Below are 69,348 nucleotides of genomic sequence, written 5' to 3'. Positions count from 1 at the left end.
AAGGGATAACTTGGGGACACAGAAACAGGTCCCTTTTCTGTAGGCACTGAGTGAGACAAAGTAAGATGGTGACTAGTGAGGTCCATGAGGCAGGACAGTGAGTGATGGCAGCCAACAGGAGGTGACAGAACGAGTAGTGAAGACTACAGCTAACAGTGGCTTCCCCGTAGGCTGGTCTGGCCCCTCCACATCTCCTCTTCCTCATAGCAACTGCCCTGGCACACCTTGTCAGCTCACCTCTTTGTGTCCCACTCCCCAGATATTGCTTATTCTGCTTTGGCCCTATGCCAGGCTTCTACCTCTTCTCCCAAAAGGCCAGTCCAAAGTCTATCCACCTCCACACCCCTTTGCCCAACAAAGCACTGGGATAAGGGACACCTGCTGGGCTACTATCTGCCCCCAGTCAAACTCTTGGGTCAGGAGGGAGGCTTTAATAATTTATTACTGACCAAAACTCAGTCCTGCTCAAAGTCTTGGCCTAGAATGTGCCCCAATACTCCAATGCCCTGGAAGGTTCAGTGACCTGTCAGAAGACAAAGTCTGCCGGCTTAGCATGCCCACCTCCAAAACCATCTCCCAATATCCCTCTCCATTAAATATGTGTGTGTGAGGTGGTGGTGGCAGTGGGGAGTACCCAGGACTCCCCGCAGGGAAGGAAGGGCCTTTGAGAGGCAGCAAGGGCCACTCCTGCAGATCCTTTTCTGGGGGCCCAGGGACTGAGCTCAGAAGCAGGGACCAGGATGGGTGGGGGGGATTCAAGCTGATGTCTTGGGAGCACTCGGATTTCCATAACCCAGGATGAGGAGGGGCGCCGAAGAGCCCCCCCCGCCCCTGCCCAGCTGCTGGGAAACTGGTGGAGAGTGCCCGGAGCAGCCCCAGCTGGGACCCACGGGCGGATCCTGCAGAGGCTCCGCCCCCGGCGTCACGCCCCCCCGGGGAGGGGCGTCACCCCCCACCCCGCGCTCCAGGTAGCTGAGACCACAGCTGCCCGCTATGGCAGGCGGCGCTCCACGGCGGCCCTCGGGCCGGGGCGGGGGCGGGCAGGGGGCGTTCCCGTGGCTCGCCGCCCGTGATGTCACAATCGCGGCGGGCCCCGGCGTTCCGGGGTCGGCTTCGGGCGCCGGGCCGAGAGCCGGCGATCGAAGCGGGCAGCTGGCTCCTGAGTCATGGACTTCCCCTGGCCCCTCCTCTACCACTCCCACTCCCTCGCCGGGCCCCCCCGAAGGGGCTAGCGCTCGCGCGGCGGCTCCGAGGGGGTGGGGCTGCTGGGAATGGCTGTGCCCCCTTCGGCTCCTCTGCCGTGCTCGCCCTTTTACCTGCGGAGGCAGGCGCCTTGCCCGCAGTGCTCATGGGGCATGGAGGAGAAGGCAGCGGCCAGCGCGGGTTGCCGGGAGCCGCCGGGCCCCCCGAGGGCCGCCGCTGTCCCGTGCTTCAGCGTCTGGGTGGACCAGGACGACATCCTCCCGGGCGCCCTGCGCCTCATCCAGGAGCTGCGGCCGCATTGGAAGCCGGAGCAAGTTCAGACCAAGGTAGCCAGCGGGTGCGGGGCCGGGATGGGGCCCTGCCGAGGCTGCAGCTGGGCTGCGTGGACGCTTGTCCATGCATCCTTCCGGGTGCCGGTCCCAGGGGTGCGCGACCGCTTTCGCAGGAGAGCTTTGGGACGTGGTTTGTATGCCTGTTTATCCCACCGTCTATTTTGGTCCCGAAGCAAAGCCAGGCGCACGCCTCCTTGGACCTTCCACACACGCCTCCTCTCCTCTCCGGGTTCTTCTGCTCGCGGGAGGTCCACCTGCCCACTGTCAGCATGCTACGCTTGCGGGCCCCACCCCCTGTCCCTGCTTGCTGGTGCCCCTAGCTGCCCAGAAGCGTTTACCCAGCCAGCTGTGAGACCTGAGGAGGCAAGAACTTTTAAGGGAACCCCATTACCATCACCATACACGTGTTGCTACCCCTTCTCCACCTCCATGGTGGAAGCAAAACCTCCAGGTTGTGAGCAGCCCCTATGAGTCCCTGGAGCCACCTCGTGGAATCCAGCCAGCATGGAGCCCCTCACCATGACTGCAGGCTGGGACTCAGCACGCACACACACTAATCTCCAATAGGCGCCTTGCCCACCCCAGCTGGACACGCTCTCCCTGACACACCTGTGGGCAGAGCTTCCCACTGAGCAGTGCCAGGCTGACTCCCCAGCTGACCTGCATTCTCGGAAAGGAGGCCTCCACCTGCCCACCACCCCCACGCCCCCTCCGGGCTGCCTATGAAGGCAAGAGCCGAGCTGTTAAGGCTTCATGCTGATGGGCTTTCTGGGTAGAGAAAGGCAAAGTTCTGGGGAGATTCTGGACTTGAATGTGGAGGCTGACAGAACCCTCCAGGGAGTGGGCAGCATTTTCAGAAGGCCCAGTTTGGTGTGTTAAGACCTCAAGCAGGGGGCTGGGGTTAGCTCAGTGGTGGAGCGCTTGCCTGGCATGTGTGAGGCCCTAGGTTCCATCCCCAGCACCACATGAAACTAAATAAATAAAATAAAGGTATTGTGTCCACCTGAAAATAAAATTAAAAAAAAAAAAAAGACGTCAAGCAGCCTGTGGTGTTGGCACATGCCTGTAATCCCAACCACTCATGAGGCTGAGGCAGGAGGTTGGCAAGTTCAAGGCCAGCCTCGGTAACTTAGCAAGGCCCTAAGCAACTTTGTGAGACCCTGTCTGGAAATAAAAAATAAAAAGGGGCTAGAGATGTAGCTCAGTGGTAAAGCACCCCTGCGTTCAATTCCTAATATGGAAAAGGAAAAAAGACATCAAGGGATCTGAGGTCATTTCCAGCACTAACCAGCCTAACATTTCAGCTGCCAGCCTCTCCCTCTCCTGGTCTCAGTTTCCCCACCTAGAATTGGTCCAAATGTCCTCTAAGATCCCATAAAGCTCTGTCATAATGTGCCCTCCCCTCAAACCCATGGTTTCTTCCTCCTTATAACCCTATCCATAGAGCCTGTGCCCCAGCCCAGTTGTCTCCTATCTCTACTGGTATGGAACTCAGAGGCTCCAAGGACCTCTGGCCTCCAAAGTCCTGGGATGGGTGCCAACCTCAGTACCTTCCTTGTACCTCTGCTGCTGGATAGAGCCAGAGGTACAGCAAAGAGCCCTCTGCCTGGCAACAGTGAGAAGCAGCTGGTCAGGACATTCTGTCCCGGGTGACTCCCAGTCTTCCTCTGCCACTTTCTGGTCCCATAGGGTGTCTTTCAGGACAGGGATGGAGGAATAGGGAGGGGAGGGGACTTCTACCCACCACCCAGTGTGGACTTTCCTCTACTGCCAAATCACATCCACTAGGGTCAGACCCAGGGGAAGAAGTGTGCCTGCGCTGAGCCCAAGCTGCCATTTTTTTTCTCCTTTGGGCTCTCTAGTCTATCCTAAGGTTAGGGACAGGACTGGGTTATATGTTGCTGTGGCCAGCATTCAAATGAGCCTCTCCTGCTGAGGCACTGGGGGAGAGACCAGAGACATCCTGCCCCACCCACCCACAGCTGTCCTCTCCCTGTGCTAGCGCTTCACTGATGGCATCACCAACAAGCTGGTGGCCTGCTACGTGGAGGAGGACATGCAGGACTGCGTGCTGGTCCGGGTGTACGGGGAGCGCACAGAGCTGCTGGTAGACCGAGAGAATGAGGTCAGGAACTTCCAGCTGCTGCGAGCACATGGCTGTGCTCCCAAACTCTACTGTACCTTTCAGAATGGGCTGTGCTACGAGTACATGCAGGGCGTGGCCCTGGGGCCTGAGCACATCCAAGATCCCCGGCTCTTCAGGTAAGGAGGGTGCAGGGTTCTATTCATCTCTGTTCCTCTGGCCTTGAGCTTTGAAATCCTTGGCTCCCTTCATTGCTGTAGAGTGGTCTCCATGGAGGAGAAGGAGATCTGTGAGCTCCCTGAGATTACATGAACGTGTGTGTGTGTGTGTTGTGCATTGCTTTGCAGAGAGGCGATGGCTTTCTGTGGGTTTTCATTGGAGTTTGCTAGAAGGATGAGCTCTGGGGGAGGAAAGTGAGAATTTTAATGAACATTGGACCCAAGTTTCTGGTTCCTGAAATGCAGCAGAGATCTGCTTCCTGATCCCATGCCTCAAATCTCTGCCCACCCCTGGTCTGACCTGGAAACATCTCAGAACTTTGGAAATGAAATCCGAGCCAAATCCACAGGAACACACTCAGGTTTTCCTGCCTCTCCTCACCTTCTGCAAGACCTTAGGTGTGCGAGGAAAATGGGCTGTATCTAGGGTGTGCATGGCTTTATGGAACAGAGAGAACCCTCCCTCCTGCTGGTCTGAGCTCTTTTGGGGCTCCCTGACAGTGTGAGAATCCAGGTTTGGGGAGCTGCTGAGGCCTTCTTGCAAGGGCTTCAAAGAACCCATGACCCTTGGGGGGCCCCTCCCCATAAATACCTGGATGTGTAGTGCCTAGAAATTGTACTTAACCTTTAAACCCTGTGGATGCTGCTGTGGGGCCCATAAAGGGACTAATCAAAGTGTCCCTAGTGTACTTCTCTGGATATGCCACAACAAGGGTACCAAGCCATGTCCTTCCTCTTCCCCACAATGCTATGAGCCCTGGTGAAGACATCAGTGAGTGAGGCCTGAGACAGGCTGAGGTTATTGGGGACAGCCGTGCAGGGTCTGCCTAAGATCCTTGGCTTCTGTTCTGTGCAAAGCAAGGGAAAGGAAACCTCTGCATACCGAGGGCAAACCATGAGGCCCACCTGGGGGTAGGCCAAGGGCATCTTTGCTTCCTCACCTGCCACCCAGTTAGCCCAAGTAAGTATACCCGGCTCTCCAGGGACTCGGGGAGTCTGAGAGCCCCTCCACCTCCATGCTCCTGAGCACTACCTCAGGCTGCTAGGGCCCCGTGAGTTGTGCCTTGTAGCTGTGCTTGGAGTGCGAGGCATGCACACCTGTGCAAGGGTCGCTTCAGCCTCCAGTGAACAGCTCCAAATGCACCCAGCCTGGAGATGTGAGGTCAGAGGAGGGTGTGGGCACCAGGCCCTGCTTCTCCCACCGAGCTCCTCCCAGCTCCCCCTTGGTCTTGTGCAAAGAGGCTCAAACATTGGCAGGTCCCCACCACTCCCAGTCTCCCTCCGCCTCTTCGAACCTCATGCTGTCACTCATCCTCTCGGTGGAAACAATTGCCACTGTCAGGAAGATTGAAGAGGGATTTAGGTTCCATAATAAGAACTTGGCATTTGGGGGAGAGCCAGACATCTGGAGAGGTGAAGGAGGTAGGCCCTTCCTTGATTTTTTTTTTTTTTTTTTTTTCCCNGTCCCACTGGGACACAGGCCTCAGCGCTGGGACCCTTATCGAGGCCCTCCCTCTCTGACCGGTCAGCCTCCAGCCACCCCCACCCTCTCCCAGCAACCTTCTCCGCAGCCCACTCCTTCTCTCCCGGGACCTTGGATAACGTCCACAGGAGGACTTGAAAATAGAACGCTGGTTTGTTTTGCGTCCTTGGCACCCTGCCGCCAGCATCAACTCCCTGCGGCCAAGGAAGGGCTGCCCCAGCCCCTGGTTTCCCTCCCCACCTTGGCCAGCCTGATAAGAGGCCTGAGTTTCTTCCCCGCCTGCCACCATCATCCCTGATCTTTTGGTGGAAAGGGACCTGCTGTCAACTCCCCTGAGAGGATGGGGCAGGGTCCAGGGGGCAGAAAGGATACTACCCCTAGTCCCAGGTACCCCTGCTTTCATGGCTGCTTCAGAAACACTGGGGTGGGGCGAGATTGACGTGGGGCCAAGAGCCCTTTGCTCTGGCCTGCTCTCTGAAGCAGCCCAGCTCTGGAGACCGAGCTGCTGGGCTGAAGGTCTTACTACATTTTCATGCTTTCTGTTGAGACTCTCTTCCTGGGAAACCTTTGCTGCTGAAAGAGTTGTAACCATCCCACACTGGGCCCTCTAGCTAGCGTCCCCATGAATCTCCCAGCCAGTCTGGTCAGGAGAGACCAAGTGGGGAAGGCATGCCCGGCACTGACACACTCTCCCCCTCCTGTTTTCTGCTACTGTAGGTTAATTGCCTTAGAAATGGCAAAGATTCACACCATCCACGCCAATGGCAGCCTGCCCAAGCCAACCCTGTGGCACAAGATGCACAGTTATTTCACGCTGGTGAAGAATGAGATCCACCCCAGGTACAAAGGTCTGGGAGGGTGCAAGGCTGCCACTGTCTCTGCTGTTGTAATCTGCTCCCTTGTCCCTGTTCTTTTGGCTCTAGCCCCCTGCTCCCACTATAAGAGGTTTAGGGGACAGGGCCTGGGATGGGGCCAAGAGCTTCCCTGGCAGCTCCTTTGGTCCCAGTTGCTGGGCCTCCGTCTCCAGGCTAAGTTAGGCCGGTTGATCGCATCTTAAAAATATAGATCAGCAGTTTTATACACATGTGCTTATTTCTCCTTGAGTCTTCGATGGTGGCAGGGACTAGGGTCAGGGGAACTTCTCTCCTCCGTGTTACTTAAAGGAAACTGAGGTTCAGAGACAGAGCTTTCCCCAGCGTCAGGCTGCCAGGCAGGGCTTCTGTTTTTCAGCCCAGGGTTCTTTCTGCCTGAGCTGCCCTCTGGACAGTGGGAGGGCAGGGTGCTCTGAGAACAGGGAGGGACTGAGCTCAGAGTCACTCAACAGAACAGCTCAACAGCCAGCAAACCCTCGGGACATGCTGGCTTCTGCTGCCTGCCTGGCCTCCTCTCATGCCCACATGGCTGACACTTGCTATTTCCTGCACCACTCTTTCCAGGGACTGAGGTATAACCCCCATCCTGACACTGCCTTTCCCCAGGCAAGGCAGGGCACCCCGAGTTTTTCCTTCAGCTCTTTGGCCAGACAGACCTGAGTCCCAGCACACCCCGGGGTACCTAGGAAGGACAGAGGCCTGTTTACCCCTCCCCTCCAAAAGTCAAAGTCAGCATTGAATCTCTCCATGCACCTTGCTAGGTTCAACATCACTTTTAAAAATATATACATTTTAAAAAGTTTTAAGTTAACAGAATTGTACATATTTATGGAGTACAGTGTGCTATTTGGATACCTGTATAAAATGCGTAATGATCAAATCAGGCTCGTTGGTGTATCCATCACCTCGTGGGTCGTTTCTTTGTGTTGGGAATGTTCAAAGTCCTCTCTACTAGCCATTCTGAAATATGCAATTAACTTGAACATCATTTTCTTTCTAGAGGTTCATGGGAAATCTGGGAGAAGGTGTCTCCTTCCTCCTCTAAGATGACACTCATTAACCCTGTCCCCATTGTGTGTCTCTTGAACACACACGTGACTCTATCTGGACCCTCGTGCTTAACGATTATCAAGCACTGCTTTGGAACTGTTTGTCCAGGCTGGCCCCAGCCTGCCCTCTATTTGACCATGTTCAGACCTGTGTCACATGTTATCTCTGGAACAAGGACACCCTTCTCCCTGGGGACTGGAAAGACACATGGAGAACAGGACCCTCCATCCACCACTTGGTTTGACAGGAAAAACTGAGGCCCAGAGAGGGGATGGGACTTGCCCAAGGTCATTGCCGGTCAGTGGCAGCTCAGGGACTGGAGTGCCTCCTGGTGCTCAGGCATGATCTTTGATACTGCAGTGTCCTTTGCCTGTTGTCCCTGTGTGACCTTGGAGAGGTGTCTTTGTTGGGAGGAGAGAGATCCCTGGAGAAGAGCTGGCCAACTCCCTTTGCTCTTGTCATGCCTTTGACATTGGACAAATTAAGGTTTAACTTCTTAGAGCCTCTTTAGGAGATGACCCCCTGCCCTATGCTGAGCAATCCTGGACACTAACTAGACAAAGCACCTTGAACTCCTAACCCTGGTTTATCCAGTTCTTCATTTCACAAACATCAAGTGACTGGGATTTAAGATAATAAAAATTTTAAAATGATCGTGTCATTGGCCCTGTCCTCAAGGAGCTTAGGAGTCATCTGGGTAAACAGGACCTGCCCAAGCTCGACTACAAAAGAAGGCGAGGTATTTCATGCATGTGGAGGGTTTGGGAGGGCGAATGAAGGGAAGGCTTGGCAGAGGTGCTGGTTGAGGTGAGCAGGGGCCACTCTAGCTGGAGGAGAAGGTGACTGAGCAGGGTTTGCCCAAGGAGGCCAAGGCCATGAGGTCTTCAGGAGGGTCCAGAGCGGGGAGGGAGACGGGGCACTTTGGATCTAGAGGTGGGGACTTAAATGCCCAGCTAAGGAACCAGGACTGAAGTGAGCGGGCTGTGGAAAGTCCTGCAGGTGTCTGAGCAAAGACTGTGGCTTAGGAAGGAAGCTATGAAGTACCATAAGGGACAGATTTGGGTGACAGTTGAGGCAGGGTGGGGACTAGAGGTAGGGAGACGGGTGGAGGAGTGTTGTCATTAAATGAGCCAGTTCTAGGACTAAGGTTCCCAAGTTTGGAGCAGAAGGTGCCCCAGGAGTGCTTTCTGAACCCAGATTCCCAGCCCAACACTGGAGTCAGATGGGGAGGTCTTGCTGGACCCCAGGAATCTGCCATTCGGTAGGCTCCCCAAGGGATTCTGCCCTGGGAACTACACTTTGAGAGAAAATTGCTCTAGAACAATTGGTGGGGGGAGGCAGGTGGAGAGCAGAGGAGACCTACAGATGTGCACCTAGAGCTGATAGCCACGGTGTCTGTTTGGCCCTGCAGGTGTCCAGGATGGTTTGGGGAATGTGGGACTGATAAGCACTTCAGGGACATCAAAAGGAAATACTGGCCAGGCGCATGCCTGTGATCCCAGTGACTGAGGAGGCTGAGGCAGGAGGATCGCAAGTTTGAGGGCAGTCTCAGCAACTTGGAGAGACCCTGCCTCGAAACAAACAAACAAACAAAGGCTGGGCTATAGCTCAGTGGTAGAGCACCCTGGGTTCAATCCTAGTACTTAAAGGGGGAAAAAAATAGAGACATATAGGTGGGCTGGTGGGAGGCCAAAGGTCAAAATCCAGGAAGCTGGAGTGCTTAGAAGGTCCCCCCAAGGGAGAAAGTACTTTTGTCCTGTGTGATCCGAGACCTGAGTGACCGAGAGCCAGGCAAGAGTCCCTTCATCAGCAGGAGCTCCTAATGTGTCCCTGGGGCACCCTCGCCCCTCCATCTTCTCTTGTCCCTGAGGTGCCTGGGATGGGGTTTCTGGAAGGTGGCAGTGGTCACTCTACAGCCAACCCCACAGCCTTGGGAGAATCTGGTGGCATCAGGACTGAAGGTGGCAGAGCTGGTGGGAGCTCAAGTGCTCAGGGGAGGGACTCCTGGTCTTGCGGAGGCGCCAGGGAGATAGGAAGGAGGATGGTTCCCACAGTAACCATCTTCGTGGCCTTGGGGAGGGGGATGGGGAGGGGTCAGGCAGAGGTCAGGGACCGGGCAGCAGGCGTGTGGATGTCAAAGCCATGTTTTTCAGACTGGGACCTGGGCAAGCCAGAGGAAGCCTCCTCCTCCTTATCTTTCGATGGTCTCAGTCCAAGAAAAGAGGAGTCTTCAAAGGAAGTGGCTCCTTAAGGAGCGTCAAGATTGAAATCTGTCGCATGCAGAGCTGTGGACGGAGATAAGTCCAGTGCGGGTGAGGGGAGCCCTCTCCCCTCCGCGGCCTTCCTGGCTCCCAGAGCCTCTTAGCACCCCAGAGCCCGAGGCGCCGGGCCTCCGGGGAGGTGCACAGCCTCGCCTGGATTGGGAAGCTCCGAGTCCAGAGCTGCGTGGAGGCCGGAGGCAGCTCTGTCCTTCCTGGAGCCTCAGTTTCCCTGTGGGGTTGGACCACAGGACCCGGGATCCCCTTCAGCTTTGACCTTCTCAAAGCCGGGGAGGGAGCCTGCAGGCTCTTCCTTTTCCAGAGGGGCCATGGGAACGCTTTGGCCACTGAATGTCCTGCCCGTGCTTACCTCATTCCCCTTCTCGGGCCTCTGCACCCTGGGCACAGAGAGACGAGGCCTAGATTCCTGAGTGGAGATGATAAAACCCACGGTCCTGGGTTTTTGAGCACACACAGACCTGTGTGCCTCTGAGAGGCCAAAGTTCAGAGCACCTGAACATGTTGTGTCCTCACCAGACCTTGCGTGGACTCCACCGATTGACCAATTCATTTATTTCTCAATGCATATTGATTGAATCAGAAATGGCCGCTGAAATGGGGGTGGGTGGGGCATGTTTGTTTTCATCCCCTTAAGTTGCTCAGGTACCATCTGGCAGGGGTCCAGGACAAGGAAACACAATTCAGGGTGGAAGGGACCCATCCCTGGGGAGCGTCAGAGCAGTACTTTTCCTCTGGAAGACCTTTCTGTGCCCTTGGCATTGAAGGAGTGAGCCCAGCAGCACTTTGCCTTCTTGCTGGGCCAGAGAGGTGCTTCTGTACAACATGAGGTTAGGCCTGATGGTCCCAGTGCCTTCCTGCTGTGACTTTGTCAGCTGCTGGAGTGGGAGGGGGACACACCAGGACATGCCTCTGCCGTTTAAGAGGATGCCTTTGCTCCAGCAGTTGCAGGGCATGGTTACTCCTTCACTGGAGAAGCTGCAGCTTCTCTCTGAGGATTTTTCCCAGGTCTGCTCCGCATCTCCCACTCCTCTGTGGGCCTCCTCCTCCCGTAGTCTGGAATCATTCCATCTAGACCCTGGCTCTCACTGCCCCTCTTCTCTACCTTCTTTTCTTTTTCACGAAGTAGCAGGGATGCCATTTGGTCAGCGACTTTTATCTCGGCCAGTCGCTTTCCTGCCCAGATTTCAATCCACTTCTTACTGTAAGCACAGAAATTAGGAGGACAGGAAGGCCTAGGGCCAGCTGACAGATGGCAAAAGTGAGGGTCTCAGAGGCTGGCCATTGTCCGAGGCCTCTGCAGTCAGGGGAGAGATGAGCCTGGATCCCGGGGGCCTGGAGGCCGGTGCCTGCCCATCTGGACTGGCCCTCCCTCCACCGTTACCTTTCTGCCACTGTCCAGCCTCTCTGCAGATGTCCCTAAGTTGGAGGTGTTGGAATGGGAGCTGGCCTGGCTGAAGGAGCACTTGTCCCAGCTGGATTCCCCGGTGGTGTTCTGTCACAATGACCTGCTCTGCAAGAACATCATCTATGATAGTGCCAAAGGTACAGCTCCCCTGGCCTGGCCGGGGGTGGGGGAGGTGGGTTGGGCATCTGGCTCCAGGGTCCTGCTCCTCGGGCTGGCCCTTGGACAAGCCAAAACAGGTCTGGGTTTCAATCTGCAGTTAATTTATTTATTTTTTTCATAAATTTATTTTTTTGTAGTTGTAGATACAACAGAATGACTTTGTATTTTTATTTATTTTTTTATTTTTTATGTGGTGCTGAGGATCGAACCCACTGCCTCATGCATGCTAGGCAAGCACTCTGCCACTGAGCTGCAGCTCCAGCCCCCAATTTTTTTTTTTTTTTAATGTGGTGCTAAGTTTCGAACCCCAGGCCTCACGCGTGCTAGGCGAGCACTCTACCACTGAGCCACAACCCCAGCCCCTGCAGTTAATTTATAGAAAAGGAGACAAGAAATTCTCCTTGAGAAAAAGCTATCCCAGGAAGGAATTCCGAATCATGGTCTGGGGAGGTCCTCCACGTTAGCCATTCCTCTTGACAGGACTTCTGAGGGCATCATGGCTGCCCAAGCCTCCAGAGGGAGGGAGCCTCCTGGTTTCTCTGACGAGGGCATTGCCCCCAGAAAGTACACTTGTCCCTTGGCGTGCATGGGGAACTGACTCCAGGACCCCTCAAGGATGCTTAAATCCCTTATATAAAAGGGTGCTGGCCTGGTGGTGGAGCTGTATGGTAGAGCCCTTGCCTAGCATGCAGCTGGCTCCGGGTTCCCTCCCCAACACTGCAAAAATAAAAATAAAATGGTATAGTATTTTTATATAACCTACTCACATTCTCCTGTATACTTTTTATTTATTGGTACTGGGGATTGAACTTAGGGGCACTTAGCCACGGAGCCACATCCCCAGCCCTTTTTATATTTTATTTAGAGACAGGGTCTCACTGAGTTGCTCAGTGCCTCGCTGAGTTGCTGAGGCTGGCTTTGGACTCACAATCCTCCTGCCTCAGCCTCCTGAGCTGCTGGGGTTATAGGCATGCACCACCGTGCCCGGCTCCTGTATACTGTACACCATCTCTGGGTTACCCATAGTACTTAATACAGTGTAAATTGTTCCTATACCATGTTATTTAGGAAATGACAAGGAAATGTCTGCATGTGTTTGCTACGGAAGTTGGTTGGTGTACAGAGGTGGCGCCTGTGGATGCGGAGGGCTGCCTGTGCACAGCTCTAGCTCAGACCCCTAGTCATGCTGAGAACAGATGTTTTCTGCTGGGGAGAGCTGGAGGTGGGAGCTGGGGTGGCATAGATGGACAGGCGGACAGATAGAAGCTGCGGCAAGAGCCAGGGGGCGCATTCCGGAGACTGGGCCCTGTTGCCAGGTCTGGGCCAACCTTCATGGCCTCCCCTCTGCCTCCCAGGTCACGTGCGGTTCATCGACTACGAGTACACGGGCTACAACTACCAGGCCTTTGACATTGGCAACCACTTCAACGAGTTTGCAGGTGAGGGGCATTTCTGCTGGGCCTGTACCCAAGTCCCCATCCTTGTGATGGGATTAGGTCCACAGGCAGGACCCAAGGTGGTTCCATGGAGGGTGGCAACTAGATAGTCCCTGTCCTGTGACTGTCACAGCTCCAGGTGGGAGGCACAGCCTGGCTGTAGCGAGCTTCAGGTCTCACAGGAGAGACAGGACCACCCCACACACAGCCCACCTTTATTAGTTAGCCTTTGTGGAAGTTTGGTATAAATCAGAAAAATAATTCCTCTGTGGGGACCCAGGGGATACTTGGCCTGCATGTGAATTAGAAAAAGTCCCCCCCTCTGGGCAGACACAGCCCATGCCAGCACAGCCAGCACCACACAGGATGGCTTATCTCTACTTGCCCCTGTCCCGGGTCCCTTATTCTGCACGGTTATACATGAGGGCCCTGCATGCAGACAAGGCAGGGCCGAGCTGTTGGCCTGGTGACCTGGAGAGCATAACTAGATGGGGCTACTTAGAAGTTACATACACAGCTTTGCCGCTGTACGACCTTCCGGCAGATTACTGACCCTCTTTGTGCATCTGTAAAATGGAGATGGTAATAATATCTGCTTCATAGTAGTGACCTGAGTCACATACACCCCTCAGCACAGACTAAGCAAATGGTTGGTGTTGGCTGCTGCTATCAGGTAGGGCGGCCTTCCTGCAGCTGCCAGGGAGACCAGAACGGGAATGGAAGCGTCTAAATGAGGTAGGACAGGTTCTGAGGGTAGGCGACTGTTCCCTAGAGGCATTATTTGCACAGCAGGACCACCGTTCATGTAAAGGAAGCAGGGTGTGTTTTTCCAGCTCGAGGGCTTGCGACAATCAAGACAATCAAGACTGAGGAGGTCCATAGATGGAGCCGGCCCTGGGGCTGGAGGGGTGTCCCCTGGCTGGCAGTGTGGGGTGCTCAGCGTGACGTGGCCAGGCCCTGGAGCTCAGGATAGGTGAGGTATGCCCGGGCTACCTGTAGAGCCACCCCCTGGGCAGAGCAGCTGAGCTTCTAGGTGTGGCCTGGAGCAGAGGTGGCCCTGACAGAACGGATGATTCCTAAGCATTTTAAGTCCCCCTTACCCACAGCCCAGAGCAGAGTCCAGAGAAGGAGAGGGAGGAAGAGGCCTCGGTAAAGGTGTCCCAGGCCTGCTCCTGTCCTAAACCACCTCTGTTCATCCTGGCTCTGATGCCAAGGTCTCTGCCACCAGGCCTGGCACGACTAGGCTGGCAGCTTGAGGACTTCTAGAAAGGTGGTGCTGGTCCACAGGTGCCCAGCCTGGCCACCTGTCAGAATCATCCGGAGAACTGGACGGTGTGGGGGGTGCTCTCTGAGGGGTGTTTTTAAGGAGCCTCTTGACACCGGTGGGTGCAAATAGGTCTAAGCAGGGTTTGAAATTCACCACCAAGTGCAGCTCCCTCACCTGAGAATGAAAATAAGGGGGGCCGGGGAGAAGAAGGGCTTGTCTGGGGTTAGCGGGGCCTGGCGGAGACCTGAGGCTCCTGGGGTTCATCTGCGCTTTGGCCCAGGGCTTCTCGAGCCCTGGTTTTGCACAGTGCTCACGTGGTGCCACCCTGGGGGGTTGCCGTCACTCTGAGGACAGTGCTCCTCTTTACTTTCTCAGCCCAGAAAAGCAGTGTCCCCAGCTGGGATGGGGAAGACCCCACCCTACCCCAGACCCCATCAGCAGAGCTTGGAGGTCAGAGAAGGCACCTCCTGGGGCCCCCTTGGGCCCAGCCTGTAGGTCGGGGGAGATGGCAGTGTTAGAGGAGGAAGGACACCTGTCCAGGTGGCCCTCCCAGCACCTACAGTGAGGCCTGCTTTCCCATCAGGTGTGAATGAGGTCGACTACAGCAGGTACCCGTCGCGGGAGACCCAGCTGCAGTGGCTGCTCTACTACCTGCAGGCACAGAAGGGGACAGCTGTGACCCCCAGGGAGGTGGAGCGGCTCTATGTGCAAGTCAACAAATTTGCCCTGGTGAGTGCTTGTAGCTGGGAGGGGGCAGGGGAAGGAGAGCCCCAGCCCTCCACTCAGAGTCCAGGACTCGCAAGGAGCTCTGACCCCCACCCTAGAGGTGGTCTAGGAAGAGCCATCTTAGGTGTCCCCTTCATACCAAGGTGGCCTCTTCCCTGCTCCGTCAGCTCCATCCCATTGAGGTTCCCTCCTTTCTAGAGAAATACTTCCAAATCTCATCTTCCTATTTTAGCAATTCTGTCCTTTGGATGAAAATTCCTTCCATTGTCTAACCTCTACCTTTCATGCTACAGTAAAACCCATCCTTTTCACTGTCTTCAGCCTTTGAAGGAGATGGAGACTGTCAGGCTCTAATCCTCCTTGTAACCCCCTCCGTGGGCTCAGCTTCATGGTAGCCTTTCCATCAGGCTCTCCGTCTCCCACCACCGTGTAGTCGGGTCTCAATTCCAAGTGTTGCTTATCCCAGGACACGGTCCATGCCAGGTCTGCACTGGTGTGTCCCCGGGGGATTACTAACCACACTTATAAATGTCAGCCACACACAAGCAAGAAGACGAGTCAGCGGCCCGCAGCCCACGATTCATGCTAGAGTGTCATGGACTCTGTCCTTCTCTGGGATTTCGGACCATCCCTTCTCTTCTCTTTTTTTGGCGCAAAACTGACTCTGCTGAGGGCTGTCCCTCTTGGGTCACCTTCAGGGCTGACCCTCCTTCTGCTAAGATGGTTTGTGCCCCTTTGAAGTCAGGAAAAGGAGGGTGAAGGGAGGTTCTCTGGGGTCAACCCAAGCGAGCTGGACTTTGGGATGGGGTGGAAGAGCTGTGAGGGTGGAGGACCCCTGTCTGGGCAAGTGGTGGTGTCACTGTTGGGACCCTGGCTCTCTGGCTTCATGAGTCTGGGGTGACCCTGGTCTCTTTTCCTACAGGGAGAGGTTAATGCTTAGTGAATTACCAACCTGGAGGCTTTGTATTCCCAGCTCTGGGCTCCCCCCACCCTGCCTTGCCAGCACCCCAGTAGAAGTGGGGGCAGAGAGGGGGCTGGGGTTGGGGCTCAGTGGTAGAGCACTTGCCTGGCATGTGGGAAGTCCTGGGTTCCATCCTCAGCACAGCATATAAATAAATAAATAAATATTTAAAAGATCTTTTTACAACTAAAAAATATTTAAACAAAAAGAAGAGGGGGCAGAGGGAGAGGTCAGTGTAGAGGGTCTTCCAGCAGCACAGACCCTGGTGCCCGCCCAGCCAGGACACTGCTGCCACCACTCTTGTGTTCCCTCTAGCCCCAGTTGGCCTGCGTTCTGGCTCAGGGATTCACCTCAACCTGGATACCTTGGTCTTGATGCCCAGAGAGTCCTGGGAGTTGAGAAGAGAGGCTGTGGGTAAAGGTGTGTCCTTCACAGACAACCACTGAAATTCCTAGAAGCACCGTCCTGCTGGTGTGGCCCTGGGCGGGGACAGGGGACGTCAGGACCTGGGTGCACTAGTTCTGCTTGTCTTTGGTTTTGTTTTTGCAGTGCTGGGGATGGAACCCAGGACCTTGTGCATGCCAGGGAAGTGCCCTGCTACTGAGCCCCACACCTCTAGCCCCTGTCTGTCTTTCTCTAGTAGGACAGTGAAGTCCCCCCAGGTGCTGCCGAGTGACTTGACCACAGCAGTCTCCTCAGCCTGTGCTGGGGAGATCCACAAAGTTTCTGCCAGAGTGCTAGCTCTTTGTCTTCCAGAGTGACCATGTCCTCTCTGCCCTGTGAGGCCCCTAACAAGCCTGGGCATGGCCAGGCTGATTGTCTCTGATCTGTTTCCAGGCATCTCACTTCTTGTGGGCTCTCTGGGCCCTCATCCAGAACCAGTACTCCACCATCAACTTTGATTTCCTCAGGTGAGTGCAGGGGTAAGTGGCAGGAAGGTGGTGGGTACAGGGGTGGAGGAGAAGAGCCCTGAGGAATGGCTACCCCAGACTGAAGGTGTCCAAAGCCATTAGAGATGGGGTAGAAGAGCTGTGAGGGTGGAGGACCCCTGTCTGGACAAGTGATGGTGTCATTGGTAGAGAAATGCAGGTCGAAAGCACAAAGAGTTGTTGCCTCCCACCAGTCAGAGTATCTGCTCCAAACACCAACAAGACCACAGAATTGGTATTGGCAGGAATGTGGAGAAATTGGAAACTCGTGCACCGTTGTTGGGGACATGAAATGGTGCAGCCACTTTGGAAAACAGCACAAAAGTCCCACAACACTCAAAAATGAAGTGCAGGGACTGAGGCTGTGGCTCAGAGGTAACACGCTTGCCTAGCATGCGTGAGGCCCTGGGTTCGATTCTCAGCACCACATACAAATAAATAAAATGAAGGTCCATCAACGACTAAAAAAAAAAAAAAAAAAAATGAAGTGCCCGTGACCCAGGGATTCCGGGATAGAGCCACGGGAACCAAAAGCAGGAGCTGGGTGCACTGACGCACATCTGTCATCTCACAGAATCTGGAAGCCGAGGCAGGATGATTGCAAAAGTTCTAGGCCAGTCTTGGCCCCTTAGCCAGATGCCATCTCAAAATTTAAAAAAGGGCTGGGGATGTAGCTCAGTGGCAAAGTGCCTCTGGGGTCAATCCCTGCTTCAAAAACAAAACAAAACCTCAGGCTCTCAAAGAAATAATGTTCATAGCAACATTATTCACAGCAGCCAAGAGATGGAAGCAACCCAAGTGTCCATCAACAGATGAATGGATAACATACAACAGAATATTGTTCAGTCTTAAAAAGGAAGGGAATATTGTCACATGCTGCAACATGGAGGAGCCTAGAGGACATTATCCTCAGTGAAATCAGCCAGTCACAAAGACAATATATGATGATTCCATTTGTAGACACAGGTAATTGGTGCTTATCAGGGGTTGGTGGAGCAGAAAATGGAGAGCGGTGTTTCATGGGTGCAGATTTCAGTTTTGCGAGACAGAGAAGTTCTGGAGATGCATCGAATGACCACATACATATCCTTGGCACTCAGAACTAGGAAAACAAAACTCCAATCTAACGTGTTTGTATAAAAGTTGCTCCAGGCTTATCTAGAAAAAAAAATTGAAAAAAATTTAAAAAACCAATCCTGTGGTGGGCTGGGGTTGTGGCTCAGCGGTAGAGCGCTCGCCTAGCATGTGTGAGGTCCTGGGTTCAATCCTCAGCACTGCATAAAAATAAATAAATAAAGATATTGTGTCCAACTACAACTAAAAAATAAATATTTTTTTAAAAAAAATCAATCCTGTGGGCTGGGGCTGTAGTTCAGTGGTAGAGCGCTTTTCTCGCATGTGTGAGGCACAGGGTTCGATACTCAGCACCACAAAAATAAAGACATTGTGTCCATCTCCAACCAAAATATATATATAAAATTCTGCCCCAGCCTAGAGGCCTGGAGCTGGTGAGAAAGAGAGCCCCTGGCAGGGACGCCCCGGGGGCTCACACCTGACTCCCTTCCCTATCTGTTGACAGGTACGCAGTGATCCGATTCAACCAGTACTTCAAGGTGAAGCCTCAAGTGTTAGCCTTGGAGATGCCAAAGTGACAGTCTCCCTATTCCTCCCCTGCCCATCTGCCTGGCCAGACCTGTTCTCCAGGGCTTGGTTCTGCTCTGGGGTCTGCACCCTTGGACAAGGTGGGAGAGGGTCCAGGTGGGTGTCCAGGAAGAAGGCCACCAGTGGATGCCACTGAAGACCCCATTCTCCTGTTTGGAGGGGCTGATAGGACCCAACTGTGGGGGTCCCCTTCACCTCGCCAGGCTGGGGAGGAAGTGCCTGCACACAGCCAGGGCCTGGACCGGAACCACCCTGGGAAGCACACCGTTCCCAGCCCTAGGCCTGCTGGTATTGGGGCTGCCTTAGATGTTCTTTGACCCTTCCTGGAGGGGGGAAGGGAGGGCTCCTTTCTACCTCCAGCGCCCTGGCCGGTCCCCCTGCATGCCCCGCATGGGAGGTGCTGAGCCCCAAACCGGCAGCATGCCAATCTGGCAGAAGGATGTACCTGTCTTGGGGGTGGAGGGGTGGTCCGCCAGCAGCTGCCTCCTGAAAACCCCCTCCCTTTCTCCACACTGATTCCCTCCATCACCCTCCTGAGCCTCAGCTCTCTGTCCCTCTGCAGCCTGCTAGGAGAGGAGAGGGAGCCGGTCACCAGCCCTGGGTCTCAAAGCCTGGCTCTGCTTTGTGCTGTGGCCTGGCCCAAGGGGACCAGGCCAAGGGTGGGGTGGCAGGAATCAGAAGCAGCCTCCTGCCTTGCTCCCTCCCGTACCCTCCAGGCCTCCCTTCCAAGGATCTGTCTCTCCATCTCTACCTTCTGTACTAAAGTCGGCTCCAGGTCTTCCCACCTGGGAGTGACAGGTGGGAATCAAGGAGCGGAGGGCCAGGGACCTCCCAGCTGGGCATTTCGGAGCCTGCCCAGACCAGATCTTGAAAGGTGCTGACTGATCTGGGTGTCCTTGACACTCAACAGCTCCCACCTCCCTCTGTCCTCACAGCTCTGGGGACCCTCCAGGCTCTGGGCTCATATAGTGACTCATTTGTAAATTATCGTGGTTTTTCTGCATTAAAATGCTCATTTCTGGACTGGTCCGTGTCTGAGGGACAATGGCGAGGGCTTGACTTGAGGATGTGATTAGGACTTCAGAGGTGGGGGGCTGAGGTGTGCTCCTTGGGCTTTGTTCCATGCTCAAGTCAAAGTGGCAGGAGCCCACACACCTCTCACTTCCAGGCCCCTGGCTTCCAAGGGTCCCAGGTCCCTGTAGATGGTGCAGGACTGGTGTAAAGGGCTTGTCTGCCTGTCTTCTTGCTGGAACCAGGCGACCTGGTACAGTGCCGCTTAGAGGGAGCTGGGCTGTGGATCACGAGAATTTTGGCCAGCCAAGGTGAAGAGTCAGGACTCCCTCCTTGGTCCTCGCTGGCTTCCAGCTTTCAGAGTGGCAAGGGGGGGCTATTCCGGCTGACAGCAGGCAAGAGAGATTTGGGGACCCAGTCTGTCTGTCTCTCGGAAGGCCAGGAGGGGAGAGTAGAAACAGAGACGAGAAGAGTCCCGGAGTCCTTAAGGGCAGCATTGACCACAGCAACAGCCGCCTGCCAGGTGGACTCTGGTTGTTTGGCTTTTGCCTGCAAATGTAGCAGGGTGCCATGGCAACCACTGGAGCAGGCCGGCCGCGGAGGCCTTCAAGGTCACAGTGATTCCGGGTAACCAGGCCCTCCACGGAGGGTGCTAATGGAGGACATGGGGAAAATGCGCACCTAGACACAGGGGTGGTCAGAGCTGGCCAGTAGGAAGTCCTGAGTGTCATCTGCAGGGGCAGGTGGTCGTGGACACGACCCGCCAGTGTGTTAGATAGCAGTGCCCCTGCCTCCTTGTCCTCTCCGAGGCACCTCTAAAGCTGAGGGCAGAATTGACCACTGAAGTCCATTTTTTTTCTAGCCTCCTGGGGCCTTGATGTCACAGCATGTTGACTGGTATTGCAGTGATGAACAGGGAGTGACTGGGAGAAGGTCCCCAGGTATACTCTTTGTCCTGCAGGGTCTGGCCACTGTGTGCACGGACACCCTCCCGCTGCCTGTGCTGATAAAACATTCCTGTCCCTCCAGGGTTCCAGGAGGGACGCGGGTGGGCTGGGGGGGCTATGCAGGCACAGCCCTGCTCCTTGACAGAGCCGAGCCCCTCCTCCTCTCCTGTCACCGCCACTCCAGGCTAACTGGCATCTGCCCTCCTGGATCAGCACCAAGTTCTGGGCTCCACCCCGGGTCCCTTCCTAGACCCTCTGCCAGAGCTCCAGGGAAAGGACTTCGGAACCTGGCCTCCAAGAGAGGCAGGGAGGGAACAGAAAGCACGCTCGTGGCCCACACTTCCTGGTAAGGACCAGGACACACTGTTCCCAGCCTCTGCAACCCACCTGACCCCGTCCTCTCATGGGACGGGGGTGGGGCTCCAGTCAGCCTAAGAGTACACACAGGGCCTGGCCTGTGATGGTCTGTCTCAGCAGCTGGAGTGAGGACAGAGGTACCCAGAGTACCTTTGGCAGGGATTCCTGTGAACCTCACAAGGCCACAGAGGACCCAGTAGGGAAGCAAATGGAACTCGGGACTGTGAGGGACAGTCCCCAGGAGACTTCTGGGGTCTGGTTTGGAAGAGAGGGAGGGTGGAGATGGCCACTGGAAATGGAGTTGAGCTCTCCCTGGTGACCACTAGGGGGCCCCCTCTTCCCACTTGTCCCCTGCTGTTTCTACCAGGAGCTTGGAGGCTGGGCTTGCCCCAGGGTAAGGCTGGTGGGGAGGGGCAGAAGGGCAAAGCTCTGAGGGATGCCCCCAGACCCAATGACCAGGACCTTAGTTCTTGGGGAATCTTCATGCCCACACCTTCCCAGGTTTGTGGCCCTTGAACCCACCACACCTCCCCCACCCCACTCCCCAATTTGGAAACCCCTCTTCCAGTATTCAAGCCTCTCTGCTTCAATGCTTCCTGTGTTTGGAAGTCCATTCTACTTTTGAACATCTTTGTTGGAAAGTTATTTTGTAAAACTAAAATAGTGATCCTTGAATCTGGGCCCAACTCCAATCCTGTGAGCTACATAGAATATTACACTCTCGCACAGCCAGCAGCTTTAAAGAGGCCATCTTGTTCTTTCTGCCTTGTCCTTTTGACCACTCTCGGAGGGCATGTCCACCAAGATCCCTCCAGTCTTCCTCCATGCCAAGTGCCTGCTTCCAGGCCCCTCCAGATGACAGTGGCATTTTCTAGTGAGAGTCCAGGACTGTGTGGCCTCACCTCTTCCCTTGTTAATCCAGCCCAAGTCTCTCTCTCACAAGAATGGCCATTGAGCTTTGCTGCTTCCATTCCTTATTGATGGGATTGAATTTTTCAAACTTGGGCCTCAGACACACTAGGCAAACATCATCTCCAAGTTCCAGCCCTACTTTTTTTTTTTTTTTTTTTTTTTTTGTACTGAGGATTGAACTCAGGGGCACTCGACCAATGAGCCACATCCCCAGCCCTCTTTTGCATTTTATTTAGAGACAGGGTCTCACTGAATTGCTTAGTGCCTCCCTGTTGCTTAGGCTGGCTTTGAACTCGTGATCCTCCTGCTTCAGGCCTCCCAAGCCACTGGGATTACAGGTCTGCTCCACCGCCAGCCCTAACCTTTTAACTGCAAGAGTTATCTTTTCAATAGATCCTCATCAATAAGCATTTTGAAGAGTTTCAGTCATGGCCCTTTCAGGGCTCTGTATTTCTCCTTTAAAGCATAAAGTCATAGATAAGAGTCCTGAAGCATGTTATTAGAGACCCTGCTTCTTTCATCAGTATGGAGAGGGCTCATTGATGGGCTTCCAGGTGTCTATGAGTGAGCCCTTTCTAGACAAGAATCCACAGCTTGCTTTAGATTCTCAAAGAGCCCGTTCTCCAAGAGTGAGTAAGAACCAAGAAGTTTAATCCTACTGTTTTCAGATGAGGTCGATGAGGCCTAAGTGACTCCCCCACCGCTCCTCCTGTGGCTAGTTCTGGGGAGACCCCTGTCTCATGACTGTGATTACAGAGTTCCTACCAAGTGCCTTCCTCCTGGGGACCTGGGCAGGCACCCTCCTGGAGCAGGGGCCCTGCTTCCTCATTTACAGTATCTCCCAGCCCTGGGCCTGGAGTGCCCTTAAGTGACCACCAGGGGGCAGCAGCATCCGGGGCTGGCTGCACATTTAGGAATTCTGGACTTATGCCAGCCTCCCTCTACCCGGGTGCAAGGACCAGATTCTGAAATGGTCTGTCTTTATTATGCCATCAGAAAACAAATGTGCTGGTTAAGTTACTCATCGTTATCTTATTAACAAAATAAAGCACTATCTATGTTTACAGTCATAAAAAAGAAACAGCCTGGAGAGACTGGGGGTGATGGGGAGGCAGGCACCAGACTCCACCTCTGGCCCTGTGGGATTAGAGTCACCACCCTGATCCTAGGGCTGTTCCAGCTCTTTGGAGTTAGGTGCCAATGGGATTTGATTTTCTCAGGGAAATAACTTGTGAAGCTGAACAGGGGCTGAGACCTGTTCCCTAGAACCGAGGATCAGGGAGAGGATCAGACGGGGAGTGGCAGGCCTGGATGCCACCCACCCACCACCCACCCAGTGCTCATGAGGGAGGATGGGGACCATCTGCTCTGGGGCCCCCCTCCAGGGCCTCTGCCACTGACCATCAGTCCTCCTGGCCCCACTCCTGGAACACAGGCTGGGCCCCGGGGCTGGGGCATCAGGACAAAGCCTTTGGAGGAGGAGGCACATTCTCATGCTGCTGGGAGCTAAAAATGGCTCCGTGGGAATCGACTGGCAGAGTCGGAGGGAGAGAAGACGCAGGCAGGAAGTCAGGGAGGCCGCTGGCCCAGGGCAATCCAGGGGCCTACAGAGACCCAGAGAATTCAGGGGGGCCTGGGGGTGGGGTGGGGCTCAGGGATGGAGAAAAGGAGAGAAAGAGGGCTTTGTAGCAAGACAAGGACAGAGAAATGCACACAGGACACACGGAACCTGAGACACCCAGACAAAGAGGTAGCAATTTGGGGACGAAGAGAAGCACAGAGGAGGCCCCCAGAGAAGCAAGAGTGGCATGGAAGAGACATCTGCAGGAACTCAGCAGCAGTGCCTGGCACCTAGCGGGCACTCAATAAATATCTTGTGCAATGACTGAACAGCGAAAATGCACGGGTCTGCGCACGCGCTCACACACAGCAGCCAGAGGCACAATGGGCTTAGCAGAGATAAAGACGCGAGGGACAGTCAGACCTGTTTGCACAAAGTACAAAGTGATCCTGGTGACAGAGGAGTGATCTAGGGGAGTGTGGGAGGGGGTGTTGGTCCCATGGTGGCTGGTCCAGCCAGGACAAGAATGGGAACAAAGCATGTGACCCAGGGAGACAGGTGTATAGCTGCCAAACCCCCAGGTGGGTAGACCTGCAAGAGAAAAGGGTCATCCAGTGTCCCTGGCCATCAGCCCCAAGAGCCAAGGAGCTCAGCCAGCTCGGTTCATCAGCGCCATGCAAGCCCCACCCCTGAGGCCGACAGCTCCTCAGGTGTGCCGAAGGTGTGGTGGGAAGAGGAATGTATCTACAAGTGCACGGCTTTGCCCATCTCCAGACATACCCAAGTCCAAGTACCAACAGAGTTCAGGCCGGCGGGCTGTGCCCATTGGGTTGGGGCCAAGGTCTTCCCCAGTGAGGAAGGGGCCAGGCCCAGCCAGCTGGGATCAGTCCGTGAGCACCACCAACTCCCCGTCACTCTTCTCTTCACCCTCCGAGTCCTCGTCCTCGCTGTACCGGTACATCTCGCCATCAGCCACCGAGTGCCTGTCATCTGTGCTCTCACCCTCCTCCCTGAGGCTGCAGGTATTGACGATGACAGGCATGTTGGGGTCCAGGCTGTGGGGGACACAGTGCTCCACCAGGGGCTGTGCCAGGGGCATGCCCGCTGCCCGAGGGTATAGGACGTCTGAGGAGCTCATCTGCACCTGGCCGGCCTGTGGGCTGAGATGGAGGAGAGGCGTGGTTACAGGTGCACCCTCCTTTCCACTCCAAACCCAGCTCCCCAACACCTGGTATTAAGTCAAGGGTGCAGCTCAGGGGTAGGACTTGCACACTCCCACTCCACCCCCTCTTGGCTATGTGACTCATGTACCCTGGCCCCTGGTCTGCTTTCCAATGGCCACATTCACTGTCAGCCAAGGCCTGCACAGATTCAGAGCCACGGGGTGCTCAACAGGTACATTTCTTGGGGAACTCTCTGTGGATCCAGTTTTGGGAAACTATATTCTAAATGCCCGAGGGGGATTTAAATCCATCCAGGTGGTCTTGGCCCAGTCAGGAATCTTTCTGTGGGATGAACTTTTGACGCCTCCACAGAACTACAGGCACCTCCCTCCAGGGGCGTGTGGCCAGTCCTCCACAGTCACACACAGCCACACACCTGTAGCGTCAGCCATGAAGTGCCCACCACATTGCACATGGTCACTCTCCATCTCCCCTAAAGTCACGCACATAGACCCAACCACACACGGATGACACCAGGCACACACTGGACAGACATGCAGCGCCCCCACCACTCACAAAAGCCAGCCACACATCCACATCCTGCCTCTCACAGTCACTCACACACCGTCACTGGCTGCCCGGGGTGGGCCTGCTCACGGGATCACGTAGCTCTGACGGGCATCCTGGCGCCGGGTCCTCATCAGGGCCTTGTACTCGCCCACGCGCAGCCGCTTGCCCTCCACGATGCAGGTGCGCTTGGGCCGAGGCTTGTACTTGTAGTCGGGGTACTTCTCCAGGTGCTGCCGGCTCAACCGCGCCTGCTCCTCATAATAGGGCTGCTTCTCCTGGTTGGTCATGGACTTCCAGCGGGAGCCTGGCCCAGACCCCAGGGGGAGGCGGTCAGAGCTGGGCCCTGCACTTAGCAAGAACCCAGCCCAACGTGGATGCTCTTTGGACGATGAACAAATGAATCAATGAAGATGATGTGTAGAGGGGTTTCCAACAGCCAGATTAGGACTCAGCACCTACCCACACGCCACATAACCCAGCAACTTCCAGGAGGAAGTCGGTAATGCCTCATACGCATTAATAAGGGAGCAGCCACCCCAGGCTATCAACAATTCAGATGAGTGCCCAGCTCAGGACAACACCTGGTATTAAGTCAAGGGAGCAGCTCAGGGGTAGCACTTGCCTAGCATGTGCAAGGGCCTGGCTTCAATCCTCAGCAACACACACACACACACACACACCCTTGGCAGGGTGTGGTGGCACACATCTGTAACTTCAACTACTAGGGAGGCTGAGGCAGGAGGATAGCAAGTTTGAGGCCAGCCTGAGCAACTCAGCAAGACTTTGTCTCATAAAAATAAAAAGAGCTGTAGATGTAAGTCGGTCTTTGAATACCCTTGGGTTCATTCCCTAGTGTTCTTAAAAAGAAACCCAAAAAACCTGTTGTCTCAGACAAGATACCTACGTTGACATTAGTGGGGACTCAGTCTTAAAAGCAACTGTCTTCTTCCAACCCCATCTGCCCTGCCCTGCATCCCTCCTTGGCCTCCAAACAGAATGTGTAATTCAAAAAATCTTTATATGCATAGCCCAAGAATACTGATCTCTCCTGTCTTCTGCCACCACCAGTTTCAGGGATGTGGGTAAATAGTAGAATAGGTTAGGGACAGACCTGGGGGGCCAAAGAATACATATACATATTGTATACAATACATATACATACACACACTCTCTCACTCACACACAAACACACACGCTGCTTGAGTTCTTAGCGGGAAGCACTATCAGAAGAGCCCTACATGGTTCAAGACCCCAGGACCCAGCTGCCCCCATATCTAGACTCCCACACCTCCAATAATAGTCCACTGGGGTTCATCGTGGTGTGGAATGTCACCGAGCAAGCCTCGAGTAGACCCAGCTGACTCCAGCAACCAGGCCCTGCTGCGCTATGTTCCCTGGAGCCCCGCGCTCCCCACGAGGCCCACTCCCTGGCCCTTACCAAGGATCTTGCTGATGCTGGAGTTGTGCATATCCGGGAAGGCTTGGAGGATCTTTCTCCTCTCATCCTTGGCCCACACCATGAAGGCATTCATGGGTCTCTTGATGTGACTGCTATTCCGAGACTCAGGGAAGTGGCGCGAGCCTGGGGGACAGGGGGACAGTCAGCAGGGCAACCCGTCTGGGGCTGGCAAAGTGACATGCCCTGTGTGACCACCAGGGGGCGCTGAGGAGGCTCCCAGCAAGGCAGGAGCAGAGAGGCACCTCAGGCCTGAGCCCAAGGACAGAGTCAGGAGGAAACCAGAGCTCCTGCGGTCACAAGACGCAGGGAAGCAGACCCAAAGATAGAGATACCAGGGGACACAAGAGGCACACTCGCCTGGAAGGACCCAAGAAGGCACAGCAAGGGAGAGAAGGGATCAGAGACAGACACAAACCCGGCGGGACACATCCGTGGGCCCCCCTGCCCCCCTGCCCAGTGCCGGAGCCCTCACCGTCCACGTCGCAGCTCAGCATGGCTTCTTCCAGCGGGTGCACACAGCTCTCCTCCAGTCGCTCCTTGGCTGGAGAGGAGTCCAGGCTGAGGAGGTCCTGAGGTGGACAGGAACAACTTGTACCTCAGTCCCCTTGGTGTCCCGCCTCTCCTCTCCCTGCCCGTCCTTTTGGTGGCCTCGGATTCTGCATCTTTTACCTGGGACCCTGTCCGCTCCAGCCCTCAGGGACAGGCGAGTGGGGCCCATACCTTGAGAAAGGGGGTGCTGGGGGAGCTTTCCAAGGCCCCACTGTGGCTGTGCAACAGCTGTCGAGCATCCTGGATGGCTTTGGTGACAGCGTCCCCTTCACCAAGGAAGCCTATAAGACGGAGAGGAGGAGAAGGAGGAGAAGCTGGGGAGTCGTCCAGTTTGAGGCCGGGCTCCTGGGAGCTACCCGGTGAGTGATTCCCCTGCCCTCCGTGGGGCTGCTCCAGGCACAGCCACCTACACTGGCTGCCGGGCAGTGTCAACAGATCGGACACAAGACTAGGACGCTCGGATTGTGTGGCTCAGCAGCCTGAGTCCAGGGCTGGAGTGCCCGGACAGACAGGATGGGGAGGTGGACAGGAGGAAAGGGGTTTTCTAAACTCCTTGTTTTAAAAAATTGGAATCAGAGCGGAAAGAGACATGGCCAAGGTCACATCCAGCCCTCTGGCTCTCCCCTGAGAGAGTGGATGGCAGAGCTCACCCAGAGGCAGACTCGGGGGGCTGGATTGCAGGTCCCTTGTGGGGGCCCCATGGCTGGGGGGACGGGGCCCGCAGTTGCCCATCTTCAGGCTGGGGGAGCTGGAGGCGCTGGGCAGCTCAGGAGCCTTGGGCTTCGCTGTGAGGTTCAAGGGCTGGGAGGGCTCCTGGGGGAGATCCAGATGGTCAGGTGAGAGACACCAAAGGAGACCCCTTGGGGACACCAAGGGACAGAGACACAGAGGGAAAGTGAGACGAGCATACCCAGGCAGACAAGGAGAAGGACCAAGAAGAGAGAGAAGTGCAGGGTGAACAAGAGCAAAAACAGGCGGAGGGCGGTACCTGCAGGGGGTGGTGGGCGGCCATGGGCCCCGGCCTCTTCACCACCGGGGCAGGGGGGCTGTGCAGCAGCTGCAGCGGGTACTCCACTGTGGAAAAGGCGGCAGGGAGAAAAGTCCTGGATGAGCACAGAACAGCGGACACCTGCTTGACGAGGCCCCCGCACCACAGGCAGGCAAGGCTCGGAGCTGGCCCAGTTGGTCCCAACCACTGCCCCCAGCTCCAAAGCACTGCTGGGGACCACCTCTCCCCTCCTGCCCCACTGCCCTCGCACACTAACTGGCATTCATCCTGGGCCTGCCCTTCCCAACCCACTCCAAAGAGTTTCCACTGGCCAGGTGTGATGGCTCATGCCTGTCATCCCAGCAGCTCGGGAGGCTGAAGAAGGAGGATCATGAGTTCAAAGCCAGCCTCAGCAACTTAGTGAGGTCCTAAGCAACTCAGTGAGGTCCTAAGTAACTCAGTGAGACCCTGTCTCTAAATAAAATACAAAATAGGGCTGGGGATGTGGCTCAGTGGTTAAGCACCCTTGGGTTCAATTCTCAGCACCAAGAGAAAAAAAAAAAAAGAAAGAAAGAAAAAGAAACTGAGGTCTTCTAAGACCTTCCATGACTTGCCCACAGAGCTATTAAACAGCAGCACCAGGATTTGAACCCAGGCCCTGTAGACTCTACAGCCCCACCTCCTCCCTCTCCTCAGTGCTCCTTTCTACCTACCCACCCTCCCTCACTCTCCATCAATTAGGCCCTGCCAGGCCCGTGTCAAGGAGGTGGAGAGATAAGCCCTGTGTACAAATCACTAACCACATGGCAGGTGGTGAGAGATAAGGCCCCCAGGTGGCATATCAGGGGACTTTGTTCCAGCTAGTGTGACTAGAGCAGGCTTCCCAGGGCAGTTGATGTGAGCTAGGACCTTCAGGATGGGCAGGGTTCAGGGAGGTAGATATGGGGTGGTGGGGACACGTGGGGAGTGAAACCAGACACAAGGTGAGATCAGGTCCAAAGCCTGAGAGTGTCAAGCTTGGGTATTTGAACTCTGTGCTGCAGACCACAGGGCACCGCCCGAGGCTTGTGGAACAGGGAGGGGGCAGCAGCGGGGGCCGGCAGGGCAGCTGTTCACACTCCTGAAGCAGCCATGGGCAGCAAGTCTGCCCTGCCCCCATAGCTCACCTGGTCAGTGCCTTCCACGCCCTTACCACCCACAGCCCGTGCCAACACATTCACCACTCAAGTCTACCCCCGCTCCGGCAAAATAAACCCCAGACCCCAAGCCCCCCTTCACTGCCCTCCCTAGGCATGCCCCACCCCCATCAGGCACTCCCTTAGCTCCACCCCTGCACCCTGGGCCTCTGTCTGGCCGCCCTCCTCCTGGGCTCTCTCCCTCCTCCTGGGCAGCTCCCAACTTCACACTTGCCCATCCACCCCTTACCCCAGTACCTCTTCCTCAGCCAACCTCCCCAGGCCCCTGATGATAGATTGGTATCCTCTGTCTCTCCTCAGACTGAATTCCTTGAGCTCAAAGTTCATATGTCATCACCACCAACAGCACAGTGCTGGATGCATGGTCACTGTACTGAGTTTCAGTGCAGGAGTGACAGGGTAAAGACAGGGATCGGAGTGTGAAGGCAGAAATGGTGGCCATGGCCACTAGAACCCGGCAGATGCTGAACTGAACCTCAGTTAAGATTCAAGATATTGCTGGCACAGTGGTGCACCCCTGTAATCCCAGCAGCTTGGGAGGCTGAGGCAGGAGGATCACGAGTTCAAAGCCACCTCAGCAACAGGGAGGCACTAAGCAACTCAGTGAGACCCTGTCTCTAAATAAAATACAAAATGGGGCTGGGGATGTGGCTCAGTGGTTAAGCACCCCTGAGTTCAATCCTCGCCCCCCCCCCAAAAGATATTAATATTCAGGCATAATAAATGTACCAGAGTGGGGAGGCAGACACAGAGAGCTGCCTCACCTTACATCTGGAAAGCCCTCGACCGTTTTCAATACACAATTTCCTTTTCATTCTCCCAACAATGTTCAGAAAGGAGGAATTACTCTTCCACTGCACAGATCCCAAACTGAGGCCCAGAAAGTCCACAGAATAAATTAATAGAAGACACAGGTTCCAAGGCTCCTTCCCTGACCTTAGGACAAGCCGGTCACAGTGGCAGACCCTCCCTCCCACACTCACCTGGTTTGCAGGGGATGGGCTGAATGGGCAAAGCTAGCTGGGAGTCAGGGGTGACAGGTAGAGGCTGGTGGCTTGGAGGGAAAGCTGGGATCATGACGTAAGGCATGTTGACCTGCTGAAGGCAAAGAAACCTTGTGTGAGCCCCTGGGGCCCAAAGAGCTACTCAGCTGTGGTCAGCCTGGGACACAGAGGATGGACCCATGCATGAGAGAGGCATAAGGCATAGGACAGGGACAGTCTTCAAAAGAACCCATCTGACGCCATGTTCCTATCTCTCTGCTCTTGAGTTTCGGCTGGGGAGGACACCCCCCTCCTTCAAACAGGGAATGCAACCAGGGAGGAGGCTTGAGGGGAAACAAGGGCCCTGGTCAGGGTTCAGGACCAGGCCGGATCCTGCTCCGTGCAACTCTTGCCTGGCCTACATCCCCTGTCCCCAACCCCAGCCCCTCGCCCTTACCTGGATCTGCTGCTGGAGGAGGTTGATCTTATGCTGCTGTTGAATCAGCTGCTGCTGCTGCTTGGCGATCTGTGGGGGGGAAGAGCAGGCAAGAGGGCCATGGACACCAGCCCTGGGCACCCAACCCCGAGCCTGCCCTGCACTAGAGGCCAAGACAGAGCAGAGTAGCCCGGCCTTCCCGCAGAGCACAGAGACGGAGCAGGAGCACAGCCCCCGCAGCAGGCCTGCCCCCAGCGCCTCCCCCCGCTGCCCCGGGCCTCGGCCACACCTGCTCCTGCTGCTGCCGGGCCAGCTCCATCTGCTGCTGCTGCTTCTCAAAGAGCATGGCTGCCATGTTCTTTTGCTCCGAGTGGGCTGTCAGGAGCTGGTCCCGCAGGGTGGACAGCTGGTGGATCATGACCAGAAGCTGCAGCTCCTTCTCTGCCAGGCTCTCTTGGGTCCCTGCTCCTCAGTGAAACAACCACCGTGCAGAGTTTTTGTTAGTTCATCCATCTACCCATCCACCCGTCCACTCAGCCATCTGACATTTACTGAGCAATTACTACATCCCAGGATGCGATCAGTCGAGTTACTAACTTCTAGGCACGTTAGAGCAGTTTTTAAATCTATAAATGGGCACAAGAACTGTGAGATTTGAATGAGTTCATGCATGGAAACCTCTCCGTCTAGGATTTGGTACGTGGTCCTCCCATTTAGCTTGCTTCCGGCCCTCCCATTTAGCTAATGTTGGGTATGGCAGTTTGTTCCAAAGTACCAAGCTGCAGACCGCTTGCACCAGAATCACTCGGGGTACCACGGCAAAATTCAGATGCCCACGCCCCCGCCTGTTAGGGTTCTCTTTCAGTAGCCCGGGCATCTGCATTGGTTTTAAGCTCCTTCTGTAGGTGTGATCAACCACACTGGAAAAATGGTCACTCAAAGAAACCCCAACAGCTGCCCTTTAATAACACTCATTTCCTCAGGGAGGTTGGCAGTGAAAGGGACCTTTCTGCTCCTTGTGGAGGTAGACCTGGGAAAATGGAGTGACAGGGCCTGAAGTCACCAGCATCTCTGACAAGAGCCTGAACTCATACCCGCTCCAGCCAGACCCGTTGCTTGAGGGCTCCCAGGGGAGGGACGGTGATGACCCTGAAGAACGGGCAGGAGCCATGTGGCATGGGCCAGGTATGAGGGGACCCAGAAGCACAAGAACTGCCCAACACACCACGGCCAGCCCACAAGAGCAAAAAGGGCTCAACCCGCCCGCCCTGCCGCCCCCACAGGCCCTCACCTTTGACATCTTTGGTTTCCACCGAGCTCCTTCCCAGAAACCTCTCCTTCCAGTCACTGGACAGCAGTTTCTCGATGGCGGGCACCACTGGAAGACACCCGGGATGAGCAGCGTCTTCCCAGCGCCCTGACCCGAGCCCCCTGCCCCTGGGGCAGGCGTCTTACCCTCCTGTAAATTGCGGTTGAAGTCCAGCTTCTCCTGGCTTCCAGAAGCAGCCTCAGAGGCTCCGGGTCTCTTGGGCTCTGGGGACCCGTCACGCTCTGGAGAACTACAGTCCTGTAAGACACCCTGAATTGTCACTGCTGCCCCCAAGAGAAGAGGGGACAAAGTCTGGGGAGGGCTGAGCATCCCAGCATGTCTACTAGGAGGGAACCTGAGCCCTGCAGCTCCACGGGACGGGACCTCGCACCGCTGCTCACACTTCGCCTGAGAGGGACAAAGGAAGGACCTGGGTTTCGGTCCAGGCTTGGTGACTCACAAGTGATCCCACAAAGTCCTGAAATTCCCTCTTCTGAAAGCGGAAATACTAACACCTCCCCTGGCAGGGGACTGTCTGGGGATCGAGGGTGTCAAAGCATGAGAATGAGGGTCGCCATCACAGCCAAGGACCTGTGCCCCCTCTTAATTACTGCCCCCTGTGCACACCTGCTGCTCCCACCTGGCTCCTTCCAGCCAGGGCCCCAGCCCTCCTGAAGGACACGCCCCTCCTCTTCCCACTGAGGTCCTCCCCATCCTCGAAGGCCCAGGAGGTCTTCTCGGGTCACCACCCCCAAATCAAATACCTCCTCATTTTCACTCATTCGTTCAGCTTTTATTTATTCCCTTTTTATGTCTCCTGTGTGGACTCACAGATGTCTTTTTTTGGGGGGGATGCCAGGGATTGAACCCAGGGGCTCTTAACCACTGTCACCAAAGTCTTAAGAAGTGTAAGAATCCACACTGAACATGTCATTCCGTTCCCTCATTTTAAGGATGAGGAATTATATGGCATTTTAACCGTGATTTGAGCTCTGTACTTGGGTAATCAGGCCAATTATCTGAAACCATATGAAAAAGATACTGGACACTCCTGAGCCCAGTGTTCAGTGTGCATATACTACCTCTGCAGCTGGTTCTCAGGAGCAAGGACTGGGCCACCCGTGAGTGAGCAGTCACCATAGGATAGGGAGGAGAGTCTACGCCCTGCTCTGGTTTCCGGCCTCACACTGAACTTAGCAGCCCCTCCCTGCCCACCGGAGCAACAGCTTGCCCTAGGATGCCCACTTCTGCCTGCTGTGCTGCCCAGCCAGGGGATGTGTCCATGCTTGCCCAGCCTTGCAGACAGGCTGGGGATAGCAGGTAAAGCTACAGGGGTGGGGCGGGAACGCGGACCCAGGAGCCCCTGGGGAAAGTGCTGGGCACCTGAGCTGAAGTGTGGGGGTCAGCAGCATCCTGGGGGTCCCGGGATGGGTCGGTGGGCTGGGGTTCAGCTGTAGTGGCCGAACTCTGGGGGGCCTCGTGGCAAGACTCCTTCTTCTCCTCTGACTTGATGGTACAGTTCACCATGGTGCCAGCGCCATCCAGGGCCAGCTGGGCAGAGATGGGGCTCCTCATGGACATCCTGTGGGAGGAGGGAGAGTGAGCCAAGGTGAGTCCCATGTGCCAGGCAAGTGCTCTACCACTGAGCTATGCCCTCATCCCTTTTTATTTTTAATATTGAGACAGGGTCTCGATAAGATGGGGGCTAACCTCAAACTTATCCAGAGGTAGTGACTCCACTCTTTGCTCACCCAGCCCCGGAACACCCCTGGAACCTCTCAAACAGGGAGACATACAAAATGGAAGTCTATTTTTGGAACCCAGAGAAAAATTAGTGAAGCCTCTTCTGTCCCTCTTGTAGACCTGAGCACTCCCCACCTGTAGGAACTGGTGGGCCAATGTGCTTATTTAAGGAGGACAGAAATTGTTAACTGGCTGCTTCCCAGCCAACAGAACTGAAAATGTGTGTGTGTGTGTGTGTGTGTGTGTACATATCTGTAATTGGTTACCAAAACTTAAAAATCAAGAAATAGCACATAAAAATCTGGATTTGAACTTTCAGCCGAATGACGAAAGCTGGCTAGAATTGAGCAGTAAGTAAGTACTCCTCCTGCATAGGCGGGCTTGCCTTAGATACCCTGCTCCCTACCTTACACCCCAAAAGGAAACCAAGTATCAACTACCCTGAGTAAACAATTCTCTTACAAAGTGCAGGGAACCCAACTAGGGACCTCCTACATGCTAGGCTAGCACTGAGCCACACCCCCAGTCCTTTGTAGAAACAAAGTAAAAATTAAATATTTCTTCAATCCATGTATCTATTAAAAGTGGGAAAATAAAATGCAGGCCATGACATGAATGGTTTTAAGAAGATTATTTGCTGATATGTGGCTAGTCTCTGGTTTAGGAGATGGCCCCGCAGACAGACATTTGAATTTGCACTCCCTGGCAACAGGGCAGCAGCCAACCGCCTGATAACCCTGCCTCGCTGCTCTGCGGTGCCCCCGTGTGCCTCCCCGCCTGCCACGCCACTGCTGGGCACATCTAGAGGAGCCAGGCAATTGCAGGATCTTGTGAAGTTGTTTGCATGTCATGCCAGGCTTGGGGCCAGAGAAGCAGGTACCCAGCCTCCCAAGTCACGCATCCAAGGACGCATTCTGAAGTCCAGTGGGCACGTAAAGCAGGTTCCTACTAGTTATAGGTCCTGCCTCTGCTACTTGCCCAGCTATGTGACCCTGGGCAAGTTGCCTAGTCTCTGCAGTTTCCTGTCATTCACAAATCAGTATCTTTGGGGACTGGCCAGGGCTTTCAAATTAATTAATTTGAAAGGGGTGCTCTACCACTGGGCTACATCCCCGGCCCTTTTAATGTTTTATTTTAAGACAGGGTCTTCTAAGTTTCGGAGGCTGGTCTTGAACTTGGGATCCTTCTTGCCTCGCCTCCCAAGTAACCAGGATTAAAGGTGCGGGCCAGCAGCAGGGCCAGGTGATTCTGATAAGCATTTTAAATAAGGTCCCGAGGGTCCTGCCTTCATGGATGGGTTAATATCATCCATGTCATGATCAAGGAGTGGGAGTTATGGGGAGAGCAGTTTTGTTGTAAACTGAGTTTGGCCCCTTTTGGTCCTTTGTACCCTTCTGGCCCTCACCAGTCAGACATGGTGGCGCACACCTGTCATCTCAGCTGCTTGGGAAGATGAGGCAAGAGGATCACAAGTTCAAAGCCAGGCCCAGCAATTTAGCAAGGCCCTAAACAATTTAGGAAGATCCTGTTTCAAAATAAAATATAAAAGGGCTGGGGATGTAGCTCAGGGGTTCAGTGTCTCTGGGTTCAATCCCAGGTACCAAAAAAAGAAAAGAAGGACCTCACCAGATTCCAGCCTCTTGAACTTCCCAGTCCCCAGAACTGTGAAAAATAAATATCTGTTTATCATAAATTACAGTCTGTGGTACTGTTATAGCAGCACAAATATACTAATACACATGTAGATTAAATTCTTAGGGGGAGGTATAAGGATAAATCAGAACAGTAAAATATCCCTGCAATGGCAGGTGCAGTATGGTAGTGAAGTAGCCCTTTATCCTCAGAGGCTATGTTCCCAGACACCCCTGTGGATGCCTGAGGCTGTGGGTAGTGCCAACCCTATTTATACTGAAGTTCCTATACACATATAAACAAATCCAATGCCTTTTCCCACCTAATTAAGCATTTATCATCACACATTAGGACTGTAACTTGTATAGTCTGAGTTACCATAGCAAAATTAGCACAAACTTCTTTTTCTGTCTTCATAATTTCATAGATTAAAGATTTGTTCCTACTATATATTTCTAGCAACTTAACCATACATTTTTCTTTCTTTCTCTAGTAGAAATTTTCATCATTTCAATGAAAGGAAGTACTTCACGGCTGCTCTCTGGCATATCCCAATTCCAGAATCACTGCCCTTGCACTTGGGGCCATTTTGTTCAAGTAAATAATAATAAGTGCTGCTGCAATACCTCAGTAGTCAATCTGACAACCACAATGGCTACCGAGTGACTAATGGGCAGGTAGAATATACAGTGTGGATACTCTGGACAAAGGGATGACTCACATCCTGGACAGTTTGAAATTTCATCCTGCTCCTCAGAACGGTGCACAACTTAAAACCTACGAATAATTTACTTCTGCCATGTACAACGGTATACATGTACCATATTTTAAATAAAAGAATTAAAGGGCATTATAATCAACTAAGATATGCATAAGATATATATCTGATTTGATTCCACCCTACTGATCAGACCCCAGCAGACTCTCTGCTCACCCACTTTCCAAGTGCACGGTGCCCTGAGGGCTGGTGCTGGACCCAGAGCAGGGAACTGCAGGGTGAGAAGAGAGGGGCCTCCCTATGAGTGTTGGCCCCCATCTCACCTAGACCAAAACAAGAGACCCCAACCCTGAGGTCCCCTCCTACCTCTGGGGGACCTGGAGAGACTCCAGGAAGCAGGCAGCAGCCCATCCGGGCACCGGGAGGGGCTGGGAGCCGGGCCCTGCGCAGGGGGCAGGCGTGGGGGTGGGGCAGGCGTGGGGGTGGGGCGGGAGGGGTATTATCCTGAAGCTGAGGGCAGCAATTACATAACAAACAAACCCCGGGCTCAAGCTGTGAATTAATCAAACCGCTGAAAATAAAACCTTCCTCTCAGGAACTTCAGACAAAAGAAATGAAAACAACCAGGCTGGCTGGGAAATAAAAGGCAGCGCGCTGAAAGGGGGACAAAAGGAAACCAGACAATAGGGTGTTGGACAAAAGCAATAAAGCCAAAGGAAGTGTGACAGGCACACAATGCGGGCCCTGTGGGCTTCTGATCCCCGCCGGCTCTGCGCCACCTCATCCCACACCCACTGCCACCAAGCGGGCCACCGGGTCGCCTCCTCCTTCCAGACTTGGGTGCTCAGGGTTTTTCTCCTTCTTCCTGGCCTTCCAGCTCCTACCTCTAAGCCTTTCTTCCCACTGCAGCCCAGAGACCCTAGAAGCAGCCGCAGCAGTGGCCGCTGCCAGAGCACGGTCAGATGAGCACCGGGGCGCAGAGGCCTAAGGACGCCTCGCCGGAGCCTGTTCAACCCGTGAGCTGAGCCAGGAAGAGGAGGCGATCCTCTGTCCTGATAACTCTAGGACCGCACTGCCCAAGGCAGGTGCCACTGGCCACATGTGGCCACTGAGCACCTGTAATGGGCCAGTCCCAGGGGAAATGTGCTGCTGAGTGGCCAACACACCCAGGTCCCGCAGGTTGAACACACGAGACAGAGTGCAAACTAGCCCTCTGTAACTGGTTATCATTTACGAAGTGAAATTATATTTTGGATGGATTAGGCTAGATACACTACAACTCTTGAAATCCATTTCGCCTCTTTCTTTTGTTCATTCGTTCATTCATTCATTATGGTGCTGGAGCGGAATCCAGGGCCTCACACAGGCTAGGCAAGGGCTCTGTCACTGAGCTACACCCCTCGCCCTCTTTCTGTGTTATTTGGAGGGGGGTACTGGGCCACTGAGCCACATCCCCAGCTCTTTTTATTTTTTGAGGATCTCGCTAAATTGCTGAGGCGGGCTTTGAACTTGCAATCCTCCTGCCTCAGGCTCTGGAGCCATGGAGATTACAGGGGCTGTAGCCCCTCTTTTTAAATGCAAATACTAGAAATTCTTAACTTATGCATATGGGTCCCATTACATCTGTTGGGCAACCGGGGGCTCTAAGACACATCCTGGCTTCAGTGGCCTTTTCTACCCACACTCTACCCCCATATACACATCGCCCACGGTGCCCAGCTACCTGCAACCAGCACTGTGGATTATTTTTATATCAGGGAGCTGCCTCCTGGGCTCCCAGTACCTCGGCCTGGCCATTACTCGCTGGTCTATCTTGGGCATGTAACTTAACCTCTCAGCCTGTTTCCTCCTTAGTAAAATTGGAATATGAAAACCCAATACGAAGAGGTGAGTCTTCTGTTAACAACCCAGATCCTATCAAATGCGCCTGTGTTTCATTCTCCTGGCACTTTGCACTTGGCCTTCAAAGGTCCGATCACAGATGGTAATGGTACCTTCACATACCTGATTTATTTATTTTGGATTCACCCAGTAGCCAGAGAACCAACCCCACACAGAACATTATGAAAATAAACCTGTTTCTGCCCATCAATGCAGCCCCAGAGCCTAGTATAGTGCCTGGAGTATAGTAGGGTGTTCAATAAATACACAGCAATGACAAGTGAGTAGCATCCAATACAGCAGCACAGCACAGAGAAGACCTGGATTCTAACAGGTGACAGACACTATTATGACCATCATTAGGTAGATGATGCTCTGCCCGCCTACGCCCGGTTATCCTCTGCCACCTCTTCCTCGGATCCAAGCCCTTCCTCTGAGTTTGACCTAAATCCCTGTGAGCAGCAAAGCAAGTCCATTTCCTTTTGTTTTCACCTTGGGTCACATAAGAAACATTTTCCATACTTTTTAGATTTAAAGACCCTGTTGGAGTCCTCCCTTAAATCTCTTCTTTCCCAGGGATTTAACTAAAAAAAAAAAAAAAAAAAAAAAAAAAAAATCAATTTCCTTTACCCCTCCCTTACAAAGCATGTTCCGTGCCTCAGTTCTCCACATGGTTTCTAAGGAGGTTTTAAGGTCACTACCACAACCTCCCCTACTCCCCAAATGCTCATAAAGGCCTCTCAACCCACAGGAGACAGGAGTTATTGAACTTCCCAGCTCCCACCCTAATCTGATGCCCCAAGTCCCAAGTCAGAGGCATAAACCCGCAGAACACCCCGTCGGCTCCCTGCGGGATGGAAGTGCTCCTGTCTGCCGTATCGCCTTCCTCTTGCCCAACATTACACGTATTTCATAAACAGAAACTGAGGTCTAGAGGTGTCAAGTTCATGTGGCTTGATGGGGCAGCGCTGCTTTAGGACTCTATAATCAGAGGACCGGAAGGGTTAGGGTTAGGGTTAGGGTTAGGGTTAGGGACGTGGAACGTGCCTGGCTCTGCCCTCCCTTCCCTTCCCTTCTTGGGAACCCACCTCAGGCCTTCTGTCCTCCTTTCTCCTTGGCCTTATCTTACCTGAGCATCCCTAAGAGGAAAGGGCTCTCTCTGACCATCTTCATCCTTGATGCTCAAAGCCTTGAGTCTCTCTGAGCTGGTGTCTGCCCGACACTGGGGCCTCCAAAACCAGTGCCTGGGTCAAGTATAGAGAGGTACTTCCAAGGAGGGCCCCTGGCTCAGAGTGCAGCCTCTATGTGACAGAGCAGATGCCAGGTGCCAAACCCCACCCCTAACCAACTCTCTGGGCCCCTCCGACACCCCGCCCCCCACACAGGTGCACACACTGAGCCCCTTTTCCACCCCAAACAAGTCCTCAGCCACTTCCTCTTCTAATCAGTCAGCGACAGACCCTGCTGGATTGGAATCAAAGGAGTCTTCACTCTCAGCCCTTCCTCCCTCCATCACCGCACCCCTCCCCCAAAAACATCTAGATGCAGAAAGAGATAGATTCCAGTTATCACAGCGTGACCGTGACTCAGACCCGGGGTACAGGAAGACAGACTGCAAGGACAGGCAGACCCTTCAAGGAAACTCACAGCAAACTCCCAGCCAGCCCAGGCCGCGGTGCCAAGGGGCACAGCAGGGAAGGAAGGGAAGGAGATCTGCAGATCCACACAGCAGGGGTGGGGCAGGCCCAGGTCCCAGGGGAATGTCACTTCCTCTCAAAGCCCCAGAGAGTTGAGAGCCGCAGGCTGCCCTGAACAATAGTCCGAGGCGTGGGTGCCCAGAGCAGTGCCCTAGTGCCACATCCTGCCATTCTTCTCACAGGCCGCACCCTGCCACCCTTCCTGGCTACGCCCGATCCTATCTCTGTGTTTACTCAGAACTAGGAGCTGGGCTGGCTGCAGGCTTGGGACAAAGCTTTCCTGAGAGTCCCCTCCTCTCCCTCTCCAGCCTCTGCGGACCCATGGGGTACCAAACCCACGACAGGCCCGGTCCACCCAGCTCAGGGGCCACTGGCAACACTCCCAGGCCCCAGGATGTTTCCAGGCTGGCCCAGGTGCCATTCACCTGGACAGACAAGGTGTCCTCCCCACCAGCAGCACCAATGCCACAGAAGTGCAGCTCCCAACCGACCGAGCTTCCACAGCTGCTGCTCGGCTAACCTGGGAGAGAGTGCAAAAGAAAGAAGCAGCCAGGGAGAAGGTTCCTGTGGGTTTCCACCTGCCTCCCACCTGGTCTTCAGGCACCTGCGGCCCTTGGGACATCTGCAGTATTTGGGTCCTGCCCGAACCCAGGGGGAAGGTCAAGGACAGTGAGAGGATAGTTTAAACTGTTGTTAAGGCTCCAGGAATAACGCATGCGATGGAGGGCCTGAGAGCAGAGGCTCTGGAGTCCCCCCTGGAGACCTACCTCCCTGCCTTCAGGACCTGAGCTGTCTCCAGGCTCTCCTGAACCCCAATACTCTAAGGAGGCAGCTGTGGGCCCGTCCTTGCTGTCTCCAGGTGCCAGGGCCACACCTGTGTCCTGAACAGGGGCATGTGTCTGGCTTCCTACAGGGGCAGTGCCCACCCAGGGCCAGCACCAAATTGTGCAGCAAACGGTCCTTGTCAAAGACCCTGTGGGGACAGCCGTGAACATTCACCAAAGGAAGAAGAGGCACAAAGACAGCAGGGGCATCTGAACTCAGGACGCACTGATGCCCAAACCCACACCTTTTCATCTACCAGCTAAGGTGCGGCCACTCCCCCCCCAGCACCCCCAGATAATAGGCTCTGGCCCAGCAAGACAGACTGGCCAGTTCTTACCACCTGCAGGACACCAGGTGTTTCTGACTTGAATCATGGCCGAGGAAAATTAGTCAAAAGAAGCCAAGGTAGCTTTGGGAACTTGGGGGAAAGATTCTACCCGTCAAAACCTTAGTTTCTTTTAGGTGTAAAATGGGGTTCCAACCACTGCTTTGCAATTAGAAGATAATGCACACAATTCAACAATCTGGGGCCAGGCACAGGCACAGTGGTGCATGCCTGTGATCCCAACTGCAGTGGCAGGAGGATCACAAGTTCAAGGCCAGCTTCAGTAACTTGGTGAAACCCTATCTCAAAATAAAAAATATTTGGCTCAGTGGTTCAACCCTCAGTACCAAAAAAAAAGAATCTGGTATAGAATACATATGTTCAGGGAGGTGGGGATGGCAAGACAGACCTAAAGCAGGAAGAGATTTCTTGTCCTCCAGTTAGGTTTTGTGAGATATATATTATGTTTGATCTTCATCCGGGTCTCCTAGCTTATAGCTCCTAAAATCCTTGGAATCTCCAAAGTGATAAATGTCTTTTTGTATGCTAATGAGTTGGCTGAAGCTGGCAGCCCCCACAGAGCGGTGAGATGGGGGGCTGGTCACCAGAAAGACCAAAACAGGATTAGAGCTTGGGACTTCCAGCCCCACCCCCTAGGGCTGGGGAGGAGAGGGGACTGAAGGTTAAACTGATCCTCTCCCAGACATGATGCCTATGTCTTGGAAGCCTCCATAAAACCCCTAAAGGGCAGGTTTGGGGAGTTTCTGGAGAGCTGAACTCACGGAGGGTCTCGGAGGGCCTTGGAGGTCAGCACACCTGGAGGAATGGTGGAAGCTCCACACACCTCACGACCATCTCTCCACGCATCTCTCCATCTGTGTCCTCTGTTACGTCCTTTATAATAAATCAGTAAATGGAAGTAAAGTATCTCTGGGAGCTCTGGGAGCCTCTCTAGTTTACTTATCAAACCCGAGGAGGGGGTCGTGGAAGCATCGGAAAAACAATCAGCTTGCAATTGGCCACAGAAGGGCATGTAGAGCGTGGAGCCCAGCCCTCAACCTGTGCCATCCTCAACCTGTGCCATCAGAGGCTACCTCTAGGGAGTGTCAGAGGAAATCGATTAGAGGACGCTCAGTGGCCAGGGTCTGCTGCAGGCCTTGCTGCTTGCTTGGTGATCTGGTGAGAGAATCCTGCTGAGAGGTGACAGCAGCAGAAACTGAGTCCTGTCCTGCCCCTCCCCCACCAGAGCACCAGCAGCAGGACAGCTGCCCCACCCTCCTCCAACTTGCCCAGGCTCCTCTGGAGGTGGGTGGGTGGGTGTGATCATCACAAGGCTGGCCCAGCTACCAGAAAGTGGGCCCTGTGTCCTGTGGCCTTGTGCTTCCAGCCTGGCTCCACCACCATCGTCTCTAAAGTGGAACAGACAGGCCCTGGGGGAGAAGCTCCTCGAAAAGCCTAGTATACATGAAGCCCTAGGATCCACCCCCAGGACGGCAAAAAAAATAAAATAAATAAAATCATTAAATAAGATGGAATAAACATACCTACATCATAGATTTATCAAGAAGACCGAATGTGATTGTGTTTGTAAACAGCAAAAAATACCTGCTCCCTGAGCCTGCCCCCCAACTCGCACACAGGCACAGAAGAGGAAGACCCACACCTGAAGGACCACTTGGCATGTCTTTGTCTATTACACACCCTACTTAAGATACCTGTTGTCCAAATGTCCTTTTGGTGTCCCCAACAACCTGGACTCTCTCCTGGCAAGGACTGACACTAGGTCCCAGGCCTCCGCAGTGCAGACAGGATACAAGGCCACCCGGTGTGCTCAGCATGGCGGCTTCCGGAGCCCCGTGCCTTCCCCTCCCTTCCAGGCCTGATGACCCAAAAGCTCTGCAGCACTCAGCCCCCTCCAAGCTCCTCCAGAGCCCGCGGAGCCCGCAAGGATTAAGGGAGGTTCAATCCTAACCCCTGCGGTGCCCTGCCAATCCCAGGAGCACAGGGAAAAGTGGGGACAGAGGGGTGACCAGAGACTGGGAAAAGGACAGCGAAGCGAAAAACAGTCTACAGTCTACAAACATCCACGTTCAGCCACCAAATCTCATCTTTCCTAGATGGTACCAGGGTAAGCCGGGCAGCATTTGGCTTCTGCTCGGTGATGAGGCTAGGCCATGGAGACGGAGCTCTAATGGTACAGGGTGAAATGGAGGCCCTGGGGATCTGCAGAGCTGGCTGGCACCCAGCACCCTTCTTACCAGGTGACACGTTTAACCCTCTAAGCCGGCTACTTCCTTTTTCTATAAAGGGGACAAGTCACTCATACCCCTAATGTGGTTTCCAGAAGTAAATGAGATAATACAGGCAAAGCCTGCCGCCTGGCACACAGCTCAACAGCTGTGATGGCCATTATCGCCGTAATCTAGACTGAGAGGGTCCGGGGTGGTAAGTGGGGAGTCTGGTTCAACACTGCTCTAAGCAGGCGGATGGATACTTTCCATTGTATCTCTTCACACCTAAGTCTCCATCTGCGGCGGGGCCAACACTACCCACCTCTCAGGGTTGCTGGAGAATCGATGTTAATGTATCCAAAATGCTTAAGGCAGTGTCGGGTACAATATGGATTGGCACTTAGTATTGTGGTGGTTGAAAAAACCCACTTCCAAGGACCCTCTGCCAAACCAAGCACTCAGTCCTCAAGCAGTGAATGTTCCCAAGGCCTTTTTTGTTTGTTTGTTTTTGGTATGGGGATTGAACCCAGGGATACTTAACCACTGAGCCACATCCCCAGGCCTTTTTATATTTAATTTAGGGACAGGGTCTCACTATATTGCTCAGGGCCTTGCTAAATTGCTGAGGCTGGCTTTGAACTCTCGAGCCTTAGCTACCCCAGGCTCTCCCGAGTGGCTGGGATTACAGACAGGCACCACCACACCAGGCTCCCAAGGCCATGCTTAGAGTTATTTAAAGTAACCACTTCTGTACCCCACCAGCCTACAGTTCACTACCATGCAGCATCCTGGGGTCCCCAAGGGCTTAGAAAAGGGATCTCACTTTTTTTCCAGTTCCTGCCTCAGACACCCTCCACAGATAGGCAGGGATGAGGAAATAGGCCAGCCTTCGAGATGAGCAAATGAAGCCAAAAAGAATGAGAAGTCAGTAGATGCTGGTCACCAAGAAAGCCACCAGGCAGCACTGGCAAGAGCCCAAAGGTGAGCACACAGATCATGGGCAAGTACACTTCAGCCTCATCCTCTCCTCCCTGGGATGACTCCCCAAGGCTCCATGACCCACCTGGGAGCTGGTAGTGTGGTGGTGTATGCCTGTAATCCCAGCAGCTCAGCAGGCTGAGACAAGAGGATCTGTGAGTTCAAAGCCAGCCTCAGCAAAAGCAAGGGGCTAAGCCACTCAGCGAGACCCCATCTCTAAATAAAATACAGAATAGGGCTGGGATGTGGCTCAGTGGTCCAGTGCCCAGTAACTCACCCCCTCCCCCCAAAAAAAGACCCACCTGGAAAGTACACCCCAGAGAGGTTCGGGCATCTGGCTCCCCGGCTTGAGCACCTCACTCAGGTGGCCAAGCCCAGGGGCTGGACCCGGATGCGTGGGCCACTCCAGGTCTGCTTCCCGCTCGCCTCCCCTCCTCCAGCCCCAAGGTCCTCGTGGAGGCCTAATCACCACCATCTCCCCCAAACCAAGCTCGCTCACCAGGAACCCCACTTGGGCAGCCCTTGCTGGCGCAGCATTCGCTCCTCCAGTGAACAAAGTGTTCCGTTCTTCTGCTCCGCAAGGGCCACATTTCCTTTCCCATTATCTACCCCATCGGCAGCCGCAAAGGCAAGATTTCTTCTTTCTTTTTGTTATTTTCATGGCCCCCTTTATTTATGGGTATTTTTTCCTCCTTGCTTTTGGCTCCTTTTCAAAAAGGCAGAGAAGCAAGGGGAGGCGAGCAGTATCATCGTCTCGAATCACTCAGATTTCATCTACAATTCTCAACAAACAATCCAGGGCAGCCAGCCGCCCCCAGGTCTGCCTGGGACCCCACCTTCTATCACTAGCACCCTTTGGAAACTGAGGCAAGACCACCGATGCCAACCCATGCTTGGCAAAGGCGGGGATCCAGGGAGGAATCATGATGTGGGAAGCTCATGACACTGATAAGAATGGAAGTGATAACGAGGACTTGCAAAGTATTTAATGACTAATGGGCACCAGCCAATCAGAGGGACCCTTAGGACAATCTGACGAATTGGCAGATGCCAGCCACATGCAACTGGTATGTAGGACCGAGGATCCCATGCACTGAGTCCTGTCACCATATTTATCACGCGCTGGGCACTGTTTGAATCCCTTTTACTTATGTTAATTTATTTAATCTTCAAAATAATCATCTGAGGTAGGTAATATTATGATGTCCAGTTTAGAAATGGAAAAACGGAGACTCTGGAGGGGATTTGAGCTTGGACAGTCTTGCAGCAGAATCGAGGTCTCAATCAGACAACAGGGATCGACTACACAACGTGCCAAGTGTCATTTCTAGTGCTTTAGCTCTATTACTTCATCAGCCCCTGTGAAATAGTAACTATTAATTATCTGTTTTACTGATGAGGACAGAGGCTTAAGGAGGTTAGGCCCCAAGATCATAGCCAGGAAGTGGTAACCAAGAAGCAGAACCCAGAAACTGGCTAATGAGTCTCTTAATTTTTCTTTTATTTTTGTGGTGCCTGATAGAACACAGGGCCTCGTATATGCTAGGCAAGTGTTCTACCACTAAGCTACACCCCCAGCCTCAGTCTCTTTTTTTAAGCAGTGGAATATAGTGGGTAGCTTCTCTCACACCTGTCAGAGGTCCTAAGGGCCAAGGAAAATCATCTCCCTGAGGCTCCATTACTTGTTCCTAACCCCCACCTTTTGGACACTGGTGCTCTCCTGATGGTTCAAGAGAACTAGGCCCTCGGTCCTGGTTCAACTGCTACAAGGAAAGTCAAAGACAAGTGTGGGCAGAGAAGACCCTGGTTTTACAAGCTACAAGCATCACTTGGATCCTGCTAGCCATGACAAAGAGACCAGGTAAGTGCAGGTGGGGGGCTCAGAGAGACCTGCCCATACCCCTTGCAGAAACAAAGAAATTCAAAGCCAGGGTTCTACCAGCACCTTCCCCAGCAAACACAAATGAAATGCAGCAAGCATTCTAGAGGGCACAGGGCTGACCGGCCCAACCTCCCTCACACTTATCACTTCTCCAAGCCGCTCCTCTCCCACCGCATCACATCTAATGCCGGACTGTCAGTACATCCATCAGAGCTGTGTGCTTACAACACATGTGCCTAATGATTGGGTGCAGTCACTCTAATTTTCTTTTCAATTTTTTCTGACGATAAAAGGAGTATGTGTTCACTACACTATAGAAAATCTACAAAATTTAAAGTAACAAAGAAAAATTTAAAGTCACCCATTTCTCATCAATCTGGAGGTGGCACTGATCACTGACATATTTCCATCAAACTTTTCTCTAAACGTAGTTTTCTTTCTCACCATTGAGCTCACACGCAAGGTTTTTTATCTTGTTTCTTCACCCTCACTTAATTGTATATCCAGGGGCTTTTCATGCTACTACAAATTAGATATTATTAAAAATTCGTTGGAAAGCGAGTTTCCCTCACTCTGGAAAGCCATTTTTAATGGCTGTCTGTCTTCCACCACAATTTACTTTACCCCAGGCCCCATGGTGGGATAATCCCACTCTTCAGATCTCACATGACTTGAACCATCCTCCTCACCCCCAAGGTCATCTACCCTCCCATCACCTCTATAGGGTCTCAGTCATTCTGCCACTTTGACAGGTAGGGAAGCAGGGTCCCTGAAAGCCAGGGGACCTCACCTGCCATCTCTGTTGAGCCAGGGACAAAAATAGCAAAGAGGTTTCACATGGAGGCTGGAAGCCATGACCCAGGATTAAAGCCATGAGCAGGGCATGAAAGCTTGGACCCAAAGCCTGACTGCTTCTAGGATAGGAAAGCCAAGACGTTGTGTTCCTGGGACCTTAATTTTTCCCTTGAAAAAACAAAGAACAACCAGACATGGTGGCACACACCTGTAATCCTAACTACTCCCAGTTATTGGGGAGGCTGAGGTAAGAGGACAGCAAGTTCCCGGGGCAACTTAGTGAGACCCTGTCTCAAAATAAAAACTAAAAAGGCTGAGGATATAGCTCAGAGGTAGAGCACCTTGAGTTCAATCCCCAGTACTGCGAACAAAACAAAGCAAAAAACAAAACAAAACAAAACAAAAAACCTGCACTAAAAAAAAAAAAACACCTACAATGAGACTCCACTTCACGCCCCACAGAATGACCATTACCCCCAACACATACACAAAAAAAGAAGGCAGAGGAGGAGGAGGAGGAGGAAAAAGGATAAGTATTGACTAAGCTGTGAGAATCACTAGTGGGAATAAAAGGTTGCTACTATGGTGGAAAAGAGTATGGTGGGTCCTCAAAAATTTAACATAAAATTGCCCCATGAATCTCGTGCATGCCTTTAATCCCAGAGGCTCTGGAGGCTGAGGCAGGAGGATCAAGCCAGCCTCAGCAATTTAGCCAGGCCCTAAGCAATTCAGAGATACCCTATATGGCTCAGGGGTTAAGCACCCCTGGGTTCAATTCCTGGTACCAAAATACAAAACAAAACTCTATGACCCAGCAATCCCTCTCCTGGGCATTTACCCAAAGTACTAAAAGAAGTCTTGAAGAGATATTTATATATCCATGTTCATGATAACAGTATTCTTTTTTCTTTCTTTTTTTGGTGGTGCTGGGGATTGAACCCAGGGCCTTGTGCATGTGAGGCAAGCACTCTACCAACTGAGCTATATCCTAGTCACTCCCACCCCACATCCCCGCCACAGCAGTATTCTTGATAGCCAAAGAAAGGAAGAAGCCTAGTGTCCATCAACAGATGAAGAGGCAGGAGGATGAAGAGATCAACAAAATGGGATACACCCATACACTGGATGATCAGCCTTAAAAAGGAAGGAAATCTTGACACATGTTACAAGATGGATGGAACTTGAAAAGTGATTTCACTTAGGAGGTACTTAAAAATAGTTAAATTCTTAGGAACAGAAAAGAGAACAGAGGTTACCAGGCGCTGGGCAGAGGGAGGAACAGAGTTGTTGAATGGGTACTAAGTTTCGGTTTGGGAGAATAAGTTCTGTGGCTGGATGGCGGTTGCACAACTATGCCAATGTACCTAATGCCCTTGAGCTTTATTGTATTTATTTATTTGGAGGTACTAGGAATTGAAGCTGCAGGGTGGGGGGGGCTCTACCACTGAGCCACATCCCCAGCCCTTTTTTTATTTTTATGTTGAGTCTTGCTGAGTTGCCTTAGACATGACAATTGCAATCCTTCTGCCTCAGCCTCCTAAATCGCTGGGATGAAGGTGTGTACCACTGTGCCCAGCAGACCTACACACTTTAAAAATGATTGAAATGGGAAAATAATGCTACGTATATTTTAACACTTTTTTTTTTTTTTTTTGGTACTGGAAATTGAACTCAAGGGCACTCGGCCACTGAGGCACATCCCCAGCCCTAGTTTGTATTTTATTGAGACAGGGTCTCACTGAGTTGCTTAGTGCCTCACCTTTGCTGAGGCTGGCTTTGAACTTGTGATCCTCCTGCCTCAGCCGCCCAACCTGCTGGCATTACAGTGTGCGCCACCGTGCCCCGCCTTATCATAATTTTTTTTTTAATGAAGAACAAGAAACTACTAGTAATTTTCTTTCATGGCACTTTTAATCACAGACTGGTGACTACCCTAGATGGGCATCGGAGAGGGCAGCAGTGCCGGAGGCCAGCTGCCTGGGGAGAGCCCCTACTCGCAAGGCCATAATTAAAGTCACTAATTGAAGTGTCTAGAGTTGGCCAGAGCCAGACAATGCCAGACCTGCCGGGCCAGCCAGGTCTTTCCTCACCACCTCTAGGAACAATTAAAGGCAAGGTGTGTTTAGGATTCCTGGCAGAGCCAAGGGACCTGCGGGGGGAGGAAGCTGGGGACAGAGGAAGAAGTTTAGTCTTCCCTTGAGGTCAGTCCCTCGGCTTTCCGGAATGTTCCTATTCGAAGCAAGCACTGGGCAGACGCCTGGCTTCCAGAACAGATCTGCCCCAATGTGCTGAATAAGGCAGAATAAGGTTTGCTCCAGATGCCTGGGCTGCCTGCAGAGGACACAGGACAATGGTCCAGACCGAAGTTCCCCCGAGCCCATCTGTGCTACCAGGCAGCGAGAGGAAGGGGAGCAGGGCAGCCCTCCCAGAGCGCAGGGCGGAACTGCACTTGAGGTCACATACACTGGCTTCTGCCACCCAACCAAAACATCCTTGTCCTTCTCAATGAAGGACAGGCTCCCCAAAGGCCCGCTAGCACTAAGGTTTATTTGATGTTCCCATTTTCTGATTTTCCACTTGGTGCTTTACTGGTGAACTCTCCCGGTCCCACTCCAAGCAGAGATCACAGAGCTTCCTGTGTCTCCGAGAGAGGCCTGTGCTCTGCGGCTTCATTAAGAGGACAGGCCACAGCGATGGCAGCCCACCCCACAGGACCCGAGGGATTTCCTAGGGAGACTTTGTTCATCTTTGTCCAAGGAGGGAGAGGGATGAGTGGCCCTCAGGGCTGTCCCTCCCCAGGCCCTCCCTCTGCCACCACTGGGCCACTGGAGCTCACTGTGCTGCCTCCCTTCCCCCACAGCCTGCAGACCTGACCCAGGGGAAGGGGGTCAGCGATGGGGTCACTGGAGGCGCCCAGCTCAAAATCAGCTCAGCACTGAGGAAGAATTTAACCCTCTCCCTCCCAGCTCATGACCACCCACTCTAACAGACCTGCCTGTATGGAGGAAAAATAGCTGCAAAAAATCTAGAAGGATCCGGTCATAGTTCTGAGTGTGGTGGAGAGAGCGGAAGGCCAGAGTACGGGCCTGATCTCTGTCACAAACTTAGGGTGTGATCCTGGGCAAGTCTCCAAAAGTCTTGGAGCCTCAGCTTTACCATCTGCAAAACGGAAGTCAACGTGCACACCAGCAGCTCACTAGGGGCCTTGGTTGTTTTCTAGCACTTGACACACTAGATGGTTTGCAAAGCCCCATACACGTGTAAGGGATTTGGACACCTTGAACACACTGTGAAGCCTGGGACAAATCACTCGGCCTCCCAGGGCTGTTTTTCCATTTGTACAGGACGTGAATTATTACTTCTTCCACTGACAAAATTATAGGTGGCAGAGACTCCCAGGCCTTTGATGCCGTGGAGATTAAAGTGTTCCTAAGCCCCCGACTTCCACCTTCAGGGTGTAGCCCAGGGCAAGCCTTGGATAAAGCCCCTTAGCAGCAAGATAATGACAGCTCCCGCCATCTACTGAGTGATCGCAGGCTGAGTGCTTCACAGGTATCTTCTGCAGTGGCAAAAGCCACTTCACAGATGAGGAAACGGAAGCTAACGGGTGGGGGTGGACTCCCACTAAGGTCCACCTGACCCCAAGCCCAACACCACAGCTCAAGGATCTCTGAAAGAGGCTACTTCCCCCGGCTGCGTGCCACAGGGATGGCCAGCAGGCCAGGCCTCTCCCTGCCTCCAGCTGCCCTGTTACCATGGTCACCAGGGAGGGCAGCCCCACACACCCTCGCTGCCTTCACTTCCTGCCAGGCTCTTGCCGGCGGCCACCCCAGCTCGGAGTCCAAAGGTTAGTTAAGGGCTGTTTATTATTACGAATTATTGAAATTCATAACCCAGTAGTGGGTTTTGTGAATGCGGTGGTTTCCCGCCTTAAGGCAACCCCAACTCAAGTAAATACCATTGGTGTTATAAAAATGGGCTCTCCCCAACAAGGACGGTCCCCTTAGCTCAGGGTGGACAGAACACGCAGTGTGCTCTGAGCCAGAATATCATTTCCCTCACACCTGGCAACGCCCTGCCTGTAGTTGCCGTATGACAGTCACTTCTCTTTTCTGTGCTGCACCCGGGACCATCTTGGCAGGGTCCCCACCCCAGCCCATCTCCACTCAGCACCTCTGCCCTGCTCCAAGAACCTGAACCACTTGGGACAGAAGCTCTTACCCTGGTTAAGCAATCACTCCAATAGCAGAGTAGAGCCAGTTACAAACCCCAGCAGCAAACCCCAGGTGAAGCCCCCTATGTGTTCTGCACGGTTCTAGGCACATTTTTTTTGTGGGGGGGGGGGGTATAGGGGGATTGAACCCAGGGGTGTTTTACCACCAAACTACATCCCCAGTCCTTTTTATTTTATTGATTTACTTTTTTGGCTACAGAAATTGAACCCAGGGGCGTGCTTAACCACTGAACCACATCCCTAGCCCTTTTTGAGACATAAGTTGCTTAGAGTCTCCCTAAATTGCTGAGGCTGGCCTTGAACTTGCAATCCTCCTGCCTTAGCCTCCCGAGTCGCTGGGATTACAGGTGTGCACCACTGCGCCCAGCTCTAGGCAGTCTTCACATAAGCCTTTTCATGCACTCACACAAGGACACTGCTATCGATGGCATGTGACACTGAGGAAGCTGAAGCACCAAGAAGCTTAGTAACTTAGCCAGGGTGACACAGGGCATCTGCTTGTTGCAACGGAATGGACATTGGGAAGATGAGGGAAGGGTCCTTGATGACAATGCCCGTCCCCAGCATGGTCTTGAGAAGCCCTTCTTCTCAGAATCCTACAAAGGCCATGCTCCTGACACCAGGAAGTCACTACCCCCTACAAAGCATGCCCATCACAGGACAAGCCTCAGCGTGGAATGGCTGTGGACTAAGTGCTGTAATATGTACATCACTTCATGAAATCTCTTCATCCTCGTATGGCACCACTTGTAGGTGAAAAAACTAGGCCATAAGAAAGTTCTGGAGCCAAGTATGATAGCGCATACCTGTAATCCTAGCGGCTCAGGAGGCTGAGGCAAGAGGATTGTGAGTTCAAAGCCAGCCTCAGCAACTTAGCAAGACCTTAAGCAACTCAGCAAGACCCTGTCTCAAAATAAAATACAAAAAAAAAAAAAAGTGCTGGGTACGTGGCTCAGTGGGTAAGTGCCCCTGGGTTCAATTCCTGATACCAAAAAAAAAAAAAAAAAAAAGAAAAGAAAGTTCTGGGCCAGGCATGGTAGCACACACCTGTAATCCCAGTGATTTGGGAGGCTGAGGGAGAAGGATCACAAATTCAAGACCAGCCTCAGCAACTTGGCAACACCCCATCTCAAAAAAAAATTAAAAGGGTTGGAGTTATGGCTTAGTGGTACAGTGTTTCTGGGTTCAATCCCCCTACACACACACACACACACACACACACACACACACACACACGGTCTGGTATTTGCCAGAAATCACACAGCTCAGAAGCAGCAGAGTCAGGACCTAAATCCCAGTCTGACTCTGCCTCACCCCTGTCTCCCCACCTGAGGAGACCTAAACCTAGGAGGGAAAGGGGCTTTGTTCTCCCCTAGACAGAGTAGGGACTCCCTGAGGGCAGGACCTTAACTCCTCACCCAGGGCCTTTCATACACTGAGGGCTTGGTAAATCTCGCCAGGTTCTCATTTGTTTAAAAATACACTCAACTGCTGCCTTTTAAAATGACATCCTGAGATCAATCCTGAACAATGCAAGTTTGCCCATTCATTAGGAAACTGACAAGCTGGATTTCCCAGGAAAGTGGCCACATTCACTGAGCCCCAGTGGGACCAAAGTGGTGGGCAGCGTAGGTCAGGGCAGACAGGAAAAAGCAGCACATCTTTCAGGGCCACCAGCCTCAGCCCCACACCCTGAGCCCCCAGGCCTGGCAGGGAAGGGGAGTCTGTCTCAGTCACCAGGCAGTTCAGCAAGACTTGCAGGCAATTCAAAGACTTGCCTCTGAATGGAAAAGAACTGGGTACTGCGGGAATTTTTCAAGGACAATGAGAGATGCTTCAGCCTGAATGAATGAGCCACCCATTCTGAAAGTTCTCTGAAACCTCTGGTTCCCCATTGTCAACAAAGTCCCAGCTCGGTGGCCTGTGTCCAAGGTTCCCGCTAGGCTGGGTGGTCTGTGCCTAACTGCAGTCTAAACTAACAGGATGCCTTCCCCTCCGGGCAGGGCTCCCTCCTCAGCCTCTGGGCTGGGAGCTCAGCCACTGTTGCTCCTTAGTACACCTGGTCCAAGGTGTCCCTCAAACACGGTCATCTTAGCAGACATAGGGGCTGCTGGTGGAGTTCTGAGTCCCGTTCAATACACACGCACTGGGGCTGGGGATAGAGCTCAGTTGGGAGAATGCTTGCCTGGAATGCACAAGGCCCTGGGTTCCATCCTCGGCACCACCACCCCCCCCAAAAAAAATACACATGCACTAAATTGAATCTCAGCATCCGTCCCTTCATGAAGCCTTGAGAACCCAGAGAACAGAAGGCAAGTAGCCAACCCACCAACCCACCTCAGGGGGATGTGCCCAAGTGGGGGACATGCCTCCCGGCTGGAAACCGGGCCACCTCTCGCAGCCTAACACCCTTCTTCAGGACCACCCAACACATCCTCCAAGGCGACCTTCCCAGAGTCCCACCTGAGCTTCTTATCTTACAGTGAACCTGCCCATCAACCACCATCCAAAGGAACCAAGCTTGGAGAAGTGGCGGGAATGCAAGAAACCACCATTTGGGCGACTCACTCAAAAAGCAGTCTCTGGCTGGTCATGGTGGCTCATGTTTATAATTCCAGAGATTCGGGAGGCTGGGACAGGAGAATCCCAAATTCAAGGCCAGCCTCTGCAACTTAGCAAGGACCTAAGCAACTTAGTGAGACCGTGTCTCAAAGTAAAAAAAAAAAAAAAATTAAAAGGGTTGGGGATGTGGCACAGCGGTAGAGCACCACTGGGCTCAAGCCCCAGTACCAAAAAATTAAAAATAAACACATAAATATATGCAGCTTCTGCTCCCTCCAGAGGCCCGGGGGATCAGGCACCACCATCCGTGACCCTGAGAAGGTTCTGTCCACGAGCTTTCCCTACCATGCATCCTGGGGAATGCTCTTGAAGAGGGGAGTAGCTACTTGTAATCAAAGACAAACATCTAGGAGGAGAATGAGGGGGAACAAGGGAAGAAGGAGGCCAACTTACTTGAGGGATGGATGGAGGTAGGGGACTTGCCTCCAGGAACGGGGACCAGTGATGAGCCCTGGGTAGCATGGAGGAGGCCAGCTCAAAGGAAGGGGCACTGGCCTGGCCCTCTCCATTCTCTTCCGGGACCCCCACATAACAACCTGCGCGCACAGCCCGCAGAGCTCTATCTACCGCCCCAATCTCGCAGCCACCAAGTGAAATTCCGCCAGCTCAGCGCATTTGCAAAAAGGGGGTTGTTTGCCTGGTGCACCATTCTTTCCACAGGGGTGACAATCTTGCCTGCTCCCTCTCTTCCTGGGTTCGAACACGCCAGCTCCCCTGTTCCTGCTCTGAGAGTCACTGCTCCGGACCTGTTTCACGGAGAAATGAGAAACCCAAGGCCGGGGGTGGGGGGCATGAGTGTGGGAGCAGAGCCTGCTCCCCGCACCCCAGAGCCTCTCAGGCCATCCAGAGGCGCCTCCTCACACAGGGCTGGGCTCACACTGGCCCCATATTAAAACTGTCCCCTAGCACAGGCCAAGACACCACATCGTCAATCATAAAACTGTTGATCCATTCCTCCTTCCTGTCCAGCCTCTTGCCATGTCCCCCAAGCATTTTCCCCCCGACACTGGAGAACAGAATGTGCTTGGCTGGAGACCCGGATGTAATAAATTGCTAATAACAGACTCTCAATCTGGAAAACAAAATAATCGGCCTCTTCCTTTCTGTTCCTCTCATCCTCAACCCTCGATCCTACAAGGTTGTGAAGACAAAGAAATGCCTTCTCTGGCCACCACCGCCAACTCTCCCACCCTCAGGACCCCCCAGGCCCACTCTGCCTGAGCCCCCTTTCACAGGCACAAACCTGGCCCAACCTGTCTGGTGTGCCTTCCCATCCTGCCACCTTTGCCTTCAATCTCTAATTTTGCTTTATCCTCACATTTATGGAGCACCTGCTGAGTGCCAAGCAGGTGGACGCATGTTCCCTAATGCAGGTGAAGGGACAGCTGCTGGGATGATGTGTTCCTGCTAAGGAACAGCAGTGGAGGGCCAGCCCTCTGTGCTAACCCCAGGGAGGTGGCATCAGACAGATGACAAGGACAACCCCAAGCTGACTCTGTGTTCCCAGTGCCCTGCCCTCCCTGTAAGAGAGGTCACAATGGGAAAACAGGACAGAGCAAAAAGATGGAAGCAGCCATCTCTGGAAAGAACAACAGGACAGGGCCAATCTGAATGTGTGCAGGGACAAATTACAAAACGGTGTTCAGTGTGTAAGTTATATGCAAATCGCATGTAAATAGGGACAAGACCCCTGGAAAAATCTAAGTGTCCCTGCTGCTCTTTCCTCCTCTCTCTGACTTGTGAAGTTTCCAGGGTACCTGCGAAGCCATCTGACCACCTGGCCAGGTGACCCTAGAGTAGTGTCCCCAGCCCTGCCTCTCAGTGTTCCTCTTCACACCAGCTCCTCTCCTTGGCCTCAGTTCACCTCATGACCACCTGAGAAACATGACCGCAGGGAGGAAGGGGGAGCGGGGCTCTGTCCACACCAGGCACAACCACAGCAGGTAATAGAGGCAAGGAGAAGAATGGCGGCCTCTGCCAGGTGCCACATCCTTCTGGATCTTGCCTCGGGCTGGGCTCCCTGTGGCTGTCAGGGGATCCACTGGGCTCCAGACATTCCCCGATGCCGCTCAGGGCCCTTCCCATCATCAGTTTTTCAAAACCAATGGCAAGAGGCCAGGGCAGGAGGCCAGGAGACAGCAAGATGTCAGAGCGGGTTTTCAGTTGTTCTGCACAGGGGTCAGACACACCATAGGGACCAGCCTCCTCCCTGCAGATGCACAGCCAGGAGGGACTTAGGGAAGCCCTGCCACCTAAGCAAAGCCACCTCTCCGAACAGCGACTTTCTCATCTGCAGAATGTGGGGGACCGAGGCTCCCCACCTGGCCTAACTTGGACAGTTTGCTGGGGAGAGGCCAGAGGGCTATGGGGACTTCTCCCCACAGGGAAAGGAAGGACAGGGGCCCTGCTGCCTGAGCAGCACCCAGGCAGCCACAAAGAGGGTCCTGCACCCAATGCTGCTCCACCTCAGCATCAGGCTCCCTCGGCTTCATCCAGCAGGGCCTGGCTGGGGACCCTAAGTGCAGCACGGGCCCCTTGGTCCAAGTCAGGGGTCCTGGGTCTCCAGCCTGACTCGTCTACCCAGGTGACGGGCAGCCTGGCCTATCACCGCTGAAAACCATGGGAAGAAGGACACAGACCAAGTCCCCTTGTTATAGAGATGGAGACTGAGGCCCAGACAGGTTTGCGACGCGGGCCAGCTCACGCACACCAGGTGCCGTGCACCTTTTCCTCCCATCCTCACTGAACCCTGCCACGGAGGAGAGTCCATCGCCCCCATTATTTTTGGATGAGGAAAGTAAAGCTCAAACAAGGGAGATAAACAGCCCAGCACCAAGACTCAAAATCCAGAAGCTTCATATCTAGAGCTTTCTGACCCTAACACCCCAGGGCGTTTTCATTCCACTCTCTCTGAACTGAAGAACATTCCAGAGGGAATGAGGATGACGGACATGAGCATAATGTAGTAGGGGGAGGAGAAAGTTGCTGAGTGGCAGCCATACTGGCACCTCCCATGCTGTACAGGTCCCCTCACACAGTCCAGGCCACCCCAACTGTCACCTGCACAAAACAGTACTGCACAAACATGCACTTCCACACCTCGGGGCCCTTGCCTAGAAGACCTTCCCACATTCCTGAAGAGCAGCTCCTGCGCCTGCTCAAAACCTGGCTCCAAGGTCCTCCTTCCCAAACCCTTCCCTAACAATCCAGAAGGGTTGATGATTCCTCAGGGAATCCTAGGGACCTTGGGCACACTGGCTCCTAGCACTTCACTAGACTGCAATTATTTGTTCCCTGGCCTACCTCTTGGGCTTTGGCTAGATTTAAACCCCTAATACTCTCTCAGGGACAGGGACAGTACAGGCACTCACATACACGCCGTACTACGGGCCACACATTGCTTTACAGCTTCACAGATCCCAGCATTACTGTCGTTCCGTGAGCATGAGCAGGTACCACCGTTTCCACCTCCACTTTATAGGCTCACAGAAGTCAAGTCACCATTCCCAAGACCACAGGCAGCCTGGCTCCAGAAACCGTCTGTCTGCTGATTCTGTATCTTTCTCCATTGTCTCCCAGTCCCTAGCGCAGGTAAAGGTTTGTTTTATAAAGAGGTCAAGAGGGAGGAAGATATTGCCACGTCCCAGGCCCAAATCCCACGCGGAACCCCCACTTCCATCACTCCTGACAGCACTTCTTCCTTCTCAAAAGCTCCAGGTGCTCCTCCCATTTCTTGGGTGCCCCCCGCAAGGCAGAGTGATCTTGCCATCTTCTCAGTGGGGAAACTGAGACCCAAGGATGCCTCAGGACCGGGGGATTTGTCTCCTCAGTTAGTGCACATGGACTGGCCTTACCTCGGCCTCAAGCAAGAACAAACCAATGCCAAGAGGCCGGGGATCTGCAAGACAGCACCCTGGCTGACCTAGTCACTGGGCTCTGGGCGGAGCCTGGAGGGAGGGAGGAGAGGGGGCTGCTCCCTGGGCCAGGCAGGGGAGGAGGAGACAAGAGGCCCTTTGTGTCTGCGAGCTCCTGGGACACCTGTTCTCCCCTCCTGCCTGCCGTGGCCTCGCTTCCCAGAGAGCCTGTGTGCGGCCTTGTTTATCCTGCAGCCCTGGCAGCCAGGCCGCCTGCACCCAGCGTGGGGCTCGGCAGCCCCTGCCAGCACCTGCCCAGCCCTGGCAGCCCCCGAGGCTGCTGGCCAAGCACAATCACCCTGCTGTTGACACAGTTGTTGATTTTTCAGGAGGGTAGGGAGGGACGGGAGGAGAGGAGAGAAGCAGCGAAGGCATTTCACGCCAGTCTGGCTAATTTGCAGTTGGCCAGAGTGTTCCTGTGAGTGTGCGCATGCGTGTGGGCACACACACCTTGAAGACACTCGCTTGGGTTCCAATTCCCTGGTAGCCCAAGCCCCATGAGAACCACACCACACCACAGGCAGCCCCACCTCAGCGCCCCACACATGAGCACACACCAAAACTCAGGTTCTGGTGCCAACCACCCAGCTCCTAGCCAAACAAGTCCTCTGCATGCCAGAGGCTCTGGCCACCTGTCTTCAAATGCCCACCACTCACTCTACCCTGCAGTTATGATGTGCCCAGGTCCTTGGTAAGGGACAGGACCATGTGATATGCCCTGGGAGACCCTGATGGGACCCATGGGAGATGCAGGGGGAATCTGCCCTTATATCCTTCTCTTGCCAAGCTATCTCCTGGTCTAACCGGGAGGGAGCCTTCCCTAACAGACCAAATCTGGATTGGGTGGCCCTCCTGGATGCTCCTGAAGCACCCTGCACCTTCCTTCCTCACCTATGTCAGCCATTATTGTACCTGTCACTCACTTCTCTACCTTTCTCAAAGCTGGGAAAGGGCTGTGCAGGTCTCTTGGTCTTCTGGCCCCAGCGTGGTGGGCACAGGCCCAAAGCCAACACTCCTGCATATCTGGTGAGAGGACAGAAGGAGGAAGGGAACAGCCCCTGCAGGGGCCCTCCCTCCCTTCCCCATCCCTAAGTTCCCATTTTAAAATCAGCTTTTCAATTAATAAGGTCCTGTAGGTAGCTGGTAGGTAGCTAGCTGGTTAGCGTAGCTGGTTAAAAGACTCTGGAATTACCTGTTACTTTGCCACCAGCCCATGCACCTAGATTGGTCAAATCTGACTAGCTGGTTATCTCCTTAGAGATCAAACAGCAGGGATCCCCTGCAGTCAAGGGACAGAGGAGTTTTGATCATGGGAGAGGGAGAGAGGAAGGCAGGGATACAAAGACCCCATGAGTTGAGGGACAGTAAAAAGATCTGGGAAGGGCTTTCTCTTCGGTACTGCAGGAACCTCTCTCTTGCCCACTCTGTCCAAGTGGGCAATCCACCCAATCCGCCATGGCTCCGGTGGTCGCTCACACTTCTACTTGTGCACAGACAACCCTGAATCAACAAAGGGAGTGACCATCCAGCTCCACAGACCCTCTCTCACCTGCCAAACACCCACACTCAAACACAAGCACCCCCTAATTCTGGTCCCCCAAGCCCCACATCAATCAGTGCCCAGGAAAAGATAGTACAGCCAAAATCACTCCCCAATGGGGGCGCCATAAGGAGGAATTTGGATCTAAGGCCCAGCAAACCTAGTAGAAGAGAAGGGGAACTTACATTATGAAAACCATAGGTCCCTGGTGCTTACTCTGAGCCACTTCCAACACGGCCATGATGTCCAGTCGTCTAGGCAGCGCATACACTGCACTACCGGAAGAGCCCCATCACTCATGACAACAATTCTCTAGCAGATGGCAGTCAAGTTCATCCCTTGTCTCCCTCAGATACCAAAGAGAAAGCCCTCCTGCCACCTACCGCTATCCAAGGCAAGGGCTGACACAGGGCCCCTTCCAGTTCTCTGACGCTGTTTCCTGATCTACTACTGGGAGTTCACTGGCCAGGGCACCTGTGAGTGAAGGCTGAAACCTTCATCCCAACTAAGGGGAGAGGCCTCCTGTTGAGAGCCACAGCCGAAGGGGCCCCAGCAAACTTCCAGCTGCCAGCAAACTTCCAGCTGCTGGCTGATGATTGGCTCACAGCAGCCCCAGCAACATCTAGCTGATTGGCTCCTCGGCCCCAGCAACATCTAGCTGATTGGCTCCTCTGCGGTGATGCTCATTGGGCTGTTTCCCTGCCCTTTCAGACCACGGAGCTGCTCATTGGGGGACTTTTTTGGCTCCGCCCACGTGACCCAGCCAATCGGCCTCAAGAGCAGGAGGATTGTGGGAGGTGGAGAGAAGCTTGGGTGAGAGAGAGAGGCTTGTGGAAAGCCGGTGGTGGCAGTTGAGGCTCTGAGGGTTTTTCCTGAGAGGCTGTTTTGTTTGGCGTGTGTGGTTCTAAAAATAAAGTTAGTTTCTTTTGACAAGTGGCTCCTGATTGTGCCCAGCCAGACTGCGGCATTTGGTGGCTCGCACGGGGAGCGACTGAGGGTAAGTGAACTGCTCGCCCCTGAGGGCAGGGCAAGAGGATGGGTAGCCATTTTAAGATTCTTCTTTTGTTATTTTGTTTCACTTTTGTTTTAAGTTGCCTGTCCCTGGAGATGTGTAAGATGGAAGAAAAACCGCTCACATCTGAGGAACAGATAGGGAGAAAGGACGGATGGACATTTCAGGAGGCTATTATAATGATTTTGTGTTGTTCCAATTTTGTTTCACTCTGTTTCAGTTTTGTTAGGCGTTATCTTGTTGAGTTGTATTATAGTAGAAATACGGGATCAGAAATTAGTAAAAAACAAACTGAAAGAGTGTTAAGTAAATTGTTAGAGGAAGGAGGCATCTCAGTAAAATCAAGAACAATCAGGGCATACGTTGATACAATACAAAAATGTAGCCCATGGCTTTTTAAGGAGGAGTTGTTAAATATATCACAATGGAACCATCATGGTGAAGATTTAAAAAGAATAGAAAAGAAAAGCCCAGGGACTCTGCCAGTTGGCACATTGCCATTGTGGACGTTCATATCTTGTTTGCTTAGTCCAAAGCCTTCAGTTCAGACAATGGTAGAGGAAGAAGAAGACATAATGATTCAAGTAAAAGAGAAGGTCTCTCAAGTTAGTCAGACAGAGGAAAAGATTCAAGTAAAAGAGAAGGCCTCTCAAGCTAGTCAGACAGAGAAAGAAAGTGTAAAACAGAAAAAGCCATCAGGGGGAAAGTTACAACAGGAGACTGCTACTAACACCTTTCTATCACCAGAGGACGTAAGTGTCCAACTAACAAGGCCACCTCCATATGCTGGGAGGTCCCCAACCCCCGCAGTTGATAGTTGGGATCCTGAGACAAGATCTCAAATATTAACATGCCCTGTATTTGAGGCAGGAGGGCAGCGATTTTACCAAGTTTTAAATTTCAAAACAGTGAAGCAGCTAAAAGAGGCTGTAACAACCTATGGTCCTCAAGCACCCTTCACTGTAAGCATGGTCGAATCCATTAACAACTTGAACATGACGCCAGCAGATTGGGCTAATATGTGTAAAGCTGTGCTAAATGGAGGACAATACCTGTTATGGAAGGTTGCCAATGAGGAATTTTGCAAGGAGACGGCTAGGCGAAATGCAGCAGCTGGTTATCCTCAGAGAAATCTAGATATGTTGTTAGGAAAGGGACCTTATGAGGATCAGCAGCAACAAATTGCATATGATCCTGGTGTATACGCACAAATTGCTGCAGATGCAATTAAGGCATGGAAGACTTTACAAGGACATGGAGGTTTACAAGGTCAATTATCTAAGGTAATACAAGGAGCTAATGAACCTTATGCTGAATTTGTAGATAGGCTTATTCAAACAGCTACCAGAGTTTTTGGGAATACAGAACAAGCAATGCCATTACTAAAACACCTGGCTTATGAGCAAGCGAATCGTTGGTGCAGAGATATCATTAGACCATGGAAACATGAAGATTTAAACACATATATTAAATTATGTAGAGACATTAATGAACAAGAGCAAGTCGTGGCAGCTGCAGTAAAACAGGCTTTAGATGCCAGAGACATTAATGAACAAGGGCAAATTGTGGCAGCTGCAGTAAAACAGGCTTTAGATGCCAGGCCAAGAACATGCTACAATTGTGAACAAACAGGACATTTTAAAAGGAATTGCCCCATTGGAGGAGGGTTTAACAAAACTAGGTATCAAAGGAGTAGAATACCAGGTATTTGCCCACGATGCCGTAGAGGGAGACATTGGGCTAATGAATGCCGTTCTCAAACCACCATAGAGGGTACTCCATTATCAAAAAACGAACAAGGACCAGGTGTTTATCCACGATATCGTGGAGAAAGGCATCGGGCTCCATTGCCAAAAAATGGACAGGGGGGCCCAATGCTCCGGGGCCCAAAACCACAAATATACGGAGCACTGGAGGAACCCAGCAACCCCATCAGGGTAGTGCCCAGGACACATTGTCCATCAGATCCCTCATCAGACAAACCAGAGGGAGCGCAGGGTTGGACATCTGCGCCTCCGCCAGAGCAGTACTAACTCCAGAGATGGGAGTTCAAATCATTCCCACAGGGGTGAAAGGACCTCTTCCCAAAGGAACAGTAGGCTTATTATTGGGACGCAGCTCTTCTACTCTAAAAGGACTTATGATAAGTCCTGGGGTAATTGATCCCGATTATGAAGGTGAAATAAAAATTATAGCCAGTTCTCCAAAGGGTATATCAGTAATTTCACCAGGAGATAGAATAGCACAGTTACTAATAATACCCAGCCTACATGATAAATTTTCCAGTCGTACTGTAGAAAGAGGTTCCAAGGGATTAGGCTCCACAGGTGTAGATTGGGCTATGCTTTCTTTAAATTTAGATTCTCGCCCCATGCTAAAACTAAATATTCAAGGACATGAATTTAATGGGCTACTGGATACAGGTGCAGACCTTAGCATCATCTCTCGTCAAGAATGGCCAAAACATTGGCCATTACAACAAGCCACTCAAACGCTTCGAGGCCTAGGAGTGGCGACTAATCCCCATAGAAGTGCAATGGTATTAGATTGGAAGGATCCTGAAGGATGTGAAGGAACTATACAGCCATATGTATTGGATCATCTTCCCGTAAATTTATGGGGACGAGATGTCCTAGATCAATTAGGTTTGACATTAACAAATAACATCAACCAAAATGCACCCACTATTATGACTAGACAAGGTTTTAGGAAAGGAAAAAGATTAGAAAAACAAGAACAAGGTATAGCAGCACCAATACAAATAGATCAAGGAACAGACAGACATGGGTTGGATTTTCAGAAAGGGCCACTGAGACAATAAAAATTACTTGGAAATCAGAAAGACCAGTATGGGTTCCTCAGTGGCCCCTGACTAAAGAAAAGATACAAGCAGCCCATGACCTGGTCAAACAACAATTAGCAGAAGGACATATACAACCTTCTGTATCTCCCCATAATACTCCCATTTTTGTCATCAAAAAGAAATCTGGTAAATGGAGATTATTGCAAGATTTAAGAGCCATTAATAATGAGATGGTTATTATGGGACCTGCTCAATCAGGGATTCCTCAATTGTCTGCTTTGCCAAAAACCTGGTATGTTTTAGTTATAGATATTAAAGATTGTTTTTTTTCAATTCCAATTCATCCTGAGGATAGTCCACGTTTTGCATTTACTATCCCTGCACTGAATCATGAAGGTCCTGATCAGAGATATGAATGGAAAGTACTCCCTCAAGGGATGGCTAACAGCCCAACTATGTGTCAAATTTATGTTAACAAAGTAATCCAGCCACTTAGAAATCAAAATCCTGAACTACAAATATTTCACTATATGGATGATGTATTATTAGCACACAAAGATAAAAACACATTGCTAGAATGTTATGCCACACTTACAAACTTATTAAAAAATTATAATCTAGAGATAGCAATAGATAAAGTACAATTAAATTTTCCAATTAATTATTTAGGAGTTCTATTATCCTCAACCATGGTCCGTCCACCAAAAATTCAAATACGAGTAGATCAACTCAAATCACTTAATGACTTTCAAAAGTTATTAGGAGACATAAATTGGATAAGGCCTTATTTAGGTATACCAACAGGAGAGTTGGGACCTTTATTTGATATCCTAAAAGGTCCATCAGATCCAAATTCACCCCGAATGTTAACGCCTGAAGCAAGAAAGGCATTAAAAATCATTGAAACATATATGGAAAATATGCATTTGGATAGAATTGATATAAGTTTGCCTTTATTATTTATTGTACTACCAACAAAAAATATTCCTACAGGAGTATTTTGGCAAGAAGGTCCATTATTATGGATACATTTATCTTATTCTCCTAACACTATTCTTACTAGGTATCCTGAGGCTGTAGGACAATTAATACTCAAAGGAATAAAAGCAGCAAAGGGAGTGTTTGGAATTTCTCCCAATAAAATTATTACTCCATATACTATGAATCAAATTGATGAGTTAGCTAATGAGTTAAATACTTGGGCAATAATCATGTGCAAATCTAATGTTTCATTTGATAACCACTTACCATCTAATCCTTTATTGTCTTTTTGGTCATTGCATCCTGTAATTTTTCCAAAAATGACAAGAAAAACACCTATCATGAATGCTCCAAATATATTCACTGATGGGTCAAATAATGGTACAGCAGCAGTAGTTACCCCTGATCAAACTTTTACATTTTTAGTACCCAAACAATCAGCTCAAAAGGTAGAGCTTAATGCAGTTTTACAAGCTTTTGTGATGTTTAAAGATTCTGTATTTAATTTATTTTCTGATAGTCAGTATGTAGTTAATGCTATAGTATCTCTTGAAGATGCTGGTAGGATTTCCCCTTCTTCTACTGTTTTCTCTTTGCTTTCCACTATACAAAGTCTAATCTGGGACAGAAAAGATCCATTCTTTATAGGACATATCAGGGCACATACAGGATTGCCTGGAGCCCTTAGTTTGGGCAATGATTTAGCAGATAAAACTACACATGACATACATATTTTCTCTACACTAGAAGAAGCTATAAATTTTCATAAAAAGTTCCATGTCAATGCTAATACTTTACAAAAGCGTTTTAAAATAACTAAGGAACAAGCTAGACAAATAATAAAACAATGTCAAAATTGTGTGACCTTTTTACCACAAGTTAATCTTGGAGTCAATCCTAGAGGATTGATACCTAACCATATTTGGCAGATGGACGTCACACACTTGCCAGAATTTGGAAAATTAAAATATTTGCATGTTACAGTTGATACTTCTTCTGGATTTTTGATGGGCTCCCTTCATGCCGGAGAAAAAACTAAAGATGTTATAGCTCATTGCTTACAAAATTTTGCCACTGTGGGTGTTCCAAAACAGTTAAAAACAGATAATGCCCCTGGTTATACTTCTACCTCTTTTAAACAATTTTGCTCAACATTTGGCATTACTCATATAACAGGAATCCCATACAATCCACAGGGACAAGGCATAGTTGAAAGAGCTCATCAAACTATTAAAATGTACTTATTAAAGCAAAAAGAAGGAATTGGGAAGGGGTATATATTCCCCAAAGATAAACTTAAAATAACCCTTTTTACTCTAAACTTTTTAAATTTGGATTCATCAGGACTTAGTGCTGCGGAAAGGCATATGTGTCCAAAAAATGTACATAAGCCCAAGGTACTTTGGAAGGATATTCTAACAGGACAATGGAAAGGTCCTGACCCAGTAATTGTCTGGAGTCGGGGGTCTGTTTGTGTGTTTCCACAGGGAGAACAGCAGCCGATTTGGATTCCAGAGAGATTAACCAAGGTCCTGACCCAGTGATTGTCTGGAGTCGGGGGTCTGTTTATGTGTTTCCACAGGGAGAACAGCAGCCGATTTGGATTCCAGAAAGATTAACTAAAGCGATTTCTACAGACCAAAAAGAAGATGATTTGGCTCAAATCCATAACAACTGATATCCAAAACTCCAGTTTGGCTATTCTTACATCTGCAACAGAACCAGGATGCTTTTTTCAATATCTATTTTATTATTGCCCTTTGCCATATCATGAAGTTCTATTTTGTTTTTTGAGCTCATACAGACCTAGGTTAATGTTTTGCTGATCAGTTCTATTTTTTGACTATAGAGTTTTTAAACATTGCAATGGAGATTTCACCTGTAAAAAGTTATAAGGCCTTTACTATAATGTTATGTGTTGTATGTATTATATTATGTGTGCACACTTGTGTTTTGTGTTATATGTTTGAATGTATGTATGTCCATATATCATATATGATGAGCGCTCATGATAAAATGGATCCAAATATTTTTTTTTAATTCACGTGATTTAAATGGTTTAATTTAATTGGGTAAACAGCTGTTAAAGATTGTTTTAATATGTGAACACAAAAGAAGGTTAACAGATCTGTTTGTTTACTTTCACCTTTCCTTTTCATTATATTTAATAATTCTCTTAAAGATAATGTAAATTGTTAAGAAAATTGTTTTCTTTTAGTGCCTTCTGTAATGTTACATAATTTTTTCTTTAGCCATTATTGCCAGAATTCCTATCTTCATCCCAGTGCTGGTGAAGTCAAAGATAAAACCAATCTACAGCTTCTACAATAGCCATCACTGAACTGCTTGCAGAACTTGCCTGGACACATTGTGAGCTCACCTGTATGCATTGTGAACTATCTGTTGGTGCAGCGACTTGTGGTAGTGTTGGGGTATTTTTGCTGATGATGTCATCGGTGGTACAATTTTTCCAAAAGGAGCCGTCAATTGGCTTGGTGTATCTTCCTCCCTTCTGCTTGTCATGATCGTCCAGCTAAAATTTGGGGGCCAACAGAGGTGAGGCAAAGAACCTCACCCCCCCGCTGGTACAAAGACCTCTCCACAGGTGTGGCTGTATACTGGACCGGTAGTCAGTGACGGGTAAGATCCAATTGCAATGGTACCAACCTAAGGACCATATGTACTATTGGACAACCTAAGGCAGGCACGGTCCCTAAGCCACATGCTTGTTGTTTAAACAGAGAGGGGGAGATGTTGAGAGCCATAGCCGAAGGGGCCCCAGCAAACTTCCAGCTGCCGGCTGATGATTGGCTCACAGCGGCCCCAGCAACATCTAGCTGATTGGCTCCTCGGCCCCAGCAACATCTAGCTGATTGGCTCCTCTGCGGTGATGCTCATTGGGCTGTTTCCCTGCCCTTTCAGACCACGGAGCTGCTCATTGGGGGACTTTTTTGGCTCCGCCCACGTGACCCAGCCAATCGGCCTCAAGAGCAGGAGGATTGTGGGAGGTGGAGAGAAGCTTGGGTGAGAGAGAGAGGCTTGTGGAAAGCCGGTGGTGGCAGTTGAGGCTCTGAGGGTTTTTCCTGAGAGGCTGTTTTGTTTGGCGTGTGTGGTTCTAAAAATAAAGTTAGTTTCTTTTGACAAGTGGCTCCTGATTGTGCCCAGCCAGACTGCGGCAGCCTCCCCTCCCTCTAGGGAATCCCACTTGACCCCATTCTTGGCTCTGTCTTGACCCCTCCTCTCTTCCTCCAGCCCCAGACTCTCCTGGGTGAGGCTTGCAGAGGTACCCTGATCCTGCAGAAGGTAAGGGGAGGATGGGAGGGTGAGTAGGGGGACTGAAATCCCTATCCACTTGGACACCTGGAGCTCAGGAGGATGGAAGCTCAAGGAGAAGTGGGGAGAGCAGGACCCCCATCCCCCACCTCTCTTCCACATGCACATGCACAAGCACACCCTCTCCACCAGTCAAGAAAAGGTGAGTCCTATAAGCCAGAGAAATGGCTGAGGGCCCCTCTGTTCTGCTTTCAACACTTGCTATTCACGCTCCCCCGCACTGCACCTGTGCAGAGAGCCCTGGCCCACCTGCTCCCAGGCTTCCCCCAACCCTCCCCACCACCCTCTCATTCCCCTTCCCTCCAGCCCTACCCCACCCCTCAAGGAGCAGGCCCAGAACCAAAGCCTCAGGGAATGGCCCAATGACTTCAGATTCCCACAACAGGGCTGAGGCGGGCACTGGCTGCCCAAGGGGTGCAGAGGGCTTCACATCCCAGAGACAACCTGCCACTGCTCTGCAGAGGGCTCGGTCCTGCCTGGGAGGCCCGGAGGGTTCATTCTTTTGAATCCTTATGAGGCAGCTCCAGCCCAGACCGCCCTCCTGGCTCAGCTTCTCCCACGTACCAGGGCCAAGGCTGGAGGCCTCAGGGCTCCCACAGCCCCGCAGCCAGGGACAACCTGGGATTCCAGGGAACCCCTGACTGTCTTCTTGTTACCCCTCCTACCTGGAACCCTCTTCTGCTGTCCTAGTATTGACCGAACCCTGATTCCTCTTGGACTTTCACGAAAACACAGATTTCTGTTTCACTGGCTACTCAAGATATATTTTAAAACCTTTTCATGCTGATAACAAAAGTCACACACAATGAGGCATTGTTTCTAGAAACTATAGAAATAAGAAAATAAACGAGCCACAGTTTTTAAAAACTAAGTCAACGAAGCTGGTCCTGGATGGGCCACCGTGGCTACTGGACGGGGCTGCTCTGCCCTCAACTCCCCACCTGTCCCACCAGGGTTAAAGGAAATCCCCTGCACTGGCTGCTCCTTCAAATGGCCAGACCTGGACCCCTGTGGCATCCACCTCTGCCCCAACTTGGTGTGGGATTTGGGTGGCAGCGGGGGCACTCCTCACCCCCTTTGGAGGGGGATGTGAAGAAGGGGGAGCAAGCCCACTGGAACTAGTTCCCACCCCATCCTGTTCCACAGGCTGCACATTCCATTCTGAGTCAAGGAGGCGGGGACTGGGGGAGGTAAGGCAGAGGGGAGGAGACAGTCTGGCCTCCTCTGGGGCGGATCCCCCAGGGAGCTCCAGGCCTGGCAGGGATTATAGACCAAACCAAGAGGAGGAAGGGCGCCAGGAGTACCGCTGCCCAGAGGTGGTCCCTTCCCCTTTCTCCTCTGGAGCCAAAGCACTGAAATTCTGCCTTGGACATGTCCCCAGAAGACACAGGGGCACAATGAGGGGGGTAACGCTAATATACCCTTCCCCCCAGCCTTGCCCCAACCCCAAGGACAGCTTATGGGGCTTCGTGCCAAGGCCATTTAAATGCTAAGGCCATTGCTGTGGGGAGCATGGGGTGGGGGAGGAGTCTGAATGCTGTTCCTATCAAGGGAACTGAATTCCAGATTTGATGGCTTCCCGGTGTCAGGCTTTTTAGAGAGACCGAAAAGGCCTGCATAGTGAATGCTATTTAGGAAAACAAGGTAGCAGCTGAGGATGCGGCCCCTGCTTCTTCCTTCCTCTCCCTACTACCCCATGCCTGCGCATCCCCAAGGCTGGAATCCTCATGTTTGGGCACAAGTCTCCATTCCTTTGCTAACTTGTCCCACGTGCACACTTGGAGCTCAGAGATGCCAGGCCCACATGGCACATCCAGGGCCCTGCCAACTCATGGACCAGACCCAAGAATACACCTGGAGTCCCAGGAGGTGTCTGGGAGGTCCTGTGCCATGAACCATGGGAATGGATGGAACCCTTTCTCTAGGGGTCTGGGAAGGCTTTGGGGCCCATGTGGCCTCTTTGGATCAGGTCCCTGGGTATGGAACAGGCACTCTCAGGAGAAACTACCACATTCAGGCGGCTCAGGAAAGTATATGCATCTTTACATTTTATTTATTTATTTATTTTTAAATGAGGATTGAACCCAGGGTTGCTCTACCACCGAGTTACATCCGGAGCCCTTTTAGTTCTTTATTTTGAGACAGGGTTACTTAGGGCCTCACTAAATTACAGAGGCTTGACTCAAACTTGTGATCCTCCTGCCTTAGCCTCCCAGTTGCTGGAATTATAGGATTACAGGTGTGTACCACCACGCCAGGCCAACTATTGTGCATTTTAAAGGAAATAAAGAGTGACCCCATCAGAGATGGTGGCAGAGGTTGGAGGCAGCCTTGCTGAGCTGGCCTGTAGCAAATCTCCTAACCAGGTCTTCCCAAGGCTAAACAAGAGCCCGTCAAGACACCAGGCCAGGACCAGCACACAGAGCATGCCCTCCAACTTGGGGGAGGAAGATAATGGGAGATGCAGAAGCTATCCTCCATGAATTCTGGTTCCCCATCTGGTGACAAGCATTGTGACAGCCACCCTGGCTAACATATCCAGGTTCTGGGAAGGGACTAGCAAAGGGTGAGGGCTGCTGCGAGTTCAGACAGGAGCAGTCCTCTTAAGCAAACAGTGCGCACAAAAATAACTCCCATTCAAAGCACGATTTACTGTGCAGGCCAGCCTTCCCAGCACAGAGCTCTTTTCAAACACA

General features: G+C 52.3%; 2 protein-coding genes and 1 long non-coding RNA gene across 10 annotated transcripts; 1 reads left to right on the top strand and 2 right to left on the bottom strand.

Moving 5' to 3' along the window:
* The first annotated feature begins 1,076 nt into the window (after nucleotides 1-1,076).
* Etnk2 (ethanolamine kinase 2) lies at nucleotides 1,077-19,088 on the top strand. Of its 4 annotated transcripts, XR_001503314.2 has the most exons (9): nucleotides 1,077-1,529; nucleotides 3,538-3,797; nucleotides 6,037-6,159; nucleotides 10,920-11,062; nucleotides 12,440-12,523; nucleotides 14,371-14,516; nucleotides 16,312-16,385; nucleotides 17,983-18,145; nucleotides 18,235-19,088. XR_001503314.2 is itself a non-coding variant. In XM_015483894.2 (8 exons), exons 1-8 carry the CDS (start codon nucleotides 1,272-1,274, stop codon nucleotides 18,053-18,055), a joined length of 1,161 nt encoding a protein of 386 aa, XP_015339380.1. In that variant the 5' UTR covers nucleotides 1,077-1,271; the 3' UTR covers nucleotides 18,056-19,088. The 4 variants fall into 4 exon arrangements, 3 of the variants coding, with proteins under 3 accessions (XP_015339380.1, XP_048665691.1, XP_048665692.1); XM_015483894.2 differs by having other exon boundaries at nucleotides 17,983-19,088; XM_048809734.1 differs by lacking the exons at nucleotides 16,312-16,385; nucleotides 17,983-18,145; nucleotides 18,235-19,088 and adding an exon at nucleotides 15,790-16,250.
* Nucleotides 19,089-22,255: 3,167 nt separating this feature from the next.
* Nucleotides 22,256-33,088, bottom strand: Sox13 (SRY-box transcription factor 13). Of its 5 annotated transcripts, none has more exons than XM_015483893.2 (13): nucleotides 32,890-33,088; nucleotides 31,653-31,764; nucleotides 31,489-31,575; nucleotides 30,487-30,659; nucleotides 30,219-30,287; nucleotides 29,762-29,876; nucleotides 27,583-27,668; nucleotides 27,245-27,407; nucleotides 26,766-26,875; nucleotides 26,518-26,614; nucleotides 26,025-26,168; nucleotides 24,642-24,890; nucleotides 22,256-24,013 (listed from the first exon to the last, which is right to left on the bottom strand). In XM_015483893.2, exons 1-12 carry the CDS (start codon nucleotides 33,085-33,087, stop codon nucleotides 24,670-24,672), a joined length of 1,575 nt encoding a protein of 524 aa, XP_015339379.1. In that variant the 5' UTR covers nucleotide 33,088; the 3' UTR covers nucleotides 22,256-24,013; nucleotides 24,642-24,669. The 5 variants fall into 5 exon arrangements, with proteins under 5 accessions (XP_015339379.1, XP_015339376.1, XP_015339378.1 ...); XM_015483890.2 differs by having other exon boundaries at nucleotides 24,674-24,890; XM_015483892.2 differs by having other exon boundaries at nucleotides 22,256-24,006; nucleotides 24,674-24,890.
* Nucleotides 33,089-38,077: 4,989 nt separating this feature from the next.
* Nucleotides 38,078-41,955, bottom strand: LOC125618539. The gene is made up of 3 exons (XR_007349882.1): nucleotides 39,128-41,955; nucleotides 38,610-38,724; nucleotides 38,078-38,461 (listed from the first exon to the last, which is right to left on the bottom strand). It is a non-coding gene; the product is annotated as an uncharacterized LOC125618539 (long non-coding RNA).
* Nucleotides 41,956-69,348: the final 27,393 nt, after the last annotated feature.

The sequence above is a fragment of the Marmota marmota genome, unplaced genomic scaffold (assembly GCF_001458135.2).
Source record: "Marmota marmota marmota unplaced genomic scaffold, marMar, whole genome shotgun sequence".
Taxonomy (NCBI): Eukaryota; Metazoa; Chordata; class Mammalia; order Rodentia; family Sciuridae; genus Marmota; species Marmota marmota.
The sequence above is the reverse complement of the archived record's forward strand: the minus strand, read 5'-3'. Positions and strand labels throughout refer to the sequence as shown.

Coding starts and splice junctions, on each gene's coding strand:
- Etnk2 (XM_015483894.2), top strand. CDS start 1,272: ATGGCTGTGCCCCCTTCGGCTCCTCTGCCGTGCTCGCCCTTTTACCTG. Junction 6,160..10,919: donor AAGAATGAGATCCACCCCAG/GTACAAAGGTCT, acceptor GCCACTGTCCAG/CCTCTCTGCAGATGTCCCTA. Junction 11,063..12,439: donor CATCTATGATAGTGCCAAAG/GTACAGCTCCCC, acceptor TCTGCCTCCCAG/GTCACGTGCGGTTCATCGAC.
- Sox13 (XM_015483890.2), bottom strand. CDS start 33,087: ATGTCCATGAGGAGCCCCATCTCTGCCCAGCTGGCCCTGGATGGCGCT. Junction 27,408..27,582: donor CCGCCCACCACCCCCTGCAG/GTACCGCCCTCC, acceptor GATCTCCCCCAG/GAGCCCTCCCAGCCCTTGAA. Junction 26,615..26,765: donor CCAGCACCCCCTTTCTCAAG/GTATGGGCCCCA, acceptor TGTCCACCTCAG/GACCTCCTCAGCCTGGACTC.